The sequence below is a fragment of the Cydia splendana genome, chromosome 14 (assembly GCF_910591565.1).
Source record: "Cydia splendana chromosome 14, ilCydSple1.2, whole genome shotgun sequence".
Taxonomy (NCBI): domain Eukaryota; kingdom Metazoa; phylum Arthropoda; class Insecta; order Lepidoptera; family Tortricidae; genus Cydia; species Cydia splendana.
This window is the reverse complement of record NC_085973.1, coordinates 14,319,322-14,372,709: the sequence shown is the minus strand read 5'-3', so window position 1 is coordinate 14,372,709 and position 53,388 is coordinate 14,319,322. Positions and strand designations below refer to the sequence as shown.

At 36.6% G+C, this 53,388-nt stretch overlaps 2 protein-coding genes across 2 annotated transcripts; one reads left to right on the top strand and one right to left on the bottom strand.

The window, feature by feature from the left end:
* The first annotated feature begins 7,229 nt into the window (after positions 1-7,229).
* Positions 7,230-40,021, top strand: LOC134796911 (organic solute transporter alpha-like protein 2). Its single transcript, XM_063769111.1, has 8 exons — positions 7,230-7,645; positions 18,719-18,867; positions 25,851-25,999; positions 26,847-26,933; positions 29,139-29,235; positions 34,318-34,479; positions 36,017-36,101; positions 39,494-40,021. The coding sequence occupies exons 1-8, from the start codon at positions 7,489-7,491 to the stop codon at positions 39,610-39,612; spliced, it is 1,005 nt and encodes a 334-aa protein (XP_063625181.1). The 5' UTR covers positions 7,230-7,488; the 3' UTR covers positions 39,613-40,021.
* Positions 40,022-42,083: 2,062 nt separating this feature from the next.
* Positions 42,084-49,338, bottom strand: LOC134796658 (paramyosin). Its single transcript, XM_063768808.1, has 6 exons — positions 48,493-49,338; positions 46,000-46,217; positions 45,430-45,574; positions 45,091-45,352; positions 44,683-44,885; positions 42,084-44,397 (listed from the first exon to the last, which is right to left on the bottom strand). Exons 1-6 carry the CDS (start codon positions 49,102-49,104, stop codon positions 42,571-42,573), a joined length of 3,267 nt encoding a protein of 1,088 aa, XP_063624878.1. The 5' UTR covers positions 49,105-49,338; the 3' UTR covers positions 42,084-42,570.
* Positions 49,339-53,388: the final 4,050 nt, after the last annotated feature.

Here is a 53,388-nt window from a genome sequence, read left to right as displayed (position 1 = left end):
ACATAGGTACTGTCTGTTTACCTACGAGGTAAAGATAGACATTGGAATGGTTTGTAATTCCGCATTCGTCATTTGTTTTGTTTATGATGATTAATATCCAGATCCAGATAGCAAAATTATCAGAAACACATCAACAAAACAAGAGAATAATAGGAATACCTATTAAATCACCTATAATATAATGACCTACAACTCCTACAATCATTAAAGCGTACGTTAAGTTTAAAAGTTCCACTACCTGTTTTAAATGAGTCGATGTGTAGGTGATATTCGCGTGTAGTGGTTGAATTCTGCCTGTTCCGTTGAACTAAAAACGGACGTTGCCCTCGGCTCCAAGTTTTTTTGGACTATGATCACACCCAGCTCATGGAGCGTCTGTCTCGTCAATTTGACGGCAATATTATTTATCGTTTTTGTAAATTCCGCTTTTCTACACAGAAAAGAAGATTCAGCTTTTAAACACACGTTTACCAGTTTACTGAAGATGCATATGTATTTAGGTTGCAGGTAGGTAACATACCTATACCAATTTACCTAGAATGACGTACCTAAATGACTTTTTTTATAACATTATCTTACCTTCAAATGTTATCTCGAATGACTGCGTAATTTAGTTCGTTTAAATATCATGTCTATATCTATACTTAATTAACACGACCCAGATAATACCAGATTTGCAACATTGTCATCGCGGATTGTAGGTATTGCATTGCATCATCCAAAATTTTAGAGAAAGTGTAGGTACATTTTGTGCTTGGGTAGAATGATTAAGTGGTGAACAGTCATTGTGTACGATTACAATTTGGTATGTTTATCCTCGTTCACATTCAATAGATTGGCCAACTTTACTCATAAATGCCAACCTCCCAGATTTTGTCCGTCTAATTTAAACGTAAATAATATACCTAAATAGGTATTTTACGTTTGTAACGTTTGGTAGTTCCAATATAAATCAGAACTTAAGTACCTACATCAACCACAAAAGAGTTCGAATACTTTAATCTAACGGTTTAATAGCAAACAATTACAGTTACATTATTGTATAGATACCTACCTATACTTCAACAATCCCACTTGAGTTGTGGTTGTGCCCGTATAATTTGTCTAAAACAATAAAAACCTAGTGACAAAAAAGGAACCTGCTAGTGTAGAGCACTTTTTATAGCGTGGTGTTTTTTTTTCCCAAATTTTACTGTTAAAAAATACTGACACGTGTCAGTTTTAAGAGCTAAGACGATGGGGGGTAAAGGGTTACATTATGGCCTTCATGAATCGGGCCATACTCATTGCTACAAAATATAATGTGTTATGTTATCTATGCTCGATATCATTTATTTCTTAATCATCTCATGAGTTAATAGGTACAGAACCTTACCTTAAGTACTTACCTAAAACACAGCGAATAAGGTGGTTAAGATTGAAAAAAACCTACCTGTATTGTGAATATGCCGATTTCGGGCCTATAGTGCGTGATAAAGTGTTTTTTTTGTAAATCACATGATAGTAATAGTACCTACTATCAAGATACGTCAGACGGTGAAGTCATCGACTTCTAAATAGTGCGACCGTTGCTAGTACATTTTCATCACTTTTTTGTCTCTAAATCAACAGTACAAAGTAACGTAGGTAGATACAACTTGTTTATTTTCTGATGAATAAAAATCCACGTATTAACTAGGCAATGATTATTTGTTTTCACGTGTTCCACGTCATTCTACTGGTTACTCGCACGCGGGTGGTAGATATCTAGTCAAACTGTCTTTTGTTTTATCTAAACGCTTATAAACACGTTCATTTGTCTCAAACGAATAAATACTTAAAGTGGTATTGTTTACGAATTGTGTTACATACAGCTGCGTGTTTGTTTTGAAATAATATGATTACCTACCTCTATAATAAGTTTTCCTTCTTCGTACTGTAAACAACCTGTTGTTTAAGGTTAGGTATAGGCACATTCTGTATTGTAATTAAATCAAGGGCAGCCATTTGTTTGTGTACGTTTTGTAATCATTTAAAGTAAATAAAAACTAATAGTTCGCTTTTTTAGCATTAGAAAAAGACTACGCGATCTTGACGTGTCTTTTAATTGAAAAACGCTGTTTAATAATCAGTAACTATTACTTATGGAAGCAAAATAATGTAACTGATCGTATATGATTCATAATTGTTACATATTTGCCGCGACTTATTTTTCAAAAGTGTTTTCAATAAAAAGACACGTCAAGATTGTTTACCTTTTTTCTAATGCATAAAAAATTAACTATAGGGTTTATCCTAGCGCAATAATAGAGATCTCTCGCGGCATTTTCATATCACATATACATATACATATACACATGACAGTCACTGTGACACGGTGACACGATACTAAATGGAATAGGTGCATAGGTAAATCAAATTATTTGATGTAGGTATAATATATTAACTACCTACTTACAAAATTCAAGCAGGAAACAAAAATAAATAGTAGATTTCATATGTATCCTTCATTAAAATTATGTGTAAATAATGTTTATATAATCTATAAAATGTTAACGTTACACGTAACACGTGTTAATTTTGCGGCGTGGCGTGTCGGGTTTTTTCCGGATTTACCCCGCCACAGTCACCTATCTGACACTTTAATAAACCATTGACCCTGGATCGTTACCGACATGTGTTTTTGTATATTCAATTTAAACACACATAATACGCATTGTTTTAAAACCACGTTGCAACTAACCCTAAGTCAATATGAGTAGGTATTATTCTTGCAAAAATTAAAACACGCTGCTGACAGAAACGACGCTAAGAATTTATCATTTAAATACCGAAATTGGTATGATATCTAGATAAGCTTTGTGAAAAGATTGGTTATCATAACATAAATATTATTGTGTATCTTACCCGGACTTTATATAACAAAATGCCAAGTACAAATAATAATAATTATGTATACTTAATGAAATCGGTTACATTTACAGTACTAAGGCAAACTTTACCCTTCTGTCGCCATCTAGTGTCAAATAGACTAAGTGGATGTTTAAAAGCTCAGTAGTGTTGATAGCGCCATCTGTGGTCGCGTAGCTAGCAACTTTTGTGAATTTACATAATCCTTACTAGGTGGCACTGTTTTCCAAATTTAATTATTTAAAGTCACTTTAAAGTATTTTATATGTACAGTCACCTGCAATAATATTTTACTCTTCGAAGGCCGCAAAAATATGTGATCTTGTTTGTAGAGCCATAACTACAATTATACATAGGTCTTTAATGCAAATCATAATCAAATTAAAATCAACGATTAATATTCGCTAGGCGCGACTGGTGCTGCCATCATTTTGTTTACTTTTCTGCGGTAAAGCTTAGAGTAAAATTAGTACAAACGGCTACCGTCGCTACCGTTAAGTACCTAGCATCTAGCATTAATGTACAACACTCCATAAGATTACGTGTGTTGGTGACAATCAGCGCCACTTCTCTCTCCCATGGTCTAATAAAACATGGTCTTCCATTCCCAGAGTGACACGCGATTACGTCACAATAACATTGCCACTTTATTTCAACATAACATGTTACATGGGTACATTATACCTATGGTTAATAAGTTAAAATATTTCTTTATAATTTTATAATTTTCATTTATATGTATTTTAGCTTAAATTTTACAATAACACGTCATTTTTAATTACTCGTTAGCAATATCTTCCGATTCACGAAAGAAATTTCAGACTTTCGGGTAATTCTGTTTATACTACTGGCAACACAGGATAGCGCTGAGGACATTTGACAATTCGGATCTAGATAACTTCATGCCCTGACCGTCAACCTTGTCGAACGCGTGTTAATTGTTATTTCCTTCTCGCTCAGTGTCAGCAGTCGCAGAGTTTTCCAAACTTTTCACGTCGTAAGCTTGGTAATTAATGTTTTGTTACGAAAATGGTTGGCTGTTCTATTCGGAACTGTAAGAGTAGGAGTAAAAAGGGCAGTATAATCAGATTTTATACGTTTCCGAATAATGAATCCGTAGCCAATGAATGGCTTCGCTATTGTGGACTGAAAACAATATGTAAAAATGGTATGTATACGTAATTATCGACAATAATTACTATTAATGATAAAATTTTATGTTCTATGTTTGCTTGTTAACGCAAGCAGCCCCCCTAAGAAATTAAAACGAAAATTGCTTAAAGTGTCGAACACCGTTTATTGATTAACTGTGAATTAGTTTTTCAAACGTTTGTCTTGTATAGATAAATAAAGTTTAATTTAATACATTAGATTTGTTTTATTTTACTATGTTTCTACATGAATAACTTAAAATTAATGCCGTTAAAATAATTTTCACCGTTGGTTAAAATTCTCCCACATTTCAAAGTTTGAGAACCTGTAAACAGCATGATGACGTAGGCGCGTGTCAGTTAGGTCATACGCGAATCTCGGAATGGAGTACCAGGCGGAGTATATTATTATACCATGCTCTCTCCAACCTACCATAGGAACCATAAATTATGTCAAAATATAAGAGACTACCGACCCACCCCAGCTTCGCACGAGTTCCTAAACCTTCCTCAAGAATCACTCTATTCGGAAAACGGCATGAATATTCGTTCAGTAGTTTTTGAGTTTATCGCTAACATACAACCTATTACAAACACACAAACAGAAAGACGCGGCGGGGGACTTTGTTTTATATAAAATGTAGTGATACAAAAGTATAATCTACTCATGAAATGCTTATGAAGGCCCCATTGCATATGCATAACCCCAAGCCAAGTCAACCGGGGTAGCTGGTTTAGTCAATCAAATTAGATTTTTGTTGATGCAAAATTTAATTCCGTTTTTGAAGTGAAAACTTCTTTAGCGGCGCTGTGCACTTTTTGTGATGGGGAAAAAATGTTAAACTCGCGACCGGTCACATGACCGTAAGATTCGTAAGACGTATAACGGACACGTGACCTCATCGAAAAACTGTTACAATGTCATTGAGTTTTCACTTCTGCAGGCACTCCCGGAGTGCAACCCGTTGTTTTTTATTTGCTAGGACCATACCTACTTCAGAAAGAAATCGTTAAAAAATGGCTCCTACAGTTCCTAATAAGTTCTTTCATTGCATAATTTAGGTACTTCTTTTGCCGAGTATTTTCTATCCCAACAAAAACATACATGTGAAATGAGAGCCAAGTTCAATATTAAGAATATGTGTCGTTGTTGACTCGCCGACAAAAGAATTGAGATCTATATGGGTGCCAAGTTCTGCGTTGTGTAGAAAATCCGGAAATTATAAAGGATTTGACTTGGCTAGTTTTTACAAACAAACCAAATTTTAAAAAGTAGCCTATACATAAAAACTAGCCAAGACAAATCATTTATAATTTCAGGATTTTCAACACAACACAGAACTTGGCACCCATATATATCTAAATTCTTTTGTCGGCGAGTCAACAACGACACATATTCTTAATATTGAACTTGGCTCTCATTTCACATTTATGTTTTTGTTGGGATCGGAATTACGGTATAGATTTTTTTTGGTCTTGTTTTTTTTAAAGTGATGAAATTACCTACCACTAAAACTGCGATGTTTGTGAATAAATATTGATTTTAATAGACGACGGACGCTGTTACAGAAATAGCATAGACTAAATAATCTATGGATTATACTAATAACCAGCATTCACCATGTATAATAGTATTAAGTTTAAGAAAACAATAAAAACAGATCATTTTTATGGATTACTTTTTGTATAGAAATTACTATAGTAGGTATTCATCATGAAAGCAGTTTGCCTAAGCTGAAAAGGAGACCCTCGCTAACGCGCGGTCAATTGTTAAAAAGTTTCAGTTTCAGATTTTTTTCTTTTTTATACGCGTAATAGTCTACCTTCATGCCAAATATCAAGTTTCTAAGTGATCTAGAAGTGGGTTAGGTTTTTGGTCTATAAGTTTACCTAATTTTTTTTTTCCATCGAATATCAATAATTTCCAGTTTTCAGATTTTTACCTCTATATACACCTAATAGTCTACCTTGATGCCAAATATCAAGTTTCTAAGTGATCTAGAACAGGGGTTAGGTTTTTGGTCTATAAGTATTAATTATTTTTTTCCATCGATATATCAATAAGTACCAGTTTTCAGATTTTTCCCTCTTTATACACCTAATAGTCTACCTTGATGCTAAATATCAATTTTCTAAGTGATCTAGAAGTGGGTTAGGTTTTTGGTCTATAAGTATTAATTATTTTTTTCCATCGAAATATCAATAATTTCCAGTTTTCAGATTTTTCCCTCTTTATACCCCTAATAGTCTACCTTGATGCCAAATATCAAGTTTCTAAGTGATCTAGAAATGGGTTAGGTTTTTGGTCTATAAGTATTAATTTTTTTTTTCCATCGAAATATCAATAATTTCCAGTTTTCAGATTTTTCCCTTTATATACACCTAATAGTCTACCTTGATGCCAAATTTCAAGTTTCTAGGTAATCTGGAAGTGGGTTAGGTTTATGATCTATATGTCAGTCAGTCACAAAAATGCCGGGTTTTAAACGTTAATTTATCAATAACTGTTTCAGTTGCGTTTATGAAATTTTGTATTTTGGACAAGCTAAGGGGCTTGAATACATGTGCCAAATTTCATTAGTGTAGATTAAGTAGGTTTCAAGTTGTGAAGGGGTCAAAAGTAGCTCGAAATGGTTCGTGTAATATTACACACGGTTGCTGCGTCGCCAGTTCCTTTTTCTTTGAACTTGGCTGGACACGCTACTGCGTGTCTAGATGGAGCTAGAGGTATTTAGATTCAGGGGGCTGATTTTTGAATTTCGAGCGCTCAATTTCGTCACTCGAAAACCGTGAAATACTAATTTTTGAAATACGAGCGATAGAAATTGGGAAACTAGTGGTATTCACCACTCGATTTCAATTCTATTAGTAGAATTTTATTTAAATGCCTAGTAGTGGAGATATTATTGAACGAAATACACGAAATCGAGCGGTCGAAATTAAAAAATCGCTCCCCTGCCATCCAATTTAGGTGAATAGACTTGTTACGCTCTTTTTCCTTCCCGGGTAGGTAAAACCTACTAAGGTGTATTCGGGTATTACCGAATGTCGGATAATTCCGAAATTCAGATGAAAATCACCCTTAATTCCATCATAATAAAAGTCTCTTTCGGAATTATCCGACAGTTTTCGACATTCGGAATTACCCGAGTAAACCTTACCTATTCCCATAATATAGAAATAGGGGCGCTTAAGCACATTGAGCTACATATCACGACCGTAACGTCTCTACGTAAACTGGTGTTGCGCAAACCAACCAAAATGACGAAAGAAAGTGAACGCAAACGGCGTCAGTACGCCCGGCATGGCAGTCTAGTCGGACGCCATCGCCCCGACACTCGTTCCATGACAGCCAAAAACGCGCGACTTTTAAAATTCGAACGCCGAATTTGAAAAAGTGTTTTGTTTTATGAAGTGACACAGACTAAAAAATTAACAGATTGTAAATATGGATTTACAAAGTGAGGCGAGTCAGGAAACGAGAATTTTAATTCCAAGACATGTGAGTGCTGAGAAAGCACTTGTAGCATCGAACAATGCAGTGAATACGTCGTTTTTGTGCCATAGCTACAGTCTTCAACCTGATTTCAGAACGTATGTGGAAGGTAATGCAATGAACAGTGCAGCCTTCGCTTGATTCCGGGATGAGTTCAAGGGCGGTCGTAGAGTTGCCTAATAAGGGTTATTCAAGTGACTTTCACGAGTCCATACTTGTATCATGATCACAGTTATTAAGAAACGGCAAGTTGGTTGGCAATAGCATACCGCATCGCATACCTACATAATAATTTAATTATATATGTACCTATACTTACCAAGGTAGAGTAAGTAGATTGCGTTATATTGCAAAAAATAAAAGAATTATCCTATTTACAGTTGCTTACGATACATTTAACGGTGTAACTCATTCTAGAAGTCCAAAATAAAACTAGTGCCTAAGCAGATCTTAGTGCGAAGTATAAGTAGGGTCATTGCGTCAGTTTACCGTCCAGTGCGTTTCCGTCCACTTGGCGTAGTTGCTACAGAATTGCGTATAATTTGAATATTATATAGGTATGCCTATATATTCAAGAAATGCGTATAATTTGAATATATAACTGTATATTCAAATGATACGCAATTCTTTGTAGCAATTACGCCAAGTGGATGGAAACTGGACGGTGAACTGACGCAATTACCCTATAAGTACGTAGCTAAGGGAACCAAGGGCTCCTCTAGTAGTACTATTATTTATTCTGTATCTAGGATACAACCGGGAACGCGGTAAGATGACTACAAAGTGGTAAATAAATAAATTCACGTTATTAAACAAAATAAGCTAAGATTTAAACTGAGTAAGGAAATAGAAATTTTAAGTGATCGTACAATTTCATTTTTGGTATCAGCTTTTGTCGCTGACTGTACTTTTCTTACCACAGGCAGCTAATACTCATCGAGACAATTCTAAAAACCCCAAACACAGTTAGGTTGCTTTGTTTCATCAAATCATCACAGAGTTCCTATGGCTACCTCCTGTCTCCATCACCAGATCAGCTCGATGGTACCATAATATTGCATTGTCACCCGACTTACATGTGTATGCAAATTTTCAATCGGAAATCGGGAAGTGGGTCAAATTTAACTTGCAAGATTTGATTACAGACAGACAGACAACGGTCAGGTGAAACTAAATAAAAGCTTGTAAAAATAAAGCTAAACCTAATTTGTGTTGATCTAAATCCTAATACATAATCAGTTTGTTTACAAACAAACAACATAGCGGCATTGACACGATATTTTATTTGAAAGTCGGTAGTTTGTAGGTCAACTCAAAATGTTGTGTGTTATTGACATGTTTATTTTGTTTCTTATTAAGAGGAAAGGGGACGACTGCTTCTCCAAATCTCCATACAAATGTAGTCCCCATTTTCCTCTCCGAAAGGCCGTTTGACTTATTATTGAAAAATAAGCGAAAAACCAATTCCATACACATTTTAAAATGCTCGTAACTCTTAAATGCGCCCACCCACTGATTAACAGTCCGGTCCGACGATATCGGCCTGTCAGTTGTTCGGAACTGTCAAAATTTTGTTCTAATAGCTGACAGGCCGATACCTAGTCCTCTTTATTATACTGTGCCGATACCGTCCGGCGGACTGTTAATCAGTCCCCTTTATAGGTATTAGTAATTCGAATAACCAATAAACCAAACGAAGGGCATAGCTGTGGTTGATATACAACATATTGTTTCAAAATATTTTCAATAACCAGAGAGGAAAATGAGGACTATGTTTGTATGAAAAGGCACTTTCGCGCGGATTCTCCACTTCCACTTCCGTCTTAACAAATGTACAAATACCTACTAGTTTATGTTTCCCTGTGTTCGTTATGGTACAATACAGTTTTTGGCGACTAGACCCAAATTTCTAATGTAGATTATGTGACGTACCTACGTGTATACTCGTACTTTCATTCCTCATAAGTATACAAAATTGGCACCGGACACATTGGCAGTGATATAATCACATCTTAAAATAATGCTTCCGTTGTTACATGAATGCACTTGTTCTATGTATTTCATGCAGATGTATTCAGTACCATCGTCCACACTGCTAATTCTCAGTAAACGTTATTGCGAAGACATTCTTAGAGCGGTTTCATATTGTCCGATCCGATATATTATTATTTCATGTTAGAACAAGAATGTAGGTAGGTATAACATAAGTATCTTTTTCTGTAGGTACCTAATATTTTTCATTTAAGAAATCTGTTGGGAAATAAAACCTTACGAGTAATTTCTCCGAAAATTCTGTTGAGGGTGATTCATGATTCATCCCCTATTCCAAAACCTTTCGTGGGAGACCAGCCCACAACTAGCTACCACGTAACTGCAGCATAGCATACCTCAATTCCCTTTCCTTTGCCCAACTTCGAACTTTTAACTAGGTTCCAATGGTTAGTAGCGGTTTAAAAAAACCCTGACAAAGGACAAAAATCCTGATATTTCAGGGAAAATCCTGACGCATGGCAACCCTAACTGCAAGGCATACTTTTCTGAGATGACTACCTTTTCTCACGAAACGAACAACAATGAAATTAGCATTTATTTAATTCTTTAACTACCTACGAGTATTTTCTAACAGTTAAGCATAATTAAATTACCCCTCATAGTCGTCCCTGACCGGATTTATGACATAATAAAGCTCATAATTATGACTTCACAAGTAGGCGTATAGCGCAGAATAGGTATGTCGCATGTCACTGGGTCACAAGGTTACGTTCAAAAATGTGGATATATCTTGAAATCGAAAGTTAACAACAAACGAGTTTTATTAAAGCAGTGCATATATCGCCGGCGGCACCATAGACCAGGTTAAAAGTACCTCCTTTTTGGGCTTCCACATAGACCAAAGCCTAACATGGGAGAGTCATATTAATTCCCTGTGCGGCAAATTGGGAAGGGCATGTTTCGCCCTTGGCAGGCTGATGACAGTACTTACGCTTCAGGCAGTCCGTAGCTGTTACTTCGCCAGCTTACAGTCCATCGTTCAATACGGGCTTGAGCTATGGGGACGTGCGGCCGATTGGCTACGTGTCTTTAGGCTCCAAAAACGAGCTATAAGGGCTATTGCTCGAGTTCCATGGTACGAGTCTGCAAGGCCACACTTCACTAACCTAGGGATTATCACGTTGCCAGGTCTCTTGATACTGCAAATAGTCTCATACACGCGAGAGAATTTAGATAAATACCACAGGCGGGGTGACAATAATAGACCGTATTACACGATACGGGCACAAACTAGCAGCAGTGCCCCGTAGCTTAGCAAAGACGGCAAAAACTATACACGTCATGGGTCCCTCTGTGTATAATAATCTACCAACAGTAATAACAGACGCACCTAGTTTGTTAATTTTTAAAAATAAACTTAAAGCTTGGCTTGTTGAGCGGTCGTTCTATAATATAGAAGAATTTCTGACTGCGAAATATTAATGATAAAAATAGAAATCTACGCAAGTAGCTAATGTATTTAATTTTAATTTTTAATGTTATTTGTACTAGTTATGTAAGCTGACATGTAATTACCTATTACCAATAAAGAATGAGTATGAGTATGAGTATAATGTATATTGCTTATGTTATGTAGAGGTGACATCAGAATGTCATCTATTGGGCATTACCATTTTAAGTAGGTAGGTACTATCTAGGACGTTTATATAAAGTAAACGTCCTAATATAAATTACTTACTTACTTGGTTGGCGCGATGACGCAAAATGAGTCTTGGCCTCCAACACAAGAGTACGCCACTTTGAGCGGTCCAGAGCGGTACCTACCTATCCCGCCAGCTTTCGCCGACGCCGAGCTCACGGAAATCTGCCTCCACTCTATCTGCCCAACGGTATTTAGGATGACTAACAGGACGGGGTCCATGCAGTTGGTCGACCCAAGTAGGCCCTTTTGGCTGCCCGATCTTCACCCATCCTCTCAAGGTGGCTGTTGCGAACGCAACCTTTATTTGTATAATACAGTAACTAAACGCAGCCGTCGGGCTCGGCTAGTATTTGGAAGCTTTTTCTAAAGCACCAATAGGAGCGCTCCACATATTATGTATCGCGGCCAATTAGAGGCACCCAAATCTTAACCACTATTTTCGGACATTCAAATTATGCAAATCACTCTTTCATCAGCCTCCATACGATTACCACACCACTTTTACATTTAACCGTTTAGTCAAGGAACCCTTGTAAAACCAGTACCTATTGAAATTATAATAGTTTACTTCAAATCGAAGCTTTTTATTTGAGTCGTCGAGATCCTGACCTGCACGGCGGCTACATATGGTCCTTCAAGCCAGCGGAGACGATGCGCTTTGGTCCTTCCTATTATAAATAAATACCTAATATAACTCGTAGGCACTAATTTTTAATTAACAAGGTACCGTTAAGGCCAACCACCTTTTAATGTTTTAGAGGCTCTCTGGACCAGTTAACATTTAAGGTTAAGTTAACATTGGAATAAATATCGAATTACATTGACGGTCGAATACTCACTTTAAAAACATCGTCATTAATTGGTTGAAATTTGGATTTTGGTAGAGACCGTCTAAGCTAACTCTGCACTGACTGACAGAACAAAGTAGGTATGTCCTTATAAACGTCACATTTTTATAATTTGATATTAATGATGACAATTTTACACCTTTTCATTGTAAATGCCATAAGTTTGGTCTGTCTCTACGTCAAAAGAGAATTACAGGGCTACCAGGAGTTGGCATTTGATATTTACGTAAGCGACTGCGTGAACTCGATACATCAGTGCGAGCGAGATGAACAGCAATCGAGTTTACGCAGTCGCTAACGTAAACGTCAAGTGTCAACTAGTATGGTACGGCTACTAAAGCCAGAGAACGCCAAGGCATCCAAAGGGTTAAAATTTGCGATGCACCTACCGACAAGAAGTAGGTACATTTCTATTATCGCTTATAGTTTTGTAAAGTCTGTTTTTTCTTTAGTACACTGTTAACTGACAGTTCGTAAACCTTATTACAAAAGGCGTAAGGTCCAGGTCCAGTTTTGCTGTTTCTATTTGACTACTTTTTGCACCAATTAAACTATAAGTTTCATGCTGTCGTGCCCTTCTGGAGCGTAACATTGGCGTGTTGATAATTGTTTGGCGTAATAGCAGTGAATGATAAAAGGTATTAGAAAACTACTTCAAAACAGTTTAAAATGCTATTAAAGTCATTTGACATAAATGACCTAAGTCCTAATAGGTACTCCTAATCCTAATAATGGTTGACATATACCTACTGGTCCAATTTAGTTAAAAAGTTGAGTTAACAACTATATAAAAAGTTAAATGAATTAGGCTGTAATACTCTTGGACATTTAAATTATGACTATGGGGCATGGCAATTATTAAGCTTATCTTTTTGAACGCCACGGCTATTTTATTTAGGTACCTACATATATTATAACACTCCATAGTAAACCTTTTTCGAAAGTATGAAGGTTCTTAAACGGTAACCGTGCGCCTAGTGATCCAAAAAACTCGAGCCTTTTAGCTCTTTTTTATAGGGCTCGCCTCATCTCTTGACGCCTATTTCTATTTAATTAGTAAAATAGGCTTTTAGCCTTTTAGGCGTCAAGAGGTGAGGCGAGCCCTAAAAAAAGAGCTAAAAGGCTCGAGTCTTTTGGATCACTACATGCGCCTTTGTGTCTTCTTTGGCAGTCAAAGTGTTAAATATAGGTAGGTTAGGTCGCTACACTCGTTTTCCAATTTTAGAATCTATCGCTTGCTCGGTTATTAATATTTACACGAGTGGTTAAAGAACAACTTAACAACCCCTTGTAATGAAGCGATAATTAACTATTAAAACCGGTTCACAAATCACGAAGTTCGGAGACAAGAAACACAAAATAAAATTGACGATAACAAACATTCAAATGTATTTGAAAACTTTTTAAATTTGGAAGTCGATTCAAAATACTCCTTTTTAAAATGCTCAGTATGAAAAAACCTGCGTCTCTTGCGCAATAAGCGTTCGAGCCGAGTTACATTAAAACTGTGACTGGCGTACCTAATTAACCTAGAACAACAGCGTGTCAAGTTCAAATAGCTTAAGAGAAACTAAAATGGAAATTAAGTAAGCCCAAGTGTTTGGAAGGTATGCATTTATTCTGGTGATTTTGATTCTGAGGTATGTTTTTACTCGTAGGCCCACAATACAGCGAAAATTTCCACATGGATAAAAGTTTTCAATATCCAAAATAAAAATTTCCGTAGGTCCGGTCAACTCCGGTCGTATGTCTTGAGAAGTTGTATAAATATTTAACGTAAATACATTTCTGTCAACTTTTCCAATATTTTGCGACTGGCGAGTTTTGGAGGTATATAGGGAGGTAAATACGACTACTATTGTCCTAAACAGGCTCAGGTCCCAAGTTGGTCGCTGTAGGCAAAACATGGCCAAATGGGGATTGCTCCGTAGCCCCTCAACTCAGTGTACCTGCGACCCAGCAACGCAAACCATGGCACATCTACTGGCGTGCCCCGCATGCCCGCATCACTGCTCGGAGCTGGATCTGAGGGACGCGACAGCCAGGGCTGTCAACACCGCTGCCTACTGGGCATCCATCGTATAAGAAAAGGAACCTCGACACGAAAAGAAGAAGAATACGACTACCAGCACCTATTGCTGATATACATCAGAACAACCTCTTATTTTAATGTATCCTCGCTGCCATATTTCTAAAACGCTACAAAAAGTTCAGAATAAAAAGGAAAATGTAAAAAAATAATGACTAATATTTGTATACTTATAAACTATTTGTATTTGTTGTTCAGTTGTTTTCCAATGTTCTAATAAATGCCTCTGTTCTCCTTGCACCATTTTTACATGTCTCTGTTTGGCCCGAGGGTTGACTGGTAGAGAATGCCATTAGGCATTAAGTCCGCCATTTGTACATTATTTTTATTTATATATTTGTTTCTCCGGTGTTTCTCCGGTGTTACACCATAAATCGTCTGCTATAGACGAAAAGGCCTATGATGTGTGCAATAAAGTAAACAAATAAATAAACTAGTAGTTCGCCCCGAACTGAGAACTCGCAGTAAACCAAAAATTATATAGAGCGATTGACTTTGTAGCACCTACTTAGGTACTCGTATAGTGCGACATAAAATAGTAGAAAATAAATGAGGGCACCACTTTCTACGTAACTGTCACATTTTTGACGTAAAACGCTTACACGTGGCAACAATTTAGTATGGACATTTTTGAGTTCCATTTAATTTAATTTTTACTATTTTATATCGCACTATAGGCGGCAATGGATCAAAAATCGCCTGGTTTATTGCAAGGTCTGTGGAGCCCTTGACTGATAGATTAGATTTAGATTAGATTTATTAGATAGATTTACGCAAAGAGTATAATAATATATAGGACAAAGAGAGCCCTCTCGTGGAACTTTTTTGCGTCCATTTTGAAGTGCCATCTGTAATTCTTAACCAGAAATATCAACATCAATATCAGGGGGGGAGGGGCATAAATAGCGTCTAAGTATGTTGCGAACGTAAAAAACTTAGACTTTGAAGAAAGGCTTCACGATATTTAGTAATACACGAAAACAGATTAGGTACTTTTAACTTGATTGTTGATGTAAATAAATTACCTATCATACACGGCTGGAATAACACACAATTGACCACGAAACACAATTACACGCAGCAGGTTGTGAATCTACCCGCCATAATTTTTCTAAATTTTTTGGTAATAAAGTTCTCAGCAACTGTGATGGCGTATGAAAACTTTGTTTCTTTTAACATTGTAAAACTGAAAGTATTTTTACTTATCTGAATTATGTCGTAGTACAGGCAATAAATGGGGTGTTATTCTATTTTGAGTTTTATGTATGTATGTATCAGGGTTGGGCAAAATACTGGCTTCCACGTATTTCAAATACAAATTACAAAATACATTTTTAAAAGTATTTGAAATACCAAGTACAAATTACTTTGGTGACGGGTATTTGAAATACAAAATACAAATTACAGTGTTTAAAATAATGTATTTCAAATACAAAATACAAAATACCTTTCAATTTTTTTGTTTAATCATTTAGTTTTTTTAACGAATATCCTTTCCTAAAAACTTATAGGGTCATTGCGCTAGTTTTCGTCCACTTGACGAAATTTGAATATAAACCTACATTGCTGCACAAATTTGGACTGATTTCAATCCTTAATGTCGAAACAATATATATATCTGTCTACATATCAAAATTATGGACCAGACCAGGACTGGTCCATAAATTCAAAGTCGCTCAGCGAGCTATGGAAAGGGCTATGCTCGGAGTCTCTCTGAGGGATCGTATTCGAAATGAAGTTATCCGTCAGAGAACTAAAGTCGTCGACATAGCCCACCGGATTAGCAAGCTGAAGTGGCAGTGGGCCGGTCATATTAGCCGTAGAACCGATAACCGTTGGGGTAGACGAGTTCTCGAGTGGAGACCGCGCATCGGCAAACGTAGCGTAGGACGCCCTAAGACTAGATGGAGCGATGACCTTCGCAAGGCGGCTGGCAAGAGCTGGTTCAGAGTTGCCGCAAATCGTGCTCAATGGCGTGCAATAGGAGAGGCCTATGTCCAGCAGTGGACGAGAGCAGACTGATGATGATGATGATGATCATCATCATCATCATCATCATCTCAGCCATAAGACGTCCACTGCTGAACATAGGCCTCCCCCTTGGACCTCCATACGTGCCGGTTGGAAGCGACCCGCATCCAGCGTCTTCCGGCGACCTTAACAAGATCGTCTGTCCATCTTGTGGGTGGACGTCCTACGCTGCGCTTGCTAGTCCGTGGTCTCCACTCGAGCACTTTTCGACCCCATCGGCCATCTTCTCTGCGTGCAATGTGGCCTGCCCATTGCCACTTCAGCTTGCTAATCCGGTGGGCTATGTCGGTGACTTTAGTTCGTCTACGGATCTCCTCATTTCTGATTCGATCACGTAGAGAAACTCCGAGCATAGCCCTCTCCATAGCTCGTTGAGCGACTTTGAGTTTTGAGATGAGGCCGATAGTGAAAGACCACGTTTCGGAGCCGTAAGTCATCACTGGTAACACACATTGATTAAAGACTTTCGTCTTGAGGCACTGAGGTATGTCGGACGAAAAGACATTACGTAGTTTCCCGAACGCTGCCCAACCGAGTTGGATTCGGCGGTTGACCTCTTTCTCGAAGTTGGACCTACCTAATTGGACTACTTGTCCTAGGGGCTATTCATAAATTACGTCATTTCAAATTAGGGGGGGGGGGGGTCTGGACATCGGATGACGGTAGCATGAAGTAGGAGGAAATGGGGTCATTTGAAGCATGATTTTTGGATGATTATAGGAAGGGGGGGGGGGTCCAAAATCGTCAAAAATCGATGACGTAATTTATGGACAGCCCCCTAGGTAGATGTACGAGTCAACAACTTCGAGTACCGAGTTCCCAACAGAGACTGGGATGGGCACAACATTGGCATTTGACATAAGTTTCGTCTTGTCCATGTTCATTTTCAAGCCCACCCGTTGTGAAACTCGGTTGAGGTCATCGAGCATCATGCTGAGTTCCTCCATGAGACTTTGCCATGACTACGATGATGATGATATCAAAATTATATTTCGCAAGTAGTAAATTAAAAATGAAATATATTATTTGTTAATCCGTCAAGTAGTCTAAAACTAGAGCATGGACGGAAACTACTGCAATGACCCTATACCCTGGCTGTTGACGAAAAGTTCCGCGCAGAATAGCTCGCGCATTGTATTTGCCCTCGTACAAGTCGTACATTATATTTAAATAAACGTTCCATTTTAGGATTATAGAAATTAATTAAATGTATTTTGTAGAAATGTATTTGATGCTTGAAGTATTTGAAATACAAAATACAAAATACATGTGAGTTCAGTATTTGAAATACCAAATACAAAATACTTTTCCAGGTAGTATTTGAAATACAAATACAAAATACAAAAATGTATTTCAAATACGTATTTCAAATACATGTAATTGAAATACTGCCCAACCCTGGACTATGTATGTATGTAAACACTGTGTAGTTTTATTTGACAAAGTTGTTTTTTGTGACAATCGCCTCCATGGCAACGATGGCCATAAATAATCTGTTCTAACACATGGTATAATAATATACTCCGCCTGGTACTCCATTCCCGTCTTTTCTAGGTCACCTAACTGACACGGGCTTACGTCATCATGCGACAGCGCTATATGATAATATGCGATAGCGCTATATATAGCGGCCATGTTGTTGTGACGTAGCCCCGTGTCACTCTGGGAATGGAAGACCATGTTTTATTAGACTATGTTCTAACAGATGTTTTTTTGTTTGATCCATGCCCTGGATACAAGACTTTTAAGACGTTCTGACGAAATAAAGTGAAGCCATATTTATAAAAAAGTTTATCGTTAAGTAATATAGATGTCGCTATTTTTTCGAATAAAGTGCTTTATATACGACTGTCCCTCCCCTGGATTTAAGTCATCATAGAAATCATAGAGATTAAAATAAACTGTATCTGTGCTAAGCCGAAATATTTCCTGTCAAATGTCTAATACCTATATTATGTTTATATTATTTTATTTGTATCTTGCTAATTATCTCAAAATGGTAAATTTAAAAACGATATTATAAAAGTGCAAACCGAGCACTTTCATTTCATACTAAATTCGACCATGTTTTTTGCAAATAAAATGACCAGAATAGCAAGACCTCTCACAAACAGCTTTTTGGCCTTCTAAGCTCTTCTATCTCAATAATCCCTTGATCGAGCCTGCTCATAATTTAATGACTAAAATATAATGCCCTCAACTACACGTTTACCCAATTTCATTTAAATTAGAACAAATTTACTTAAGTTCTTGAGTATCAAACTATCTTCTGACAGTTCAGCTTAAAAACATCGAAATGCCGGGACGTGCCGCTAGCCAGCTGCGTGATCCAAGTCGAATGTAAGAACTTCGCTTCGCTTCGCTCGCTCGTTCGATAATATACTAATAGTAAAGCTTGCTTCCGTGATTACAGATGCGAAGCTTTAAGAAACGAACTACCTATTTATTTACATATTTAATTTATTAAATCCCACGTGTCCCAATTTGCAACGAAAACTAAACTGTACATTTTCTTTCCAGCACTGCAAGTATACGGCTGGGTGCTATGGTCTTCCGCTCTACTATGTGTGTGCTGTGTGTGCGCACTGTACGCGTTCAACTTGCGCTCCGCACTACGGCATTGGCGCAGCGCATTCTGCCATGCCGCCGTGGTGCTAGCCGTGTATCCTGTAAGTATATATGCTCATAATATACTTAGCTTCAGTTATGTAGGTACCTGTAAAGTTGGATGCTGTGGTCGTACGTCGTGTGTATATCTTGTCTTTATCCAAACTCACTTTACACTACAGTAAAGAGTAAACATTCCTCCTGCCAATCATGTCTCTCTCTTTTAACCGACTTCAAAAAAGGAGTCTTATCAATCCGACTGTATTTTTTTACGTATCAGCACGCCGCGCCGGCACGCTGTCATGCTGTGTTATGTCGTAGGTACCATACAGATGATTTTCTCTGACACTGTCCTAATATTAAAATAATGTTCCACCATGGCCTGTAGTTCCCATAAGAACAAATTTCAAAACCATAATGATCTAGACCGAGTTTAGAGCAATTATTTCATGCAACCGATGCTGCCAAAAATGCGGGGGTGCGCGGGACGAGGTGAGCGAGATCCCGTGCCGTGATTGGTCCGTTCAAACCACGAACGAGTTCACGGACGTCACACAAAGACACTTTCGACTCGAATCGAACATGGAGTAAATTTACCGTATGCGTGGCAGAGGGGGTAGCGCGACTATGCTCAGTCTAGAGGATGTTTTGTCTGTGGGCTTAACACATAAAATAAACAACGGGTTGCACTCCGGAAGTGTCGGCAGAAGTGAAAACTCAATGACATTGTAACAGTTTTTCGATCAGGTCACGTCCGTCTCACGAAGCGTCTTACGTCTTACGCTGTCGCGAGTTTCACATTTTTTCCCCATCACAAAAAGTGCACAGCGCCGCTAATGAAGTCACTTCTAAAATATCGGCCCAAAGTTAAGACCGTGTTGCGATTAATGTATTCGATTGTGCGACCTCTAGGTTGTATTACAAAAGTTTGCAGCGTTAGAATAATTCAGAATACTTTAGTTACCTACCTACGTTTATTCTAAGGTGAACATTTTGAGCCGGTCGGTGAGTGAATATAAATTAACATGCACAGGAATACAAACATTTTCCTTATAAGCCTATCAAAGACCGTTTGCATGACACTACTTCCTAATAATTATCTAACTATGGTCACAGATCATATAATACTATGGTAGACAGACACACATAAAACCGGTCAGTAAATACCAACCACTTTTGCAATTAATCGGAGAGAGTTTCGCATGTTCTATTAACATTATCCTGTTTATATTTGACGTAATCCCGGGTGTATTGGTTGTATTTATGAGTTGTAGTATGCACCCGTATTTTTACACTTGGCTAAACATTAAAATCTTTTAAAATCTTAATTTTAGGTCTTTTAGTAGGTGTTGCCAATTGAGTTGAAGCCAGATAATGAACCTAGTTTCCCAACTATTCAGCTAAGTATCGGTAAATCGCGACCTTTCCTAACATTACGCAATATTAATATTTTAAATAACTGACTCAAAGTAAATATGTTAACATCCTCCAACAAACACTTGCGAAACGCAAAAAGGAAAGACACTTGATTGAGCAACATGTAAGATATGTCGACTGTGTCGACTCTAAGATACTTTCGTCAGGGGTGCGAAACTCCTGACTTCGGGCAAACTCGGCTCCGTTCGGCTCAGCATTGCTCCGAGCAATTATTAGGGTTGACACAACTTAACGTCCCTTTGCGTGCACGACCACAGATAAGATATTAGGCTTGAATTTTAACAACCCTAAATAGCCGAAAGGGATAGTGCCATATATTAGAAAGGGACAGCATGATTCGACCCTGAACCGCTGTCAAACTTCGGTTTTGTAGGAAGTTTCCTTTCTGTATACGTTAGAGTCGCACCAAGAAAGGTCTGCAGCGGATTTGATAGCCCACGAAGTGTACGTCGTCACCCGGCGGGGGGGTTTACTATGAAACAGTCCATCCAATAAAATTTAGCGAACTCTTTAACGATGACAAACAGTTTGGTGCAACCGTTCTTATTCATATAACTTAGCAACCTTTCACAAACCTCTGTTAAATTTTGTCTTTTTCTAACAAACAGAAATTTCAATATGACGGATAGGGACAACCGACTTTTTAGATTTGATAAACATTTATGAATAATGCAATTAGACTTAACTGATCACCGTTGGACCTAAAGTCCTACACAATAAGGTTTACAATCAGTTAACAGTGTCAACAGTTCATTTACCGTATCCTATATGGGTTTGTGAAAGAAGTTGACTCCAACATCATTGGGGTTAGGATTGCTAAAAGCATTTGTCGCAATACGTTGCGAAGTTAATCAGCTTTAAAGCCAAGATTCTGGGAAAATCTTAGGTACTTAATCTTTGTGTATTTGCGGTTGGAAATTGCTTCGTAATATCAGAGACCGGTGAATAAAGACTGCCAAATTACTGAGGAATTAATAGGAATGAGGAACAAATTAATGAGAAAAACGATCAAGATTTTCGATCCACTTAGAAAACTCTAAAAGGCGGAATAATTTGCACCATTTTTCAAAATTCGACTAAAATTCTTTCAGTAGAATAGGTAAGGCCTGTCCTATTACATATTATGCAAGTATACAGGGTGGCTAAAAAACAACTGCATTCCCGTTACCAAGGAGGTTTTGGGATTATACTGAGCAACTTTTACTATGGGACCAACACCGAAATCGCGAAAAAAAATATTTGGCTATTTCATACATTTTGGCTGGTCTATTTTCTATGTGAGGGTAAATTTTTTTTTCGCGAAATAAAACCTCCTTGGCAACGGGAATGCAGTTATTTCTTAGCCACCGTCATGGAGAAAAAACTACTTACTATATTTCTCTATGCCATTGTGTATATAATGACTGACATAGTTCTCCGTATATATTGCACCATACTATGGAATAATTTAACATAGGGTCAATGACTGCAATGTTTTAGAAGGCTACACTGTCAAATCACCTACAAACATCGGCACTGTTGTTAACTGACTATTACTGAACCTTACTACGACGACATTAGGTCTACTGATGGTTAGTTTAGAGTACTTTAGAGTACAACGTATACAAACGAGTTTTAAATCGCTCTCAGACCCAATAGTGGACGAAGCCCACTGTGTGACGTTACCGTTTCCAAAATTCCTAAAAAAAACCGGACAAGTGCGAGTCGGACTCGCCCACCGAGGGTTCCGTACTTTTTAGTACCTATTTGTTGTTATCCTAGCGGCAACAGAAATACATAATGTGTGAATATTTCAACTGTCTAGCTATCACGGTTCATGAGATACAGCCTGGTGACAGACAGACGGACAGTGGAGTATAGGGTCCCGTTTATACCCTTTGGGTACGGAACCCTAAAAAAGGTTGAAGTGAAAACTTCTTTAGCGGCGCTGAGCACTTTTTGAGGTGGGGAAAAAATGATAAACTCGAGACAGCGTAACGCGTAACGCGTAACGCGCTGACGTCATGTGTGACGGACAATGTTATTCACCAAAGAACTTTAGTCATAACGTATCATAATCAGGTCAATTATTTAAAATTGGACTTTTATATTAAGCAATAAGGCCGGAGCCCCACTGCTGCGCACGCTATGTACACGGCCCACGTTTTAATACAAACAGTGGGCAAGCCCACGAAATTTTGTATAGGAACGTGGGTCGTGTACATAGCGTGCGCAGCAGTGGGGCTCCGGCCTAAAGCTCAATGTTCTAATCTTGTACGGGCTGAAATACGAGGATCTCACAGTTATATTCTAACTTTATATCACTCCAATATAATTCAATAAAGCTTATACATCTTGATGAAATCGCTAATAAAAGTGAACTCTGGTACTGGTGAATAAAACTCAAAATATCATGACCAAATATATTTAGATGCGAGGTCTGCAAGGTAACTTTACAATTTCTATTCGAATTTTAAACAATTAACGCTACAAATTTGAATTTCGAATTTTAAACAAACTCACTGACCAGCAATTTCGGAATAAAAGTTTTTCAATAGAAAGGACGAGGATGGGTCAATTATACATAGTGCTTCAGACATTTTGGACTATACTTGGTCAAGCAAATCTTAGCAACACTACCTACGTCTGAATTGTTCGAATATCGCGTGTTATTTATATCTGATCTGTGGAACTGTTTTGTTTACATTTCATCGTTGTTCGATGTACATTACTGCTTTTTGTTCGTTTCCTAGGGATACCATACTTTAGTTTGTTTTACATTGCTACTGACATATCCGGCTTGACAGACTATAGTCATTGAGCTTTCACTTCCGTCGGCACTCCCGGAGTGCAACCAGTTGTTTTTTTTTACAAAGTACGTTCTCTATATTCTACTCTTAAAATTAAAACCAAAGGGACAAAGCCGATTGAAGGCTACCCTTGTTAGTTATTAATATTATGTACATTAAATAAACCCCTTAATACAGTAGTCAACCTTGACTTGAATGTGCTTGACCAAAACCTCCGCGTGGGATTTGCAGCATTCACTATTGTTTGAACACGCACGACAATAATTATTCATGATAGCTGCTAATTAGCATTAAATATTGTGGTTATAATTAATTACATGACATTTATAAAATGTAGGTAAATTCAACTGTGTAGGTACTTACCTATAGTTCTCTCGAGGGTTGCATGCGTAAGTAATTTGAATTACATACCCTTAATCCGGGGTCCCTTTGTTTCCCATAAAGTTTTAAGTCATAGTGTATTGTTTGTCATATTATCGTTAGTCATAAAACGGATTTTCATAAGGTTATTCTATATATAGGTTAGGATAGGTTAGGTTTGTTTTATGGCAATCCTGAAAAGTGACGCGTTTCTGAGAAAAACCAATTATGACTAACGAAAATTCGGACAAACAATACATTATGACTTAAAACTATTTGGGAAACAATAGAGGCCCCCTTAATCCACACGCTATTAGGTACTCATATATTTTTTCTTAGGTACACATTGCTTACATACTACATAATATATACGTACCTACTTGTTAACTGCTTATCAATAAAGTCAATAAACCTAAATATTTCCTGCTAGCATTAACTATACTGGGTCAAGCAGATCTTGTCAGTAGAAAAAGGCGGCATATTTGAAAAATGTAGGCGCGAAAGGATATCGTCCCATAGAAAATTTGAATTTCGCGCCTTTTTCTACTGACAAGATTTGCTTGACCATCTATAAGTGACAATATTTTATAGAAAACACTCTGGAGTAGCTAAGGTACCTGAGTGATATGACTTTTTTGTTCATTTTTACTTTTCGATTGGCGGTTATCGAAACATTCACTGTCAACGTTATCGCAGCGCTACGCTTGTAGCCGATCCCAGCGTTTTCCCGCTTTGTAGAGGAAAACGACTAGGGTAGACCGGGGAGAATCGGATAATTTTTTGTTTGACGGTCAATAAATACAATACTACGAACACAGCCGAGCGGGTTCCCGGCACTCAATGTGTTACCGACTGTCACCATGGCTACGCGACTACGCAGCTACGGTCCCTGGAGCTCGAAACAGATTCAACAAAGTTTTGAACTGGTTTTGGTTTTGATACGACCATGACGACCGTCTTGGTGATTGGCGGGTAGAGATGGGTCGCGGGTATTTACCCAATTTACCCACCCAGGTAAATACCCGGTAAATACCCATCTACCCGGTATATACCCGTATCTACCCAAATGGACGGGTAGATTCATTTCTTGATGCACATGTCGATTTGTGTTAAAGTGGAGATATAAACCGAGTTAATGGTTGTAATTATTGTGTGTCATTTAAAATGAAATGGTTTAGTGAAACCTGCAGTTGTTACTAAGGAATTTTTAGTGCAATTTTGATAAATATTAAAAAAAGGCCGTCATAAGATTATTTTTTAGATTTGAGTAAATTATCGTACTTATACGTTGATAATACACATTCCAACTTCGGTCAGCGGGGGGTGTTGTTGGGGGGAGGGGGGTAAAATAGAACTTTTTCATATTTCTTTAAATCTGTCATTAATATCGAAAAGTGTTGTATGTACAAACTAAAGTAGACATAATTTTCTACAAAAAAGGTTATATACATTTTTGTCCTAAAACTAACTGTATTTGACTTATGAGCTCTTTGTGATACTGCACAATTTTTTTTTATTATCATTCATAAGTAGTCTTTATTTTCATCTTTCTAATGTATATTAAAAGCGTTTTAAAACATTTCCGGAAGCCAGGGAATGATTTTACACGATTTTCATAATTGTACTGATATATTAAAATCGAACTTCACCTCATAGCAACCTTTTCGTAATTAGTTTGAACATACATTTTATGTAACATTATAAAAAAATACTTAAATTAATCTTATTTAATCTCACATACCATTAAACTCATTAAATTTAGAAGAAAAACGAAAATACCCGCGTATTTACCCGCGGGTAGGTAAATATCGGGTATTTACCCGGGTACTTACCCATCTCTATTGGCGGGCATCTCATGCACGACTTTCACATCATTTCGCTTGCACTAAAGTAGTCAAAGCGTGAAATATCTTCAAAGTCATATCAATATAAAATCAAAACCGTAACATGTTGTTAAATCTGAATAGGGTAATTCGCCAGTAACTGGCCACCCTAAACTAAAAATGAATTCTATTCACCTATAAACTGCATTCATTTTAGTATAAGGTTTCAATAACTGGCCAGCCTTCAATAACTAGCCACCTTATACTAAAATGAATTCTTTTTATACGTGAATATAATTTATTTTAAGTTTGGGGTGCCTAGTTACTGGCGAATCTAGCTCCTGGTGTGCTTCGTTGCATAAATTTCATTTATTTTATTATAGTTATTATAGTTATTTATTATACAAGAAGTTACAACTTTTTTGTAAGGACAATGCTCCACAAAACTACATTTAGTTTGACTGTGGAGTCTCACTATACTTCATTCTAGCTTGGCATAGGATTTTAAACCTGAAAATACACGGATTTATTGATAAGATAAGCAGGAAGAAATAATAATAAGCAGGAATTCGCGGTCCTGTAAAAATATTAAGCAATGCAACGTCGCAACACTGCTAACATGTTAACCTCTTACAGGTGGTATCGCTGTCAGCATTCTTCGCGCTAGTGGTACCACGGGCGCAGCTACTGTCAGAGGCGTTGTCACAGGAGGCTGTGATGCTGGGCCTGTACCACTTCTACTGCATTGTGGTTGCCGAATGCGGCGGTCCGGAGCTGATCGTTAGGTAACCTTTATGTTCTTTGTACTCCCTGTTTTTCACTTTCAGAGGAGGTAATGTGTGGAGGCAATTTAATCTATTAGAGAATTTAAAGTTGGTATCAACGTGGCATTATTTGCGTTAGTGGTACTTTACGCACAGCTACTGTCAGAGGCGCTGTCGCGATGCTGTGATGTTGGGTAACTTTGACTTTTAGGAGCGATAATGCGTCACTGTCTACATGCTTTGTTGATCATCACTGATGATTTATCGGGTCAACATATAGTTATATAGATTTGCAATATGCAGTATTCATCATTAGTCTTAACGCTGCCATCGGTACCATCCTTAATTATAATATCTTAATTTGTATCCTTACCGAATAAAGTATCATGGAGGTAATATATTTACACTGGATGTATTTAACGGGTGTCGGATATTCATAGCGGTTACAAGTTGGATATAAAGTATGATGCTCTAATTAGTCTAATTACCTATGAGGTAACGCGACTGATTCCTATCCTAGATACCCACTCGTCTGTGACTTATTCTACCTTAACAATTTCATCACCTATTGACGACTTTATCAACCAGCACAAAGTGCATAATTGCCAATCATCACTCTTGCTCTCAATTGACGCTAATCAAAATCATCATCAAGATGATGTTTGTAAGTTAAAAAAATCCTAGTACTTGATTGGCTAATTCTAAATAATAGTATTAATAGTTGACAACTAGTGTATCACTTATACAATTCTATTTCTTGGAAATTAGATAGAAATGGAATAGAGGTACATCAACTGATGATTATAAAGGGCTTGGTAAATCTACTTGAATAAAGAATGGTGTAACTTGTGTTGTCATTTGTCGGCAGACGATCTGAAGGCGCACAGCTCGAGACGCGAGTGCTGCCGTGCTGCTTCTGGCCTTGTTGCGTCATCCCTCGGCCAAAACTGCAACCGTAAGTGCAATTTTACTGTTTATATGATAGACACACACATAAAAAAAACAGCTTTCTCTTCTGTTGTAGAAGGTTAAGGATAATGGAGCCTCATTTCGGATTATACTTTTTATACCACCATGGGCTGCTAACATTAATGCATGAACGGACACATTCATCATCATCAGGCTTGGTACTGACTTCAAAACATAGGAAGGTATAGGTACTTACTGATAGTTACTGGGTGCAGCTAACTAAGTATCTATACAAGCGCCCGGTCCAACCATAGGAACATAAGTTTGTTTAAATAATAATTTATTTATTTAAATTATTAATTACATTACAAAAGGCGCACTTAATGCCATAAGGCATTATCTGCCAGTTAACCTTAAGGCAAAGTTGAGAGATTGTGGATAATATACCCTGACATCTTTCCTCTTGATTGTCTTGTACCGTAGAGCTAGTCCTTGGTCCGTAACTTTCTATAATTATTTTCGCACATGTTACGCTATATGTGGACACAGCTGCTAGGATTCTTGACACGTATGTACACACCCTGCCTTCGCCATCAATCTACTTTATGCGTCTAATAATTTCATTAAGGACTTTGCTTGCTATCCCCTGAGCAATCACTTTTACAAGCGAAGTGCCTTGGAGACAAATTGGTCATCAGGCTAATTGTCACTTTTATCGTCACTTTTAACTTACCTATATTGTGAACTAATGATGGAGTTTTCGTCATAAAAATACCACCAGTCCATAACTGATAACATGGTGATATAACTTGATATAAGTAAACAAATAATGCTGTTTGGTTTTATGTTCATTGTAACTTGTAACAGTTGGAATATTACGAATTTTATAATTGGTCATAGCTTTCTTCAAAGACTTTTTTATCCAAAAACTTCAAAACCTTTTTTTCTTTTTAAATCGAGTATCACTTGTTGGCTGAAACTTTGGTGCCCTTTAAACGTGATGCCTTATGCAAGCAGTACGATATAGGTGTACCTACTTACTTCATTCAACATAAAAATATCGTTTTTATTTATTTATTTCCAAACTTTATTGCACAAAATACACAAAATAGTATACAAACGGCGGATTTAATGCCTAATGGCATTATCTACCAGTCAACCATCGGGCTAAACAGAAACATGTAAAAATGTAAGTCAATATAAATAGTATACAAGCAGTAGGTATCACTTAATTAATATCTTTAAAATATGGCCGATTCCGAAAGGAAAAATAAATGGGCCTGTAATGGTTTATTAACTGATGATTCCAGGAAGTATGTAAATGGATAGCACTTTACTTTCGAAGTCAATTATTACAAGCCTTCAGGGTCAAATGTAATTAAGGGTGCGGTTCGGCCTTTACCTTAACACTGGGGAAATGCACGACATTCCTGTCATAATGTCATTAATTTCGCCGGTTAAAGGGCTCTATAGACCTTGCCACAAATCGCCTTTAAAAGATAACTTGTGATTTTTGTGATAAAAGAGTCACGAATAGATATGCGTAGAGGGAGATAGACCAAGAAAAGTCTGCAACGATTTTGATAGCATACGCAGTGCAAGTGTTATTTTGAACGTCAGACTTCTATGAAATTATGACGTATAAATAACACTTGCACTGCGTGTGCTATCAAAATCGTTGCAGACTTCTCTTGGTCTAACTCTATAAATGTTTTGAGCCAAATTGAGCAAAAGTTTCTCAATTTGGCTTTCTGCTTGATTCGTAAAACCTTGCCGTTCTTATCTCCTGCTTGGACAAAATACTAATATTTTTTGATAGGTACCACATGAGACCACTTGTAAGAGGGTTCCATAAGAAAATAACAATAGTAAAAATAAAAATTCTGCCAGCCCCTCAAGTATCTTCATCAAAATCTTAACAATCTCTGTCATAATCTATGCAATGTGTATAAATAAGTACAGTCGCCATTAGATATATCGGAGCGACCAAGGCGCCCACAAATATCTGAACACGTCTTTATTGTCAAGGCCAGTGTTGACCGAAACGTTAATGCAATTAACCATTATAGGCCATTAACCAAATTGAACGGTACCTAAACTGTAATCGTCGTACTAAATTAACGTTCGGCCAACACTGGTCAAGGCGTTAGCTAGTAGCTCCGATATATCTGATGGCGACTGTACAAGTAGACGTACCCTTGTTAGGTACTTAATTAATAAAAATTCTAAAATAGTAATATTTACGTTTCAGGAAGCATTTCAAATGGCTACAGTACCTGCTGCTGCAAGTGCCGATCATACAGGGCCTGATCTACATAACCATACTGATATTCCGATCTGAGGACCTTGTAAGTATCTTTTATACTAGAAATTGACGTAATTTAGGGAAAAATATCCGATGCTCGAGTGGCGAGGTGGCGACCACATACCGGAAGGCGCAGCGTGGGTAGACCCCCCACAAGGTGGACTGACGACCTGGTAAAGGTCGCGGGAGTCCGCTGGATGCGGGTGGCGCAAGACCGGTCATTGTGGCACTCTTTGGGGGAGGCCTATGTCCAGCAGTGGACGTCCTCTGGCTGATATGATGATGATGATGATGATGATGATGATGATAATGATGATGATCCGATGCACAAAGATAATGTCAATGAACTTTGAACTTTTGAGTCACACGAACACGAACCCGCCGCCAATAAAGCCGCTCCCAAAAAATCTAAGTTATGCTCTTAATTTATAACCACATGCAATTATTTACCGAACATATACCTATATCTATGTCTGGCTGGTACTAGATTACGTTGCTAAAATTGAATTTAAAAGAAAATAGAGCGAGTAGAAGAAATCTAGTACCAGACATAAGATATGTATTTATTACTTGAATGATTATAGTAGGTGATCCCACATAAATGGTCGACCTTCACCAATCTGTCTGACGGATGAAACTATGAAAATATGAAAGAAAATATGTACCAGAACATAAATAAATAGGGTTGCCTAAAGAAATATGGTCAAGGCTATTTTTAATAAATTTTTGAAAAAAATTTTTTTCGGAAAATTTCACTGATTTGTCTGACGAACGAAATAAGTTTCAATGGGAAGTATACAACTTGTACAACGAAAATCAGGTTGCCTATCTTTTTCCGGTCACTATTATGTGGTTGCCGTGTTTAAAGAGGTGATTTTATATCGATAATTGCACTCATATGTCTGACGCTTGAATTATACATCAAAATGATGGTAATTTTATTGCAAATACAATGGCATAGTGTTGCCTGCGAAAATCCGGTCACAAATAAGGGTTGCCAGGCTTTTAATTAAAATAAGAAGGGAAGACTATTAGCGATAACTCATAAACGGCTTAACTGATCAAGTTTGTTTTAATTTTATATGATTGAGTTTTGTAAGCACTATTTTCATGATTTTTTCATATTTTTGGACAGATGATTCAAAAGATAGAAGGAAAAACCTTTTTTTTCTAAACGATTATTTCCGAAATGATTCACTTTATCAAGAAATATTGTTTAAAGACCCCTATTTATTTTGAAAGGCCTATCCAACGACACCCCACACTATAAGGTTGAAACGATAAAAAAAATTGTCACACATTTTGTTTCTTTTAAAGCGATTATTTCCGAAAATATTCACTTAATCAAAAAATGTTGTTCTAAAACCCCTATTCATTTTGAAAGACCTTTCCAACAACATCCAACACCATAGGGTTGACAATAAAAAAAAATCCTTACGTACATTTTGTTTTTTCGAGGCGATTATTTCCTAAAATATTCACTTTATCATAAAATATTTTCTAAAAAACCGTATTTATTTCAAAAGATCTATCCAACGACATGTCACACTCTAGGGTTGAAGCGAAAAAAATGGTCACATACATTTTTTTTCTTTTTTTTCGTTTGATACCTATGTTGTCATTTGATATGAGTTTTAAAATAAATAGGGTTCTTCAAAAAAACATTTTTTGATAAAGTGAATATTTTAGGAAATAATCGCCTCGAAAGAAACAAAATGTACGTGAGGATTTTTTTTTTCGTGTCAACCCTATGGTGTGGGATGTTCTTGGAAAGGTCTTTCAAAATGAATAGGGGTTTAAGAAGATCATTTTTTGATCAAGTGAATATTTTCGGAAATAATCGCTTTGAAAGAAACAAAATGTATGTGACAATTTTTTTATCGTTTTAGCCTTATAGTGTGGGGTGTCGTTGGATAGGCCTTTCAAAATAAATAGGGGTCTTTAAACAATATTTCTTGATAAAGTGAATAATTTCGGAAATAATGGTTTAGAAAGAAAAAACAAGGTTTTTCCTTCTAACTTTTGAATCATCTGTCCAAAAAATATGAAAAAAATCATGAAAATAATGCTTACAAAACTAAATCAAATAAAATTAAAACAAACTTGATCAGTTAAGCCGTTTATGAGTTATTGCTAAAAGTCTTCCCTTCTTATTTTAATTAAAAGCCTGGCAACACTTATTTGTGACCGGATTTTCGCAGGCAACCCTATGCCATTGTATTAGCAAAAAAATTACCATCATTTTGATGTATAATTCAAGCGTCAGACAGATGAGTGCAATTATCGATATAAAATCACCTCTTTAAACACGGCAACCACATACAGTAGAATCCGCTTATAATGACATCGAAGGGAAGTGACAAACACGTCATATTAAGCGGATGTCATATAAAAGCATAGTTGATTTTCTTCTTATTTTTGTTATTTTTTCCGAATTAATGTGAAATTCCGTTGTGTGAGATGAGTTTTATTAACCTTGTACCAATTATTAACTTGTTACTGAGAATCAAAACTAAAACAATCTGAACACCATGCGCGCACCAAACGTTCTCCCAGGGAAAGACGTGGGAACGGCCACGAAAACCACCGAATGTGTCAGTATAACCGGACATAATTTCATGCATATAGGATTTATAGTAAGCGGTTTGTCACACTATAAGCGAAGTCATCTTATCCGACTTTGTTACAAAGAATTTTATATGAAAACCAAACTTCGCACAGTAAATACGTCATAATAAGCGGAGTCATAATAAACGGATGCCACTGTAATAGTGACCGGAAAAAGATAGGCAACCTAATTGATTTATGTTGTACAAGTTGTATACTTTCCATTGAAACTTATTTCGTTCGTCAGACAAATCGGTGAAATTTGCCGAAAAAAAACTTTTAACTCTCGCGTTTTGTACACATATTTAATTACACAAATGGGTCTACCGCGATATAATTTCATTGTTTTTACCTTTAATTCCAAACAATGAAATTATATCGCGGTAGACCCGTTTGTGTAATTAAATATGTGCAAAAAAAAACTTTTTTCAAAAATTTATTAAAAATAGCCTTGACCATATTTTTTTAGGCAACCCTATTTATTTATGTTCTGGAACATATTTTCTTTCATATTTTCATAGTTTCATCCGTCAGACAGATTGGTGAAAATGGTGAAGGTCGACCATATGTGGGATCTCCTACTATTATGGCAATTTTATTTTAGAATGCCGTTTTAAAATAAGAGTGTAATTTCATTTTCACCACACCAGCTCGGAAAGGCTTACTTTGCACTTCAAAAACTGATAGCAAAGTTGTATTTTATTTACATGGGAGGCAAAGTAATCAAATGCAAATTTTGAGTTGTTTTCTTATGTTTGCTGGTAGAATTGACTTTCAAATGATGTGTTTGGATGATAAATATTTAATAACATTCATTTGGATTTGATTATGTTTGATATTTTACATTTAATATTTGTTCGGGTTGGTGTGGTGAAAAATTTTGTGTTACACGGGGGCAAATTCTGTTTAACCCTCGTCCTTTGAAACACTCGCAACGCAAAAGATTCCACATTTTTCGAACCACTCGCTACGCTCGTGGTTTAATTTTGGAATCTTTCGGTTGCTCGGGTATCAATATTAGCACGAGCGGTTAAACAACAACTTTGTAAAACAAATAACTATTGTATGGCGGCGGCTAGGTTCGTGTGACGTTCGTCAAACAGAAGTCATTAATTAAAATGACATTATATAATCGATCTTTTCAACTACATGGCCCCGTGCATGAACTATAGGGGGCAGCATAGGAGCCATATTATTTGGTTTAATGGGTAATTAATGATTCCTAATATTCTGCAGTAGGTAGAGACCTAAACTATTTTAGGTCTCTATTATGACTGATACCTGACTTCACAGTCAAACTAAATGTTGTGTACCGGAGTTAGGTATTATAATTATTTAATTGGCTCTTTTTATTCTAATGAATAAATAAAATAAAGTCAATACTTCGGGTGAACTACTAACATAGTAACATATGTACTGACAGTTGAGTAAAAACCTACAACAGCCTTCGGAATTGCCATAGTAAATGTCGAAATTATGTGTAACCCACATTTGTGCATACACCGTGTAATTGTAATTTGCTTAATTTATAGTTAGCCCATAATCAAACCACTAAAGACCACATAACTACTCATTTATATTTATACTCATTACTAGTGGTTACCTACAGCCCTACAGCAATGATCCTACGAAGAACGACGACAAATCAGGAATAATATATACAATAAAGCAAAGGGCCAATTTCGTTATCTACCTACAGCCTCTCTATCGCTCGAATATGCAGGTTCAGATTTTGGCAGTAAGCTCTATTTTCTTAGTCACACTAGCAGTCAAGTGGGCAAAAGAAACTATGTGGGTCGGGAAAACCGGCGTATTTTCTTTAAACAATATAAAAGTTTACGATTTGAGTAGGTACTTTTGACTAAAGCTTTAATCATACTAATCTAAAGAAGTAGAAGGTTTGAAGATGTCTATAAGGGTTTGGCAAGAAAATGAGGCTTTTATTTTAAAAAAGTGCATTTATTTTATGATGTACACAGAAATGACGTGTAACTCATAGCGACTAAAATAGTTTTGACCCATTTGCGATCGCAGATGTTGAAATTGTGTTATCAATATTGGTTTACTATAACTAATAACTATGTAATTAGCTTATAATCCTAACAAAATAGTATCTATCAACCCAATTTGAAGCCCCCAGTATACAGTTACGGCAATGCCAGATTGCCAGTTTTCCACTCGAGCGAACCACGCGGTTTTGTAATGTTGTGATTTGTGATTGCGATGCGGTCGCTCGCGTAACTTTTTCCGGATTTGTTTCGAACAATTAATAGAAAGTGGAAATGTACCTATTATTTAAAAAATGTAATGCGTAATATAGCGCAAATTATGTAGGTAGTTGATCATAAGTTCATAACTCTACGTTTTAGTTTTGCCTTTTTTTTTAACTTACCTATTTAATTGTTTCCCGATTCCTATTAAGTTTGTCCAAATCAGAGTTCTATTTAATAAGTTCGTACGTACCTCTTACAATATACCTACGGCAGTTTTATTTCACGGCTATTTTTTTGCATTTCAGTCTATCTATCTGAAGAACTACATGTATTTCCAACCCCTGGTGGCAGCGTCCATACTTTCTGGTATTTGGGGCATCATGATGTGTCTTCGAGCTGCTGAAGCTACGGGCGGCAGACCGAGGCCCCGCTTCCTGGCCCTACAGTTCGTGCTTATCATTGTGAAGGTATATATATTATCTTACTCTGTATATATCTTCCTCAACACAAATAAATGACCGCGAATAAACCTTATTACTACGATTTATTGGCCATCGTCATTGGCGGTTCTCGACAGGTGGCCAGACTGGACTTTGACACTATTGCACCAGTAAACTTTAACGGATCACCAATACAATTTAGTCACAGTGTTAAGGACCTAGGCATTATGCTTGACAGTTCGTTGGATTGGAAAGCGCAGGTTTCTGAGGTCAGCCGAAAAGTTATGGGTTCTCTTCATTCACTAAATAAGCTAAAGCACTTTTTGCCTATCAAGACTAAAATTCTCCTTATAAACACTCTAATTCTACCTATAATTGATTATGGTGATGTGTGTTATCCTGACCTAACTGAAGAACTTCTCAATAAGTTGGATCGCCTTCTCAATAACTGCATTCGTTTCATTTTTTGTCTGCGTAAATACGATCATGTCTCCTCTTACCGCTCCCAGCTTGGCTGGCTTCCCATCCGTCAACGACGCAGTGTTCGCATGCTGTGCACTCTATACTCTGTCCTCAACGATCCACACTCTCCTGTATACCTCAGGTCCCTCTTTCAATACTACGGCGTTTCTCGCAACCGTCAGCTTCGCTCTTCTGGCAATATGTCCTTATCCATCCCTCCACATCGCACTGGCTTTATGTCAGATTCGTTCTGCGTGCAGGCAGCGCGCCTTTGGAACCGACTCCCCCTTAGTATTAAAAATGCCCCAAACAAGTTCGCTTTTAAGAAATCGTTACGTGCTTTCTTTGCTGGTAGAATGAAGGATTCCTAGTTTTAGTTATATAAGTTATATATTTTATTGTATATATTTAATGTTAGGTATATATATATATATATATATGTATATTTATATTTTTATTATTTGTATATTTATATTATATGTATCGTGTATATTTTGATGTACTTGCGTATGTATGTTAAAATTCTTTAAATTAGCGTTGCGTCCTTATATTAAATTTTGTTAGTAGTAGTAGCAGTTGCACCGCCCACAATCTCTCTGCTTTGCCTTAAGGTTGACTGGTAGAGAATGCTTTTGGCATTAAGTCCGCCTTTTGTACGATAAGTTTTCTTTTGTGCAATAAAGTTTAAATAAATAAATAAATAAATAAATTTAAGGTAAGTATATGTTCAGTTGATAGTGTTAGTACCGAGCCGATACTTCACTGTATCGACTTTTAAACTCGAATCTTCAGAAGCCCTTATACTACTTATACAGTTGATAACTCAGTAATGATATATCTGGAGAAGCAAAAGTCATAGTCGAATTTAAACTGTTGTGAGACATACTAACATTGAATAATTTTACGGTTTAGACTAGTCACTCGCGCGACATGTTTCGAAGAGCCTAGGTCTCCTTTCTCAAGCACTAACAGTGCGAGCAGCGTTCACGACGGCCGTGTATCGCGTACTGCGGAGTGACTAAAACAAGTGAGTCTAAACCGTAAAATTATTCAAAAGTCATACTGTTCTTTGTTTATTACCTAATTGAATTTATTTATTTAGGTTCAATGCGGACTCGCCAAGATCATCCCAACGACAGCACACCTGCCTTGCCTATTGCCGTTGAATCCAACTGTGGTTTCTGATTGTAAGTACCAGTTGAAAATTTAAATTATATGGAATTATATTTATATGGGATGCATATCTTTTTAGGGTTCCGTACCCAAAGGGTAAAACGGGACCCTATTACTAAGACTTCGCTGTCCGTCCGTCCGTCCGTCCGTCCGTCCGTCCGTCCGTCCGTCCGTCCGTCCGTCCGTCTGTCACCAAGCTGTATCTCACGAACCGTGATAGCTAGACAGTTGAAATTTTCACAGATGATGTATTTCTGTTGCCGCTATAACAACAAATACTAAAAACAGAATAAAATAAAGATTTAAATGGGGCTCCCATACAACAAACGTGATTTTTGACCAAAGTTAAGCAACGTCGGGAGTGGTCAGTACTTATTTGGATGGGTGACCGTTTTTTTTTTGCTTTTTTTTTGTTTTTTTTTTTTTGCATTATGGTACGGAACCCTTCGTGCGCGAGTCCGACTCGCACTTGCCCGGTTTTTTTTCTTCTTTCCGTCACTGACCAGTGACTACATTAGGATGGTGACCATAAACAGTTGCTTTCCACGCGCTTCAGTTTGTTAGAACTAATTGCTTATAACCACATTTAGCAATATTTAGCGGTTACATTGATTGTGTCGCCGCGAACGCGAACATGCCAATCGCTTACGCTTCGTAGGTATCGAAACGCAATTGTCACTGTCGCACTAATATGGAAGAGTGTTATGAGAGACACAAAGCGTTTCGTTGTCGTAGCGATAGCGATTGTCACCTTGGCTAGGTCGGCAGTACACTGGAACTGTTCCTCTGCCACGATTGCCCATTAAAGATCCTAGAATTGATTCTTCAGACACTGCCTTGCGAACAACAAATAATAAAAGCAGGACACGATAAAAAGAAATTATGGAAAGTCATCAAAAACGTAACAAGTATGAGTAATATGAGGTCGACGTCTCAAGCGCTTATAGCTGACGCTATAGACGCTCGGCAGACAGTCAATACAGCAAACAATTTTTTTGCGAATATAGGTAAAACGCTCGCAGAAAACACAAATTGTTATTCTCAATTGCCTACCTCTCAGAATACGACCCCTTACCGTGTAATAAACTCTAACTCCTTTGTATTAACTGATACGGACGAAGCCGAAATTGATAGCATTATAATGACTCTCAGAAATGACTGCGCTACTGGTATTGACAAAATCCCTTGTTCTTTTATAAAACAACATAAAAAAAATCTTGACCCCTCCACTGACCCACCTCTTCAACTTGTGCATTTATACAGGCGTTTTTCCCAAAATTCTAAAAATAGCTCTCATCAAACCAATCCACAAAGGTGGTGATAAGAGTTGTATTAATAACTATCGCCCAATCGCTATCTTGCCATCTTTATCAAAAATATTAGAACGTGTAATATCTAAACGATTTGTTAAATTCTTAGACAAGTATAAACTCCTGGCATCATCACAATATGGCTTTAGAGCAGGGCTTTCAACGAACGACGCAGTTCACGATCTTACAGATTATGTTGTTAGACAGCTTGACTCCCAAAAAAAGTGTTTAGCTATATTCCTGGACCTGGCTAAAGCTTTCGATACTGTGACAATTCCAACACTTATTGACAAGCTAGAGTACATAGGAATAAGAGGTCATCCTCTAAGAATTTTTAAAGATTATCTTTCTGATCGAAAACAACGAGTTTCCATTGAAAACCATATAAGTGACGAACTCCCCATTGATTATGGTGTCCCACAGGGAAGTATTCTGGCCCCATCCCTTTTTCTGACGTACATAAATGACCTATGTACCCTCCCTATTCCAAATGGTAGAGTTATATCCTACGCAGACGATACAGCCCTACTCTTTAACGGCGATACATGGACTGACGTTTTCAAAAACGCGCAAGTAGGTTTAAACCTAGTTACCCGCTGGCTAAAAACAAACGCACTAACATTAAATACGGAAAAAACAAAATATATCACGTTCTCCTCAAATATATCTACCCAACCGTCCGATAACATCCACACTTTAATAGCACATAATTGTCCAGATCCCGACACGTCGCGTGTAAACCTTTGTCCTTATAACTGCCCAAAACTCAGTACCACTAACAATATTAAGTACCTGGGTGTTATTATCGATCAGCATCTTAACTTTAAAGCACACATCGAATCTCTGACATCTAGAGTTAGAAAATTAATTTATGTCTTTAAGAACCTAAGACATGCGGCAGATCAAACACTTATTAAATCAGTCTATCTTGCACTTTGTCAATCACTGTTAGTATATTGTATCACGTCCTGGGGAGGAGCAAATAAGACAACGATCATCGATTTAGAAAGAGCTCAGAGGGCAGTTCTCAAAGTTAGCACTTTCCGTCCCTTACGTTATCCTACGACTCAATTGTTGACCGAGTGTAAAGTTCTGAGCGTTCGACAGTTATTCGTCTTGAACACTGTAGTAAAAAAACATTCACTCATACCCTATAACCCCCAGATCTTATCTGGCAAGCGACGTGCTGACATAATTTGCACCAAAGATTCATTCCGCACCGCAAACACACGTAAGTTTTTTTGTTTCCTCGGCTCTTTCCTTTACAATAAATTCAATCTCCTATTGAATATTTACCCAATGCCCAGTAAAGTCTGCATAAAAGCGGTACAAACGTTGCTCATTGGCAAGGCGTACGAGGACACAGAAAGACTACTAGAAATAGTCACATAGAAGTTAAGAAAGATTTATATGTGTGTTGTACAAACTAATTGCTAAGTATGTCACCACTTAACGTTCTAAAGAGTAGAATATAGTCATAGTCATATAGTTTATTGTTATTATAAATAAATAATCATCTTGTTTGGTAAGCACTTCCCCACTTATACACTGACCTACAAAACGTGCATACCTAAGATACAAGTAAATGTTTACTTAGTTTAGGTATTGTTCAAATTTCCATTAGAGTTTAGAAAATACATATTTGTATCGGTATTAATATTGTTAAATTGATCTGTACCTATCTTAACCTGAATCCATGAATTACTAGTACTTAAGTATAAATTGTATAATTACCATTGTATAAATCAAATTAGCATAAGTTTTAATGAATAAATATTATCTTATCTTATCTTATCTTATCTTAATGATTTGTCCAGAGAAACAAAGAGCTTGACAAATACTTACCTGACGCATTAAAAAAAAAGATGAACATTTTGTAATCCTTGGATTACTATATATACTAGATTTAGGGCCACTTGCACCATTCCACTAACACGGGGTTAACCGGTTAAACCTAAAGTTACCATGGTTACCACTGTTGACACTGGGTTAACGGTTCAACCGCTTAATCCCGGTTAAGTGCATGGGATGGTGCAAGATAGTTACTTAGATGGATACGTGCAAATGTAATTTCTCTAAATTCTGTTTTATTTCAGTATTCCACAACACAATCACGATATTAGAAATGCTGCTGCTCTCCATCTGGGCGTGGAGATTGTACAAAGTGCCGCCAGGCAAGATCTTAGAGAAGGAGAATATTATTACCACCGAATAGAATTCCGCTCCTAATGTTAAACACTTTTCCAGTTACATTCTAAGAAGAGGTCTACTTGACCACTTAATCCTTAGAAGTACCTAGGCTTTTGTTTGTGAAATGGCAAAAAAAAATTGTCATGTAGCATTCCAACTCTGAACCAAAGGCTTCGTAATAATTCTCCACCAAACTGTCCAAAGTCGGCTGTCAATTTCAGCATTGAACGAATTCGCTGGGAGCATTTTAGGCCTTCTGGTAAGAGAAAACCAGGCCTTCTTGAGATTAGGCTTGGTCAAGACAGCGAGCGACTTAACTGAAAGTTCAAAAGTCGTACGAAGACCTCTAAGTCTAATGAAGGATAACTCACCTTACGCAATAATTTGCCCGACACAAACTACTGAAGTGTATCTAGAGGTTTCTACAGGAGCCAGTAGGCTACGGTAATCGTTTACCTTCAGACGGGATATCATATGCTTATTCGCAAAAACGAAAATCAATATTTCTTTATCTGCCTCTCTATCACTCTTGCAGAATTTGTAGAAATCTGGGGTAAATGGTAATAGAGTTAGACCAAGAGAAGTCTGCAGAGATTTTGACAGCATACGCATTGCAGGTGTTATTTTAAACGTCAAACTTCTATGAAATTATGACGTATAAATAACACTGGCACTGAGTGTGCTTTGCGTGTGCTGTCAAAATCTCTGCAGACTTTTCTTGGTCTAACTCTACAAAAATTTGTTGCATAATTGCGCCTAACAATTTATTGAGTAATGTGCATATCCTTCAATAGTATTATTAATAAGAATATTAGTGTTAAGTTAATTCGGAAACTATAGATCTGAGTTAGTTAAGTTTCTAGGTCAGTTCTAATGGCCATACAAATTCGAAAAGGTAGTGGTTAATACATGGTTTTTATTTAGGTATCGTAGAACGGCTGGGCAATTTTATGACTCTGATGTTGTATATTTGTACCTATATTTTTTATTACTATTTGTAGGTGTTTCAAAAATACATAAATGTAAGAGTTTAGTTATTTATATTTATCTCAAAATCGATGTATTTTAACTAATTTTGTAAATAAAATATTCAATTGCTGTTTGTGACAAAGATACTCAAGTACTTAATGTTAGCTAAGTGGCAACATATAATTATAAGTAGGTAGTATATTATGTTTATTCACGATTGTAATTTTTTGGTGCTAGTGCCTAGATATCTACCGCCCGCGCCTGTTGGTTTTCAATTGTACGAAACGAAAACAAGTGTGAAGGGAACTTAGAATAATAAAGTGAGAAACCTAATTCCATAAAGCCTATGAATCTTAATGATCTGTCAAAAAATTAAGGCAAATCTTTTCCGCTCTTACGATTTAATAATCATGTCAATCATGTGTTAATCAGCACGTCAGCAGATCAAATGTATCGGTACAACTTGGTTTTTCATAGTGCTCAAATTAGCATTATAGCCACTTGCGAGAGCTTAGAGGATATATAACGGTACAAAACAGTCTGCCAATTTTTGCGGGGGAGGGGCACGTCAAATGTATACATAACGTAAAAATAGCCATGTCAGATAAACGTCAGTCCATACAATGTGTATGACCAATGGCCGCCTATTTTCGACAGAGGGGAACGCCTGTTAATGGTTACTCCGTTTGGTTATATCCTCTAAGCTTGCGATTCAACTATTTAACTAGGAGATAACCGTTTATACAGTACCTACTTACAGTTTAACCCTATATAAACGGTTAACTCTGAGTTAGTTGGCTAACCCTGAATCGAGCAAGTGTCCCTTAAAAATCTGTGATAAATAAGCACGCAATTTTTTTTATATACATATCTTATATTATCTTATTAGTCGAGTCGCCTTTCATTGCAGTTATAAAATCGATTTATGCACGAAATAATTAAAATGTTTATAATAGTTTATAAGTTTTGTTATTGAATAAATCTATAGGATTTTATCATAAATACTACAGGAAGAATAGGTATAATCACACCTCTATCTTGAAAAGAATATCCTAATGTTTTGCCTATTTCGTCAAAAAAACTTCGTCTGTGACTTCGTTTTGTGTTCTATGTACCTGATTAGAATGTGTACGAATGAATGTACAGTGACCTACAAGTTTTCCGCTTCGACGTGCAAGATGTTATTTGCAGGTGACTGTACGGATAAGGAAATTTGCGATAAATAAACACCTTACTTCACAACAATCGTTTTTATTTTTACCAATAAATTACATTATATTTTTTACAGGTCAATTTATAGCTAAGCGGCTGCAACTTTTGCAAAATGAACGGCAAGATTGTCATTATAAACGTTCTAAGTCAGCTGTAATGTTAACTACAATACCTACTTAGTTTTCTAATCTCTGACCACTTTTCGGTCGTAGAAGGCTATTGACAGTGTAGATGTTGCAGTCAAAAGTGTGAACTGGTCAAAAGAACTTTTAACCGACAAAAACAGGCAAAACTGCTTTTGACTGAGCATGTTGGTCAAAAGTAGTTTTACCTGAAAATCATACCTATTTCTGGCAGCAGTTTCGTTTTTAGGGCGTAACAAAAAAAATAACCCTAACCTACCTATTTCTGCGAGTACTTTTGACTGATAGCAACAGTCACAATTACTATTAACCAATCATTTTCAGGTAAAACTACTTTTGACCAACATGCTCAGTCAAAAGCAGTTTTGCCTGTTTTTGTCAGTTAAAAGTTCTTTTGACCAGTTCACACTTTTGACTGCGACATATACATATTTTATTCCTCTACATTATTTTGATTAATTATATTTTATATCTTTTAATTTTTTATGATAAGTACCTAACTCTAATTCTATGTTATTTTAATGTTGTGAAAAATCACCGGCTGAATGCCAAATGTGATGAGCTGTGGCACATTTGTGAACAATTACGTATGCTCAAATTTTAATACCTGAATATTTAGTATTTCCAGTCTTAAAACAAGAACAATACGGATAAGCCTTTTATTGTTCTGCGTTTTCTTCATCATTCGTTGGTTTATCCTCAGTATCGTCAGATGGTGTTCCCGCTCTTGAACCTTCAGATCCATAGATATTATGCAACTCTTCCAACTTGTAATGTATCTTGACTCCTTTAGAAGTAGTTTTATTTACCTTATTCACCAGCGACTTAGTTTGTTCTTCAAGTCTTTTAAGTCGAAGATCGCGTGCAGCAAATCTGGCTTCATGATCAATTTCTGCTGACGTAGATGGTTCAGGAACACTTTTATCCTCGGATGTTCCTGCCTCCTCATCAGTTTTCTTTTGATGCATATCATGAAGTTTGTCTAATTTTGTGCTAATGTCTTCACTAGTTTTAACAGTATTAGATATGTTATTAACCACTTCTGAACAGCCTTCTTCTAGTTTCTGAAGTCTTTCATCTCTCCTTGCTAGTCTTTCGTCTTGTTGACGTATACTTTCGAGTATACTGGCAGCGTTAATTTCTGGTATATCAGTATTGGTATTAGAGGAAGTGGAAGGAACATTCATGTTGATATCACCCTGACATGGGGCGACAGTGTTTTCACATATGTTTTCTGAATTATTTGTGATTAATTGCGGCGTCAATTCAAAATTTTCACTTTTTGTCGGTACACTTATTAAATGTGATTGTTGACTGTTATCAACTGTATTGTCGTCGTTATTTTGTGTTTGGTTACAATCTACATTTTCAAATTCTGTACTTACAGGCATCTCCTCTTTTATGATGTCTAATTCTTTAGATTCAATGTTTTGGCTCGTTGAAGGTCCATTTAAGAGATTGTCTAATGTACTGTCTATTTGTTTAGACAACTTATCAGTTGCCTGTGTTTTCTTTAATAACGACAAACTATTTTTTTCTAAATTATTTAATCTTTCGTCTCTCTTAGCCAGTCTTTCTGTTTGTTCTTTAATACTTTTAAGAATAGCAGCAGGGTCAATTAAAGGTATATTTGCAGTTGATGTCGGTTTAACATCCGATTTTAAGAGTTGATTCTGTTTATCGTTGCTAGGTCCATCTTGTTCGGTGCTTGTACCTACACAACAATAATCACTGTTACAATAATGTTCAATTCCCGAAGAATCATCGGTGCATGAGTCGTTAGTTATCTCTCCAACTTCATCTTCAGTTTCATCAGCGGCTTTATTATTTGACCGATTTTCACTATTATTAGAGACTGATATAGATGCGTCTAGACCAGAAGTATCATCTTGCGTATCTAGAGGCAATTCAGCAACATCTAGCATGTCACTAGCTGGATCCTCTCTTTCTGCCACTAAATTAAAGTCGGCACTGGAATCTAAGATGGCTTCAGCTGACTTCTTATTCTTCTTCTTACATCTCACCAATGGTTCCGTTACATATTCGCTTTCGTCGTTTGATTCTGAAGAATCATCGGATGGTCTTTCATCACTATAACCACTTTCACCTGAATTGTTGAATGACGGTGAGTTGGATTTGGTTTTCCTGCTAGCGAATTCAGCTCTAAGTTTTCTCCAGTCACGTTCCGTCTGCGTGTTCTTTTCACGCGCCTGTTCCCATTTTTCTCTACAATATTCTAACTCATCTTTAAGTTCATTAAGTAGTTTCCTTTTCTGTTGCAATTCATATTTCAGTATTTTTTCATGTGTATGTAGTTGATGGTGATGTCTACGTAGTTTTCCAACAACGTGCCAGGTTTTGCTTAGTTCTGTTGTGACGAGTGATAATCTACGCTCTTGTTCTTCTAAGCGCGTCTCCAAATGTACATTTAGTTGTTTCATGCGGTTTACTTCTTTGATGAGGGCCAACTTTTCGACGATTAAATCCTGTAAAAACGGATATTACTTAGGTATAGTTATTTGTTATTACAAATAAAATATTGTGAAACTTCTTTGGGAAGAGTTTTTAATGTGCAGTAAAACACTGACTTGGCTTGATATCAAAATAATTGTTGATGTGTTTTATGTGTAGTGGAAAAATTGGGTATTTTATTTTTGTTTTGCAGTTCAGTAATCGGGGATTTTATTCTTGGCTTATGACAAGCAGTTGAGTCACGGTTCTGGGAAGTTAATGTTCAAAATGTACTAGCTAGTGATCTAATTACTACTTACCTTTAATCGGATGTACGTCTGACTAACACTTGGCACCAACACTGAACCTGCTTTAGTTTCTACTGTTTTATAGCACGTCTCAACTTTCTCGGAAGACCCAGATTCAGCTTCACTTTGATGACTTAGAAGCTCCATAAGAACTCTCCAAACTTTGGGCAGATTCTGAACAATTTCTTCAGCTGATGTATTAGGATTTTGTGATTCTGAAATATTAAATATATGATATTAATAGTCAAGCTGTTACGTCGCAAGACTCGTAATTGGTTTGTATGTGCTATATTTGGAATTCGACATAAAACTAGAATGATCTACATTATTACATTATGCGTTATCGCCATATCGCCTTTATGATGCTTCTACTATATTTAACAGATATTTGTATGGTTATTATAAATATGATAGGTGTACCTGACTCTTCAGTATTGACAGTCGTCTCGTTTGACTGTTCGATTGGGACACTAGTAGTACCCTCTTCAAGTTTGTGCATTGCCTCTCCTTCATCCACTTGACTCACAATCTCCAATAACAGTTTGGGAAGAGCCGAGGAAGCCTCTGACCCATTATCTCTTTCAGCCATATGAGTTAAAAGGCCATGGTTTTCTTCAAGACGAACGACTAATTTGTCTAAATCTTGTTTAGTTTTATAACCAAGAAGGACTTGGGAGAAAAGCTGGAAAGATTAATTTAGTTACAACATTGATATTTATAAACATTTATTGCTAAATTTAAATAATAAAAGAGGTCTACCTTGTTAACAACAGACATTTCTTCCTGCAATCGGCGAGTCTCATCTTGATATGAAGATATTTGTTCTATCTTATTTTCAACGGTCTTTTCTAGATTCGTGACTGTTGTTTCGAGTTCGGTTACTTTAGTTGTAAGTTCTGCGTTTCTGCAAATTATAACATTGTGTTTTAATTCTTCTAACAAGTTACTTGTTTATTTATTTATTTCGCTATTATACAGTAAGTTTGTTAATAGATACCGAATTAAGTTTCTTATTGTAAACATGTGTAATATCGCTCCTGGTAATAGAGTGAATAAATACGATGAAAACAGAAGAGAATAGCAGAAGACAGGATATACCAACTCAGCATTGCCAAATGCCAATAGACTAGACCTAAAGACTTCAAACATCAACTCATTATTGACATCATTGAGGCAAAATATTGTAGCTCTGGTTATTAGTGTTTATTTACGTATAGTTAACGCAGATGTTTGCAGAAAATCCCGCCTAAACATATTACCTAAATATGATGCCGCAATAGTCTATATGTATAATATTATCTAACTGTAGGTTTGTTTAGGTCTACTTACTTATTAGTCTCAGCTTCTTTGAGTTGCTTTTGTTCCTCAAGCTCACGTGACAGACCTTGTCTAGTGACTTCAGCCAATCTAGCACGTTCTTCATACAATCCACGAAGTGTCCTAATATTTTGCAATTGTCTCTCATACTCCTGTCTAAGATCCGCAGACAACATATTTGCTTCTCTGTCTGCCAGACTCTGTTCTATTTCACGTAGTTTATCTTTCAACTGAAATTTAAAAACAACTATGTATTAATTAACCTGTTGTTTTTAGTCTACTTTCATTTGTTTGCGCTTTATTAGCGTCAACTCTCTTAATTAACTCGATTATGTCGTCTAGATACTATTTTAATGTACTAACAAGTGTGCATTAGAGAATCAAACTTTATTTATTGCCCGTAGGCTAAGTTGGCGGTTTGACAAGAGCACGTGCCAGCGAACTGCGTCGACGTTGACGCGACGCCGGTCCATGACTGCCTCAGGTCGTTGTCTCCTTCGTCCTATATAGCTTTTCTTTTGTTTGTTTTGGTTAATTCCTTATACTGAATTCTAAAGATTTAAACAACAGCAAATCTCTACAGGAAGCCTCCTCTCATTTATGGGGGTTTTCAGAAAAAATGCTACTTACCATTTACTTTTTTTCGAAAAACTGTAAATTTTTGGGTTATTGATACCCAGGAATCACGAGTACCATCGCCCACACTGTTAACTGGAGGTACATCGGCGGACCTTATGCCTTTTGTAATATTTAAGGTCCACCGATGTACCTACAGTTAGGAGTGTTGCTGTTTGTACTATTGAATGAGACAAAGAAAAAACTGTCCTCAATTTTTGGATGTCAGTTTTGTGACGGTCCATACAAAATGTATGTAAAAATGCGTCACAAAACTGACCTGCTGGGACAAATTTTTTTTTTCTTTTTGAATCGATAGTCCTCGTGATTCTGAGTAGATATAACCCAAAAGTTGATGGATTTTCCAAAAAGAGTACCTAAATGGCACACTTTTAAGTGAAAATGCCCTTATACAAGAGATGGACCTGTAGATTCGCACTCATGGCATAATAATATATTCCGCCTGGTACTCTCTTCCGACCACGTGACTGACACAAGCCTACGTCATCATGCGACAGCGCTATATAATAATATGCAATAGCGCTATATAAAGTAGCAATGTTATTGTGACATAGGCTTGTGTCACTCTGGGAAGAGAAGACCATGTTTTATTAGACTATGTCCGCACTACTTAACTTAGGGTCTTCATACACGTCTTTTTTCGCAGATATAGTATGATGGTTTCCTCATATTGTTTTCCTTATTAAATTTATCTTATATCAGTTATATCATTATAGTCACTGGTTATAATTAAACGTAGGTAATAATTATAAGCAGTTAAACGAATTATTATAATTGTTTTCCTTGCAAATGTAATACATAGTTTTTCATACACAAATTAAAAAAAAATGTAGGAAGGTATACAAGCCGGTGCTGGAATCCACCACAAGTCTGCTACGATTAACTCATGCAAGTCATGCATTACCGGCCAGCTACTTTTATTGCGCAATAACAGGCAATAGAAAATAGTGGTTTTAATGCCAGTATTCTGTCAGTCAACTAAGAAGAGAGTCGGTGGAATAGTAGTTTGTGTTACAAGGGATCAAAATGATATATTTCCGTCAAGGGCGTACATTGAATCCTGAATGAAGCGATGGATTCTACAATAGAATCCCGAACGTAGTGAGGGATTCTAAAGTAGAATCCTGAGCGTAATGAGGGATTCAAGTGTTAACGCCCAAGACGAAATAATTTTGATACCGTGTGACACATACTGCTTTTCACATCAACTATGAGGAAAATAAAAAAATAAGGAAATTATCATGTAACTATCAAAACACTATATAAGCTAAAAAAAATGTATGTAAAAATGAAAAAAAGTGTGTCCTATAACAGAAAAGTACCACTTTGATCCCCGCTAGCAGGGAGGAAAAGTGCCACTTTGATCCCTCCTAGCAGGGAAGAAAAAGCCCTTTTCCGAATAGGTGATAAACATTAAACATTGCATTAATTGCATAGTCGAGTCGACATAGTCGTCAAACTTGCTTCCCGACATTCAATCTACGGTGTGATTTATTACATCGTACTTTGCTTTCGTTTGATCTAGCCAAATACAAGTTCAGGTCTTCCCAATGTTCTGTCTACTGTGACATTGATATGATATATTAGACAGTACCTTGTAATCATTTTAATTACGTGTAGCATTTGAAGTACGAACATCATATGAAGCACGCATGATATGCAGCACGATGACGTCTGATGTAGTTATTGCCTTAGCACAAGGCCGGGCTGGGTTCCGTAACATTACGAGTATGTACCTACTAAATGGAACCTGGCGGAAGAACTCTGTCAAAGTGAGGTTACAAATCGAATCGTAAGGAATTTCTCACTAATTGTCAGTTCGACAAGGTTCCATCACTGTTAGACTGTTCTAATTTGCAGGGTACTTACCTCATTCAGCTGTTGTTCTCGTAGATTGATCATAGTTTTGCTGACTGCAATCACTTCTTTCAGTGCGTTTATATGCTTGATAGAATCCGTGTTCTGAGCGTTTAGATCAGCTATTTCTGAATAAGCATGCTGCAGAGAAACATTTGCATCTGCAATATCACGTCTCAGCTTGTTATTGCTAGACTTGAGTGCTTCAAATTCTTCTGCCATACTTGCTATAGCTCCACTAAGTTCTGATAATTCATCAGAAGCCTTCAAGTTTTCTGGAATTTCTATATTATTCGCACTCAACAAATCTCTGAGCATTCTGTTGTTTTCTTGTAAGACTAGTTTAGCCTTATTGGCATCTTCTAAAGATTTTTCTAGCTGCTCCTTTTCTGCTCTATGCCGTGCCAGGATTACCTTTCTTTGTTCCCGTTTCAAGCTAAGTTGTTTTCTAAACTCGTCCATTTCTTCTTCTTTGGCCTTGACACGCGCTTCGTCATCATTCACAGTGTCATGGAACTCCTGGGCGTCTTCAAACGGGTTATTACTGTCGCTCATTGTTTCACTTTCACTAATGACGTCTGTGCCACCTTCCCTTGCCGAGTAAGTACTGAACGCGTTTCCCATATTGGGATACTTTTATAAACAAGTCGCGTGCTAATCAAGGATGCATGACTGTAATATAGGTAACGTGCGATGTGTTTCACGAGACAAAGAAGTGTCGGCTATTGGATCAAAACGAGTGTACGGTGTGGCAGTGGCTGCCCGAAATAGATCGCCCGTCAGCTCTGGTTGTGTATTCCTGTTCCCTGTGCGTGAACTAGTCCAGTTTTTGGGATAACCAATTTAACACTACCTCGAGATTTGTATGAACCATGAGTAGTCGTAGAGCTCTTTATACTGCGTCTCCTGAGCAGTGTTCGGTAAGAAATTGGAATAACTCTTTAGTCTGCTATTTTCAATTCGTGCAGAGTACATCGCCACGAGCGAACCAAGCGCAAAATCGGCATCTGGCTTCGCAAAGTTGACAGAGATCTAGAGGTTAGATTATAATAGATATTTAGAAAGGAGCAAATGTTTTGGGAAAATACGCAGCTTGAGATGTACAGCGCAAATAGCATGTTCTGATGCGAGTCCGATTCTCTTTGACGAATTTCTGTCGATATTTTATTTTTAATCGTGATATTTTTAAGATGACTGTACCGTTAGATTTAGAGCGTACAAAACACGTGTGATACAAGATATACTAGTATACAAGATATACAAGATATATTCCGAATTGCGGGGGAATAAAACTATGGAACACAGTAAAATAAATTGTATTTCATTCATAAAATATAACACAAACATATAAATATTCTGCTAAATTAATATAAATTTTGCTAGCTTTTACCACCTAGGTATTTCCCACTTATCGAAATCTTTTTGGATGTAAATACAGATATACTTGTAGTTAAATTTACAAAGGTCGTTTATTATTATAGTTTAGTTTAGTTTATTTATTTCATAATGATAAATTACAGTATAAATTATTCTTACGCTAATCTATATGAATTTACATTATGATCGTCAATAATTTAGCATGCAAACGTAATTATACAATGTCAACAATGATAATCAAATTACAAATTTATAATTTAAAAAGAAATTTGAGAACTATCGTCAAATTGAAAAAAACTCAATAAATAACAAAATACATGTCTAATATCTCATAATGATCGTCATACTAAAACTAAGAGCGGTAATCATAGGTAATAAGTTCAGAACGAATGTTAATCAATTTTACATAAGCTAAGTATAATGTCAAATAGTTATTTCAATTTTAATTCCATGTATTCGTCCACTGAATATAATGGGTTATTCAATAAAAAGTTCCTCAGTTGACGTTCAAATGCTTCGTCAGATATTTCAGTTCTTAATTCGGCGGGTAGACGTTCGTAATAAGTTGGGCCCATTACTCGCGGATTCTTACATGAAAGTGCCATGCGACGCGGCACTGTTCGCAGTCTTCCCGTCAATCTGATTTGTTTGCCGATGACTTCGACACGTTTGAACATAGACAAGTTTTTTCTCACGAACATCAGAACTTGAAACATGTATAGTGAATAATGCGTCATTACTTATGCCATTATTTTTAAAAAGTTCCTTACAGTGGTGCATTGGCTTAACTCCGGTCAGTAAACGGATCGCACGCTTTTGGAGGATTAATACTCTTGTGGCATCTGTGGAATTTCCCCAAATCAGTGTACCGTATAACATCAAGGAGTGAATATATACCGTGAGATACCTACTTACTTTCACATGTGGTACGATCCATACATTTTGCGACCTGCTCGTTTTACGATCTGCACCTTCTGCGATTTGCATTAGTGCACATTTTGCGACTTGCACATTCAGCTATGCATCCCTATATTTGTACTTACCTACACAAAATACTTTAAGTATTTAATTTTTAACCATATTGTAAACTACGTTCAATTACAAACTTATAGAGAATAAAACATCCGATTTTTCTTTTATTTAACCAGCAAGTATACACTTTTAAACATGTAATTAACCCAACTTATAGGGCCAGGTACCCAAATTTCTAACGACTCGCTCGAGTTAATCTTTCTATCAATCCTCCTATACAAATGAAAAACCCAAAATTGGCCACTGAAATTTAAACCTATAGTGCAGGGAATAGAGTTGATTTTTAATTAGTACAGGCAGAACGAGGACAAAGGTGCCTACTTAAAGTCATGTACTCCAAACCCTACCGATTTCCAACTTATGAACTGTATAAAATCTCAAATAAACTCACTGTTAGAAAACTATACATCCTAAATTCTATCTTATATCTACATAAAACACTTACATACAAACCACAACTTTCATTCCGTCGACGAAAGCATAATGCTGTCCCAACACCATATGTAAGATCTTTGTTTGCCAAAAGACAAAACACGGCACAATCTGCTCACTTGTATAATACTATAAACAATAAACTATCAATTTATCACTTGCCGCTATCTAAATGTAAAATTACTGTAAAAAGATGGTTAGAATCCCTTAATTATAATGAAACTGAATTACTTATAAACTGAAACGCACGCACACACACACACACACAACACACACAAATACATACACACACACACAAACACACACACACACACACACACTATCGTATAGTTAATATTAAACAACAATAAATATATTTAATAATTAATAAAAATATAGCATACCTAAGCTGAATTAAAATTATGTACATACATTAATAAAGAGCGGGTTCTCCTGATACAGGTATACATATACTTACAAGGAGGACTCAAGTCTAATTGTATACAAATTGTACTGTTTAACACAATAAACATTTTTCATTTTTCATTTTCATTTGCATTTTCAATTGTGTGAAAATTTATGGAAACAAAAGAAATGCAACTCTGTTCCAATTGAATGTGGTTTAAATTTCATCGTACTGAAGAGGTACTATTAGGGCTTGCATTCCGGAATTCCGGAATTTCGAAATTCCGGAATCTCGGACAAATTTTCCGATATTACAATTCCGGAATTGATACAACAGAATATTGAAAATTCCAGAATTGGATTTAAGTACTTTTTTTAGGTTTTAATACGTTTATTATTGAAAATTGTTAAGAAACTACACTATAAGTACTTGTCTTTTTTGTTGTTATTAAGTGCCTCTTAGTCATTTACTGAACTACCTATAGTATAGGTTATATTTTGCTTTTCCGTTTGCTGAAGCAGTGGGACCATAAAAAAAGCAAAGCGATTTAGAATAGTCAAAATAGTCTGAATCTTACATAAGCGAATTTTAAGAACTGAAATTTAAAAATATTTTGACTTTTTATCTTCGATTCAGACAGATTACTAGGTTAGGAAAAGTAGGAAGCTATTTTATAAAATTATGCATCGAATGGTTTGCTAGCAACTATAGTTTCGCCAAATAAATACCTCGTATCATAGAAGTGAATAAAAGTAACCATTTTATTAAGGTGGTAAAATAAGAGGTGAAAAAAAAACGTAGCTACTTCAAATTAAATTTCTCTTAAACAATAATACTAACCTTAATAAACGTAAAGTATCAGAATTTCACATTTTTTGTTGTTTTTTACTAAAAAATCTAATAAAAATATGATAAACCCTAATTCCGTAACCAGTTCCGGAATTCCGGAATTGGGATCCAATATCGAAAATCAGTTCCGGAATTGGAAACCATCCGATATTGCAAGCCCTAGGTACTATAGGTAGGACCTTGTGGGCCTTAGGAGGCTATAGTCTGTCAAGCCATGTCCGTCAATATAAAAAAGCGGCAAATTTAAAAAATGTAGGCGCGAAGGGTAATCGTCCCATCGAAAATGTGAATTTACTTTACATAGTAGTAGGTCTACTACTCGGTCATTGAAGGGGAGCACTACTTACTAATCTTATGTAGGTACTTACCTAGTATAGTAGGTACTTACACGTTATGGTTCCTACTTGCGAGTCCTGCTAGAAGTAAGAGAGTATATAATAACAAGTCAGGTACCTAATATGGTAAGTATATGTATTAGGTACAGTCAAGTGTAAAAATATGGGTGCATATAACTTACTCAAAAATATGTCCCATAGTTCTTAATTCGCTGACATGAGAGTACCCATAACACAAGCCTTATTGAGCTTAATACTGTGGGACTAGGTCGATCTGTGTAAAATTGTCCTATATAAGTATAATATTTTTATTTATTTTAACATGGACTATGGGACATAATTTTGAGTATGATGTGTGATTTAAATACAAACTTTAATCGATGCCGTGTAGGGGCTTTTAGATCCAAACTCAAAGATCTCACTTTCCAATTCCATCATGAGAGTATTGATTGTCATTGAAGTTACCTATCTGAAGATGATCTGAAGCGGAATAAAAAA

Excerpts from the sequence above, each read along its gene's own strand:
- LOC134796911 (XM_063769111.1), top strand. The coding sequence starts at position 7,489 with ATGGATTTACAAAGTGAGGCGAGTCAGGAAACGAGAATTTTAATTCCA. Across the intron at positions 26,934-29,138 it reads CCTCGGCCAAAACTGCAACC|GAAGCATTTCAAATGGCTAC; the intron begins GTAAGTGCAATT and ends TTTACGTTTCAG. Across the intron at positions 29,236-34,317 it reads TATTCCGATCTGAGGACCTT|TCTATCTATCTGAAGAACTA; the intron begins GTAAGTATCTTT and ends TTTGCATTTCAG.
- LOC134796658 (XM_063768808.1), bottom strand. The coding sequence starts at position 49,104 with ATGGGAAACGCGTTCAGTACTTACTCGGCAAGGGAAGGTGGCACAGAC. Across the intron at positions 46,218-48,492 it reads GAGAACAACAGCTGAATGAG|TTGAAAGATAAACTACGTGA; the intron begins GTAAGTACCCTG and ends TTTAAATTTCAG. Across the intron at positions 45,353-45,429 it reads AAATGTCTGTTGTTAACAAG|CTTTTCTCCCAAGTCCTTCT; the intron begins GTAGACCTCTTT and ends TAATCTTTCCAG.